Source organism: Pinus tabuliformis, chromosome 4_2, assembly GCF_031772625.1.
Source record: "Pinus tabuliformis cultivar Carrire ecotype Pingquan chromosome 4_2, CPIR1, whole genome shotgun sequence".
Lineage (NCBI taxonomy): Eukaryota > Viridiplantae > Streptophyta > Pinopsida > Pinales > Pinaceae > Pinus > Pinus tabuliformis.
The window spans coordinates 724188860-724260948 of record NC_142304.1 but is presented as its reverse complement, the minus strand read 5'-3'; the positions used below and the strand labels follow the sequence as shown (position 1 = coordinate 724260948).

The following is a 72089-nucleotide window of genomic DNA, read 5'->3' as shown; positions in this document are numbered from 1 at the left end:
CTTGAACATGTACCCTAGTTGATATCGAATTTTGCTTCAATATGTGTTTGGAAAATGGAGGTTCTTCCCTTTAATGTGTGTTTGGAAAATGGAGGTCCTTCCCTTTAATTGCATCGAACGCATCTCTCATAAGTCCCATGAACTCACCTAAATGGTCTCTTCTCATGCTCACGCCTATACAACCATGCCCATCACGATTAAAAATCTTCATTAAAAGAAAATAAAAATAAAAATTGCAACTAAACTTTTATCTTTTAAATGAATTAACGGTGATGGTGGCACACAATTGTTGGGGGAGGAAATGATGTAATTATAATTATAACTTATTTGGAAGTCTCTATATGCACGCATATTTAATTTCAAGTAGCCAGAAGTATCTACAATTGTCAACGTCAATGTTGTATATTTTCAAATATATACATGTCTAGATATAGACACGTCATGATAGCCATCCGTTTTGAATGGTGCATCTTATGACGTATACAATGGTTGTAGGTGATTATCACCTTCACTTACTCCAATAACTCGCCATGAAATGAATACGTGTGAGTTGTCTATCCCTCGGTGGCGGGCAAAACGCAGTCCAGCGGTAGAGCATCAGAAAGACGTGACAGGCACGCATAGCTAAGTTATTCTGTGGCCGTGGTACATGGAATTTCTGTGACCGAAAAACTCTAAAAGTATTCCCGGTGCTCCCGCCGAATTATGGGCTCCAAAAATACGTTCGAGCTTTTGTGGGCTTTCTACTTTTACGTGAGGCGCACCCAACTGATTCTGAAACCTTTTGGTGGCAGTTGTAGGTAAAACGAAGTGCCCTACGGTTTCTGATGGCAACTTTCATGTTTTGCCCGGAACGAATATTCACGGCCATATCCGGTCCAGGGGAAGCTTTAATATAAAATATACTTCATCATGTATCAATTGGTTTCTTAAACTGTAAAATATTAATTTCCAAGGCAAAGTGGTTTGTGAAATCCAGCGCACCTTAGAAAATAGGAAACGATAATCGAGAGGCATAATTGCAATCACAATTATCATTGTTTGTCCAAATCAATTCGTATTAGGAGTCTGGACAAGTGATGTAAATGTTACTTTTATTTTCATCACTTGGAGTTTCTTAATTTGTTTCAAAATAAGTTTTGTGGATTTTTGAAATAAATCATTGAAGTATTAACGCAAATTTTGCGAAAAGGCACCAAGCTGGACGATTTAGACGTTTAAACCATAGTTACCAAGTTCGAATTCGATACGATACGATAAAAATTCGACTGGAAAAATTTCAATTCGGAAAAAATTCGAAATTATAAATATTAAACATTTAAATATATATACTCTTTTTCTTGTAACAACAATACCTTCAATTTTTCCCCGTTTATTTTGAAATTTAAATTTTTAATAATTTTAATCAATATAGACAATTTTAAAATTAGAGTTTACTTACCAAAACTATAACCACATTTGTCTTAGCTCCAAGATCTCTCTTCTTTTCAAAACTCAAAACTTCCCTCTTACTTTCAAATCTTATTTAAAAATATTTTATGATTAATATTTATTTAAAAATTAAATTTTCTAAACACAAAACTACTTTTCTTTAATTTCAAATTTTATTTAAAATCTTTTATAATTAATGCATATTTAAAAATTAAACATTCAAAAATATGTTTATAAGATTTATCTTAATATAAATATATTATAATTAGAAAATCAATTAATTATTATAAAATTTACTCTTTAAAATTTTGGTTCTTTCTTTATTATCTAAATCCTTTGAAGCAAATACTCAAAGTAAAATAAGAAATTTTCTCCACTCAAAATCTGTTTCCATTTCCCACCTACAATCAGATAACTTTTCTATTTCCTCCCTGCAGTAAGGCACCTATCTATTTTATGCTTAAGGATTACTACTTTACTATTCTCAAAAACTCAAATTAACAAAAATCACTAAACTTACTATTATCCTAGAAAAAAATTAACAAATCAGTGCAATAAACTACAATAAACTATAAATAATGAATTTTCTGTTATCCAAACAAAGCTACCATTAACCGAATCAAATTTTCATCGAATTATTCGATGTTCAAATCGAATTGCCGAATTTCCGTATTTATTTCTCCGATACGGGCGTATTTGGTAGCTGTGGTTTAAACAATTGTTAATTTTGTAGTGTCACATTCGTGTCAAACGAAATAGCGGTGAAGTGTTTAACCCGCCACGTGGTGTGACGTGGAAATGGTTTAACAGTAGTCTTTATTAATATGATTGATTAAAATATTGACATCCAATCATGTCACAAAGCCTTATCCCAATATTTAAATACGATAAATGGCAGACAGCAGGAGTCATGCCAACCGGCTCCAATCTTCCCCGCTATTCATTAACTTGCCTTCCCATATGCCGGACTATACCTGCTATATAATTATATAGCTTTCCTGTGAATTGCTATTCATAGCTACATATAGTGAATCCCCCTATCGGCTCCTGTCGTATTTGTTGTCTTATCCATATCGGCAGTTATAACAGGAAGAGCAATTCTTCTCTGCAGTGATGGATTTTTTTTGATAGGAAAAATACCAAAAACCAAGAATTCAAACACACAGAGGCAATGCTCTGTTTCTACCTTTCCAGGATCTTTTGTGCTCAGGCAAGATTAAAAAAAAAATTCACAGAGAAACAGAGTAATTCACCACCATTAAAACATTCTATTCATTAAAAACTGATACAAGCTTAATCCTCTTTTACTGAGAGGGATTTACCACTGTAAAATCATTTTCATATTCACTGCTGTGAAAAAAAACAACTTACTGCTATAACCAAAGTTTACATGAGTTTAGTGCTGTAAAACAAAATTTACACAGGCTTACAAAATTCGCTCCACCATCTTCTTTATGCACTGCTGTGCAAAACCACACATGGTTTTTCGCTATGGCCAACACAAAAAAAATTACATCACTGGTTCCATTTCGCTGCTGCGAACACACACACATAAATTCCTCCCGTGTGTCATACATAATAATATAGAGCACACTATATTTTTTTACTGCTCCATCGTTCCTCTTTCAAAAAGTCAAATGCACGAGCCCTTTTCATTTTTTGAAAACAAAATAAAAAAAACAATTACTTTTATGTGCCGTAAAATATTTTTAACACCCATGCCTTTCTTTAAATGCACCATACCTCCGATACATATAAAAACATTAAAATTTAAATCACCTACCAATACTTCTACGGGCACATTAACTACATTATTATTGGCAGTCAACACAAAATTGAATTCACTCCACGCAAGGCTTTTAATATAGGCTCGTATGCATCTTCAATCAATCAACGGACGAAAATACGGGAGCAGATCCTACGGTGGAGAAAGATATCGGAAGCCCTCACTTGAGTGAACGATAGCTCCCGATATGTCAGAGTTGCTGATGTCAGGTGAGATCCACGCGTCTTCACCAAATCGCATCGGAGCCAAGAATACGGAAACAACTTTTCCGGAAAAGCGGTGCGATATGCTTCTGGGTGGTTTGTGGTTTCATGCTGGTGGTTTTGGGTGAGAACGCACGGCTGCGTTGAAATTATAACTTCAACACTCCCCTTTAATTTCAACAGCTGGGCATTCGGTCATACCGAGACACTTTCTCAAAAATTCAAAGCTTTTCTGATCCAATGGCTTTGTCAAGATGTCTGCAACCTGTTCTTGAGTCCTGCAATGTTTCAAGACAATTTCTCCATTGTTCACCAATTCTCTGATGTAGTGAAACCTTGTATCAATGTGTTTCGTTCTTTTATGAAACACTGAATTCTTTGACAATGCAATAGCTGAGCTATTGTCACAAAAGATCACTGTCGCTTTTGCCTGCTCTTGGCCTAAGCTTCTCAACATTCTTCTCATCCACACTGCTTGACATGCTGCTGCTGTAGCTGCCACATATTCAGCCTCTGCTGTAGACAATGCTACAATGGACTGCTTCTTAGAAGCCCATGAGATGGCTCCTGAACCCATATGAAATACATAACCGGAAGTGCTCTTCCGATCATCTACACTTCCAGCCCAATCGCTATCAGTGTATCCAACCAAGTCTGAACTTTCTAAGACATTATATAAAATTCCAAACATTTTGGTACCTTTGACATACCTCAAAATTCTCTTTGCTGTCTGCCAATGTGCCTCCTTCGGCCTCTCCATGAACCTGGAAATTAAACTAACAACATACATTAAATCAGGCCTAGTTGCTGTTAAATACATAAGGCTGCCCACAATACTTTTGTACAAGCTAGGATCAAAATCCTTGCTGTTGTCCTCTCTGCTGAGTTTTAATCCCATCACTGTGGGAGTGATGGCTGCCTTGCATTCTTCCATCTTAAATCTGCCCAAAACTTGATTTACATATCTTGCTTGAGATATAAAAATTCATTTTTCATTTTGATCTACTTCTATGCCTAAGAAGTATCTCAAGAAACCCATGTCAGTCATTTCAAATTCATCCTTCATGACTGATTTAAAATTCTCAATAAGATGAATATCATTTCCAGTGAAAATAACATCATCTACATACAAGACAACAATTAAAATTTTACCATCCTTTTCTTTGATGTAGACTGTGGGTTCTCCTTCACATTTGTCGAATTCATTATCCAATAGATAAGAATCTATCCTGCTGTACCATGCTCTTGGTGCTTACTTCAGCCCATAAAGAGCTTTCTTCAATTTGCACACTTTGTGCTCTTCACCTTTCTTCTCATATCCGAGAGGCTGTTCCACATAGACCTCTTCCATTAACACTCCATTTAGGAATGCTGATTTCACATCCATTTGGTAGACTTTCCATTTGTTTTGTGCTGCTATGGACAGCGCTGCTCTCACGGTTTCCATTCTTGCAACCGGTGCGAAAGTCTCCTCATAATCTCTTCCATACTGCTGTTTGTACCCTTTGACAACCAGCCTTGCCTTGTGCCTTTCTATCTTGCCTTCAGCATTGCTCTTGGTCTTGTAGACCCATTTCACACCAATGACTTCTTTGCCTTTTGGTAACTCAACCAAATCCCATGTTTTGTTTCTCTCTATGGCATTGATTTCCTCATCCATAGCTTCTATCAATTTCCTATCTTTAATTGCATCCTCGAAATGAATAGGATCATCAACATGACAATACAAGGCAAATAAGGAATTCATTCCTTCATCATAAATGTCACTTAGATTTCTAAATTTCTTACCTCTTTCATTTGGTGTGCAAGTGCTTGAAGATGCACTTGAATTTCCTCCTCGTGGTGTGCTTGGAGAAGCACTCTCATTAATCCTCAATGGTGTCCCTTGCTGTCCTTGTGTTGGCGCTGCTGTTTGGGGATTCATTTCAGCCACTTCCTCTTCATCTTCATCATGAGACAAACAGTTCTTGACATTCACTGTTTTCTCTATGCTTCCATCCCAAGCTTCCTCTTCAATGAATTGAACATCCCTGCTGACAAAGAACTTCTTGGTAGATGGAATGTACAGCCTGTAGGCTTTGGATTCATCACTGTATCCAATGAAGATGCATTTCTCCCCTTTGCTGTCCAACTTCCTCCTTAGCTGATCTGGTATGTGTGCATAGGCCACACACCCAAAAACTCTCATGTGGGTGACTCTTTGCTTTCTCCCACTCCATGCCTCTTCTGGCACTTTGTTCATGACTGCTTTTGTAGGACACCTGTTCAATATATAAACTGCACAATGTACAGCTTCAGCCCAATACTCATTTGGCAAATGCTTTGCCTTCAACATGCTCCTTGCCATATCCATGATGGTTCTGTTTTTCCTTTCAGCAACTCCATTTCGCTGTGGGGTGTACCGAGTTGTGAACTGTTTATGTATTCCATTTTCTCTACAAAACTTTAGGAATTCATTTGAGATATACTCACCTCCTCTATCAGTTCTCAATACTTTTATGTGCAGCCCACTTTGGTTCTCCACAAGTGCTTTGAAATTTTGGAATTTCTCAAAGACTTCACTTTTGTTCTTGAGGAAATATATCCAAGTCTTTCTTGTAAAGTCATCAATGAATGTTAAGAAATATAGGCTGCCTGCTAATGATGGAGCTTGCATTGGTCCACACAAATCTGAGTGGATAATCTCTAAGGGTGCCTTTGCCCTTATGCTCTTCCCTGATGGAAAACTTTCTCTGTGTTGTTTTCCCAAAATGCAACCTTCACAAAGGCTGTCCGGCTTCTCTATCAATGGTAATCCCCTTACCATTCCTTTTCTGCTCAATAGGTTTAGACTTCCAAAATTTAGATGCCCGAATCTCAAGTGCCATAACCAGTTCTCATCCTTTGGCACACTTTGGAAGGCCTCTTGGGTGACTGCTGCCATTTCCTTCTTGTTCTTCAAGTCTGCCCTGATCCGGAGAGGGAACATCCTGTTCCTTGTCATCTTCACTTCAGCAATGCATCTTTTGCTGGGTGGTATGTCCTTGATGGTGCACACATCATTTTCAAAGTAAACATTGTAACCCTTTTGGATAAGCTGTCCAACACTCAATAGGTTACATCTCATTCCGGGGACATAGTAGACATCTGCTATGGTTTTCCTTTCTCCTTGTTTTGTAAATATTTTTACCTCCCCTTTTCCCATAACAGACACTTTACTATCGGTTCCTAGTGTGACCTCTGATTTCAAACTCTGATTTAAGGCTGAAAAGAGGGCTGTATTCCCTGTCATATGGTTGCTGCAACCTGAGTCTAAAAACCATATGTCCTCACTATGTGTTTCAGCCATGTTACAAGCTAACAGGACATTTTCTTGACTGCTGTTTTCTCTTGTAACATTTGCTTTTTGTCTGTTGTTCATATCATGTTGTTTCTTTCTACAATCACTAGCATAATGTCCATACTTTTTGCAATAATAGCATTGAACATTAGATTTATCATACCTTTGTCCTTGAGCATGATGTTGTCCTCCTTGTTGGCTGCTGCCTTGACCTTGGTTCTGATCTGGATTGCTGCCTCTTCCTTGTGCATTTGATGGGCTGTTCCTTCCACCTCTGTTCTGGCTTCTGCCTCTTCCTCTTCGGTTTCCTCTGCCTTGACCTCTTCCTCTTCCAAAGGACATCTGGGTCTTGAAGGCTTGCTCAAGAGATGAGTTTTCATTCCTACTCAACCTCTACTCATGTGTTATCAGTGATGCATGTAGCTCATCAACTGAATAGTTTGAGAGATCCTTTGTCTCTTCAATGGTGGTGACTATGGCATCAAACCTTGAGGGTAAGACCCTCAATATTTTCTCCACTATTCTTCTATCTTCAATTGTTTCTCCATGAGTTCTCATTTGTGTGATTACACCAATCACATGAGTGAAGAATGATTCAATGTTGTCTGACTCCTTCATGTTCAAATTTTCAAAATCCTTTCTCAGCATTTGCAATTTTGTTGTCTTCACTCTCTCCATGCCTTGATAGACTGTCTTGAGGGTTTGCCATGCTTCATTTGATGTTTTAGCTGCTGCTATCCTTGGAAATATACTCTGGTCTACTGCTAGATGCAACAATAAAATGGCCTTTGCATCCTTCTTCCTATTGCTCTTCAGGAGATCTCTCTCTCCCTGAGTTAATGCATTGAACTCAGTTTCATCTGCTGGTTCTTCAAAACCTTCCTCAACTATTTCCCATAAATCTTGAGAAGCAAACAAGGCTCTCATAGTTATAGACCAGTAGTCATAGTTCTTCCCATTAAACTGTGGGAGCTGGGTGTTAAACATACCCATACCAGTGCTTGTGCTAGCCATTCCTTGACTGTGTATGTTTAAAAACAACTGACTGTTTCTTCAGCAACACAAAAAAAACTTTTGAAATACCTGAATCCTTTGATGTCTGAGTCTTCTGTCTGCCTGAGAAGTTTTGCTGCAGCTACAAACCTTCTCCCTTCAGCTTCTTTAACTTCTTTAAAGAGTCTGGTCCTGCTCTGATACCACTGATGGATTTTTTTTTTTGATAGGAAAAATACCAAAAACCAAGAATTCAAACACACAGAGGCAATGCTCTGTTTCTACCTTTCCAGGATCTTTTGTGCTCAGGCAAGATTAAAAAAAAAATTCACAGAGAAACAGAGTAATTCACCACCATTAAAACATTCTATTCATTAAAAACTGATACAAGCTTAATCCTCTTTTACTGAGAGGGATTTACCACTGTAAAATCATTTTCATATTCACTGCTGTGAAAAAAAACAACTTACTGCTGTAACAAAAATTTACATGAGTTGACTGCTGTAAAACAAAATTTACACAGGCTTACAAAATTCGCTCCACCATCTTCTTTATGCACTGCTGTGCAAAACCACACATGGTTTTTCGCTATGGCCAACACAAAAAAAATTACATCACTGGTTCCATTTCGCTGCTGCGAACACACACACATAAATTCCTCCCGTGTGTCATACAAAATAATACAGAGCACACTATATTTTTTACTGCTCCATCGTTCCTCTTTCAAAAAGTCAAATGCACGAGCCCTTTTCATTTTTTGAAAACAAAATAAAAAAAAACAATTACTTTTACGTGCCGTAAAATATTTTTAACACCCATGCCTTTCTTTAAATGCACCATACCTCCGATACATATAAAAACATTAAAATTTAAATCACCTACCAATACTTCTACGGGCACATTAACTACATTATTATTGGCGGTCAACACAAAATTGAATTCACTCCACGCAAGGCTTTTAATATAGGCTCGTATGCATCTTCAATCAATCAACGGACGAAAATACGGGAGCAGATCCTACGGTGGAGAAAGATATCGGAAGCCCTCACTTGAGTGAACGATAGCTCCCGATATGTCAGAGTCGCTGATGTCAGGTGAGATCCACGCGTCTTCACCAAATCGCATCGGAGCCAAGAATACGGAAACAACTTTTCCGGAAAAGCGTTGCGATATGCTTCTGGGTGGTTTGTGGTTTCATGCTGGTGGTTTTGGGTGAGAACGCACGGCTGCGTTGAAATTATAACTTCAACATGCAGCCGAACTATCATCGCCGTTGTATTTCGTGATCGAATCTCCAGGTGGTGTTTTAATCATGTTTGATATACACAGAAAGCGCGACAGAGAGTTGGAGGCTCCGCCGAGCCCCACTGAAGTCCGGGAGTCCAAACGCTTCAATGGCGAAGAAACGGACTTGTTTTGTGAGTTCTCGCTATTAGACAGATTTACCCTAGCAGAAGAAGAAGCAGCAGCTTCCAGTGAGGATCGTGTAAGTTGGGTCATGAGAAGCCTGGAGGAAGATATGAGCGCGACATGTTCCACTCTCTATTCCCCCATCCCGGTGGATAATTCATGGGCCTTCGACATTTCTTGCGACTGTGAAGGCCAAACACTAGTTTCGGACTCAGGTATTGATCTGTCTTACCTCCTAGAGGCTTCAGACGACGATCTTGGTATCCCGTCCGGCCCCGTTCTGGACTTGAAGGACGATGAGGTCTGTCAATTTCTTTGGGAAACCTCGCCCGCTCAGGGTTTGTCCAAGAACCCTCGTCTCAACTACGTAAGTCAAAATTGGAGTTTTGAAGATGAGGTTGAAAACGATCACCGTTGTGTATTGTACGAATATACCTGGGATTACAGCCAAGTGGTGGATTATGAACAGAGATTCTATCAACCAAGAAATGTTTTTTGAAGAAGATTTTTCTGCGGCATGGATATTGGAAACTACGGATTGCACGTAATCAACTGGGCGTTCAAATCTTTGGAATCAGGGCCATGCCTACATCACAATTTCCAGAATTGTTGCATAATTGTATGACATATTGATTGCAGAATAGATATTAAGCCACCTTTCATTGATCAAGATGGCCATAAGAAAAAATATGTAGTTATGTAGCCTTGAAACATGGCCACGATAAAGGGCAGATGATAACATTGATCTACAATATTACAATTGTATTTTTAGCACTTTGATATGAGCCAATACGAAATTCATTGAATGGTATTGAATGCGCACGGCTTCGTAGAGATAAATTTTCCTCGCTATGGTTTTGTATGGTAAAACGTTATGGTAGAATTGTACATCGGAAATTTAGGAAATGGGAAAGTATGATATGACTCACCATTTAGTTCGAAAATTTTATACGTAATGTCATTGTAATATTTGTTTTTAAGGTATTACAAATAACGAGTTTAAGTAAAATTAACTAAATTCTAAAAATATATTAATTTTTAAAAAATTATTTGTATAAATGCAGTTTTATGATCAATAATTTTGGTAATCGATGTCATTGAAAGTACGATTTAGATTTTAACGACTTACATCAATCGAATGGCAACATGTTCCACATAAATTCTATATGTTTTGAAGGAAATGGAATCCCAAAAATTATAGAAATTATCGATATAGATTGTTTAAAGAGAAGCTATGAATGCGAGAAGAAAATTGAGACTCACTACTATGCACTCCACTCAACATTAGATTAATGATCTCTTAAACTATTTCAACTCGTTTATATTTTAATATTATAAGAAGGTTAAGGACTTTTCCATATAATAATATAGACAAAGATATGGTTGTAAATATTAATGGTATATTGGTTTTAAATTATCTTGTATTTTATTTAATGGTTGTTTAAATTTATTTTACTGTCTAGTCTATTGGAAGGCTAATTTATGGTCAAAGTATCTCACATTTTTATTAGTTTTAACAACATTTTACTCACATTGTTTTAATCTTTTTTATAGGAATTTCAAGGCATAAAGGAGGCAATTTTAAATCCAACAATAGAACTCACACCCATTGGTGAGGAATACCATAGGATACACATAAAACTAGACGAGGATCCAATCTTTACACCCTTTAATCTACAACTCCTTTATGAGCAATAATCTCTTAAAATTAAACCCCTAAGCCATCCATCTATACCACATGAAAAAACTATGTTTGACATCCTACCTCTCTTTATGAGCAATAATCTCTTAAAATTAAACCCCTAAGCCATCCATCTATACCACATGAAAAAACTATGTTTGACATCCTACCTCTCTTAATTGTCCCTGTTTGAAAAATGCAATAGTGAATAAAGAGGGAAGGAGAAGGATGGTTGTTCTTTTATCTTGAATTGCATGATGTGATGTGTGTTAAATTACCTAAATACTTTCTTTTTCAGGGGCTAAGAGTTGAGCAGGAAAAGTGGTCATGTGGAGGTATAAGTAAGCCCCCCTACTTTTTATAAGTCTCCCTTTCACCTGAATGGACCCTTTATATAGCTTGATATTTAATTCCTTTAATGGTTTCAATATACATGGACAAATAATATGGATTCAAATTGTTCTCGCACCACGAGGACTTATTAATAGAGTTCAGAGATTTGAAGGTTAGGAAGAAATTCATGAAGGAATTTCACACTTACAATGATCAAGGAATTTCAAATCACCATGGCACCATGAAATCCTTCATTTTCTGTTGGGAAGTTGGGTTTGTCTGAATGGTTGGTGGCATCGAGTGTATTGACATTGATGTGAAGCTAGCATTGATGAGCATGATAGTTTAAGCTCAAGGGGAGTCCTATGGTTGCTACAGTCCTTGGTATAGAACCATCATAGTAGTAGGATGAAGTAAGAAGCTAAAATATAATACCTATGATGGTTAAGGAGTCTCAGGATTTGGAGGAGATTCTACTTCACGATACCATCTCAGATGCTCCTTGATGTGGCATAGTTGAATAGTGCTCAGAAAGAGCTTTTCATTGGTAAATTGAAGTCCAAAAATGGCCTCCTAGATCGAAAGTTATTGCTAGTAAAATTTAGGACCCTCAAAGTCAAAAGGGTAGAGATAAAAGTGTTTGGACTACCCTTTGGCGCAATTTTAAGGTTGCCGACATTGCCAAACATGGTGGAATAGTTGGTGAAGGTGATCATTTAAATGACAGGCAAGATTTTGGGCGGATCTATTGCCACATGTTCCCACCAGGGCATCAATGTAATTGCAACAAGGCCTGACACTCGACAAATAAAGTGTAGATAGGTGGCGCAAAGTTGTTTGGCCAAATTTTCCATCACAAGATCGAGAACAAAGGTTGGTTCTGACACCCCCTGCCCTAAAACCACAAACCATGTAAAGGGGTGGCGAAATTGGTGCTTTGCTCAGCACAAACCACAAACATTTTTGCTCTAAGAGTTAGGCAGGTGTGAGCATGTTGTCTTCCAAGCGAGATGACCCCAAAGGGTTTAAAAGGATGTAGAGGCAAAGGCCTGGGATGGAAGCATCACGAAAAGTGGAAACAACATAGTAGTGGAGATAAGTGCAGAGTAAAAGCTTGAATCCGGGGGGTTTCATTTAAATTATAACAAAGGAATTCGATAATAAATGAAGGCTCAGATCCCCTATGTCTCCATACCCAGGATTGCATAGGCGAATGAGAATGGGATAGATGGTGTAGTTTTGTTGGCTTGTAGTGATGTGTTGGCAGGAGTAGTGGTAAGAGATGTCAGCATGACGTGGCTACAAGGGACACATGGCATGAAAATTCAACATTTTTGGGTACCCAAGTGAGCCAAAATTGTGTGACATGTGGACCAATCCTGTGGAACCATGTGGCAACAATGATGTAAGCATGACATCATCCCTAAGGCTACATACCAGCTGGTTATAAAGGCACTAAGGCAAAATTTGTGCGTTGACTAGATGTTGAAAATAGCATCAAGAAAAATCCTAATTTAATTTGTCTTTGAATTAAATTAGGAATTAAATTGTAATTCTAATTCTCATATAAACTTGTAACAGTTAAATAAGTTAAGTTGACTTAGTTGAATCAGTTAATTCGAGTTGGGAGTGTATTTAGAGTCATATAGAGTGGTTCCTAAATTTTAAGGGCCCGGGTTGAGTTCTTTTGAGTTTTAATTATTCAATTCAGTTTAACTGAGTTAAATTTAGTTAAACTAGTTCCAACGAATGGAAGAATTAGTGGGAGATCCAGTAGTGGGGTGTAACCAACACTACTCAACCAGTAAACTGAAGATTCACTCATAATTAACTAATGCATGCTAGATCAGAGAAAGACCCAGTTGAGATTGGAGTTCAAAGACAGTGTACTATCAGTTGTAAAATCATCTAAATTAAACAAATGGTGCATGTAGTCATAAGAAGGCCTAAAATAAATCATTCCTTAATTAGAAAACTCAATAATTTTAACCATATGAATTGCCTTTAAAAGGAGGAATGAGGGCACAAGTTTAATCATTATTTTGGTGAGAACGATTTGGTGAGACCAAGCAATAAGAAGCACACGTTTGTGCATTGAAATTGTGAGGGCAAGGAAGTAGGAGCTTGGAAGTCTAGGAATTTGGCTAAGTATTGGCCAAAGGTAGTAAGTCGGGCAGAGGATAAAAAATACTTGTGAAGGTTGAGCTCAAGGTTGAGCAGAGCATATTGTGTTCATCCAAATTCTTTGACTAATGCAATATACAAATAGCAGGGGTTTTTAACTATGACTTTCCTCATAAAATCATTATGTTATGTGTGATTGAATTCTTTCTCTTATACGCTTCATGATTTCATCAATTGTTTTCACTAATGAGTAGAGTAGATTCAAATCTTTTTCCTCTAGTAAATTACAATTAGTAGTTTGAATCTACAAGGAATTTCTACATGGAACCAAAGCTAGATTTGTAGAAATTTCTACATGGTATCAAAGCTAGATTTGTAGAAATTTCTACATGATATCAGAGCTAGATTTGTAGAAATTTCTACATTGTATTGGAGTTCAAATCAAAATAAAAGAAAAGAATTTGAAGTTGTCCTTGCAGATTGATGGAGCTGTAGTTCAGGGCAGATCTAGAAGATCCCATGTGCAGACTTCTTAATGGAGCTAGAAGGTTGCTAGTGGGAAGATAAGCGAGCCAATGTTTAGTGACACAAAAGGGAGTTGTGATCATTGATATTGGCAGAATGAGGAGCAAAGAAATTTCCGACATGGAGATTAAAACTCAGAAGGAGTTTAGTTTCAGAGGGGGCAACCCTATGGAAGTTAGTACTTTAGGATTTGGGTAGATAAGACTCATTATTGCAATAGTTGCAACAACAGTGCAGAAGCAACAATAGTAGCAGTTTGAGTAGATCAAATTTAGCTCATGCATGCAAAGCCTTGTGGTTGAGAGGGAGCATGAATTACCTCTCAACATGCAACCTTAGATACAACCTCAATAATTGTCGAGCAGCCACAATTGAAGCAAAGAGGAGGCTGATTGGAGACATCCACTCAAGCAGAGACCTCTAGTATGGGGATATTCGGGCCAAGTGGGTAGATGGAGAACATGCAGCCACACCTTCGGGTGAGAGGTGGGGCAATGTGAACCAATAGTCCCAAGAGTGCAGAAATTTGGGCAGGGTCCAATGAGGTATTTTTTACCTCATGGATCATTACATTTCTATGGAGGGCCACAATATTCAGTAGCAGGAGGATCAGTGTCAGTCAGATATTGAGGAGCGTAGAGCAATGTTGAAAACAGAGCATGATGTGTAATGGCAAAGTCAATAGTAGCACAGTTTTCCGAGTAGACAGTTGTAGACACAATTGATTCAATTTATTTTATTTAGATGCTTTTTGGTTGCAGATGTTGCAGTAGCAACAAAAACAATGACAAGTGTTGCATACAAAACATTCCAAAGGTACCAAATCAAGATAGAGTTGAACTCCTTTCTTACTGAGAGGGAGTTTTTAAAATAACAACAAGAAATATTAAAAATAACATCAATAAAAATCAAACAAATTAAATTAGGAATTAAATTGTAATTCTAATTCTCATAAAAACTTGTAATAGTTAACTAAGTTAAGTTGACTTAGTTGACTCAGTTAATTCGAGTTGGGAGTGTATCTAGAGTCATGTAAAGTGGTTCCTAAATTTTAGGGGGCTAGGTTGAGTTCTTTTTAGTTGTAATTATTTAATTCAGTTAAACCAGTTCCAACTAATGAAGGAATTAGTCTTAGATCCGATAGTGGGGTGTAACCAACACTTTTCAACTAATAAAATAAAGATTCACTCATAATTAACTCATGCATGTCAGATCATGGAAAGACACAATTGAGATTGGAGTTCAAGGACAGTGTACTATCAGTTGTAAAATCATCTAAGTTAAATAGATAGTGCATGTAGTAAGAAGAAGGCCTAAAATAAATCATTCCTTAATTAGAAAATTCACTAATTTTAACCATTCGAATTGCCTTTAAAAGGAGTAATTAAGGCACAAGTTTAATCATTGTTTTGGTGAGCACGAGTTGGTGATACCAAGCAATAGGAAGCACAAGTTTGTGTGTGGAGATAATGAGGGCAAGGAAGTTGGAACTTGGAAGGCTAGGAATTTGGCTAAGTATTGGTGAAAGGTAATCACTCCGGCAGAGGATAGAAAATACTTGCAGGTTGAGTTAAAGGTTGAGCAGAGCATATTGTATTCATCCAGTTTTTTTGACTAATGAAATATACAAATAGCAGGGTTTTTAGCTGTGGCTTTCCCCAGAAAATCATTGTGTTATGTGTGATTGAGTTCTTTCTCTTATACGCTTCGTGATTTCATTGATAGCTTATTGTTTCCACTGATGCGTAGAGTATATTCAAGTATTTTATTTTAGTAAATTATAATTAGCAGTTTGAATTTATAAGGAATTTCTACACTAGGAATTAGGCTCACGTGGGATACAACTCAACCTGACTTGCAGTTTATTGGTGCATGAGTGCAACATTGATCCCACTGGGACACGCCATCCTTGAGGCTTTATCCCCGAAGTTTAAAATGGAACACATGCAAAAGTAGCAGGATGATTTGGCACCAAGCGAGCATGACAGAGCACAGGACAATGAGAAAGGCTCCAGGCAGACCCACAGGACACGACATCCCTAAGGCTTCACCCCAGGGAAAATAAAAGTGGGAAAGGGAGAAAGCGACGGGATGACAACATTGGGACACATTAAAACATATGGGCAGAACCACATGCCAATGAGAGAAGAGGAATGACGGCCCCAAAGGACATGTAAAACTGCAAGGCAAACCCTAGTAGTTTTTAAATGCGCAATAAAAATAATGTGGGGATAGAGGCACTCGAGGCCAATAATGTGAGGACTTTGTTCTATGGGCGCCATGTGACTAAGGGTGTAGAGGAAGATAAGCCCTCGGAGATTAAATGTAAAATTATGCACATAGAAGTTAAAGGTTGTGGTTATGGCACTTGGTCTTATGGGCCAAAAGGACCATAAGTTGCAGAGTTAAATTAAAAGGCTTGGTTCAAGCAAATTTCACCATCCCTAGTCCTCCTTAGATGACATGAAGAATTAAATGAAAGGAATGCTTAGGTTCCCATTACTTGAATTAATATAGTTTCAGTGGTGGAGAATTTGTACAAAGCAGAGTGATAATGTTTCCCATACACATTTCGACTAACAGTTAATTCTCGATATGGAAGTGCACTCTGAATGTCAATCACATAATTAATTTAGCTATAGAGGCTAAGTATTTAGATGTGTCAGCAAAATGGAGATCATACAGGTGCCAAAGGTTGAGTGAACCATTCCATATGCAAGATTTTAATTGAAGACTAGTGTGCCACAATATGCACTAAGTGTGGTGGTTGATGAGCTGATATGGAGTGTTGTGCATTGTGTCTGTGGTGAACAAAAAGGCTCAGAAAACATTGAGTCTAGTGTCAAGCAGTATTGTGTGTAAAGTGAAGAGTGTGAGGGGTTGTAAGTAACCAAGTGTGAGCATAAGGGTGAGTGTGGCTGAGAGATGATAGTTATACAGACCAATTCAGAGCTAAGACCACAGCTAGTTGAGCAGTGAAGTGTGTAGTGCAAAGAAGGACTGCAAAGCAAAGAGGAAGTTGTTTTTCACAACAATTAACCATGTTTTATATTTATGTGCATTTGTATAAGCCTCTCTTTTCACCGTCTAAAAATTGTATGAAAAGTAGAGAAGTTGGCTAGAGCAAGTGGTGGCATGGATTCATAAGAGGTTGGTGCCTCTTAGCAAGTAGTGGCTTGCTAGCTTAAAGGGGATTGGGGCCTCTTATGAGTCGGTGCTCACAAATAACTTGATGTAATTAAGTAGGAGATTAAAATACATCATAAAAACAAATAGATTAGTGGGTTTCTCCCTTTGGTTATACACGTAAAAATACATGTGTCAATATGTGAATGCTACTCAATTGATGGATTGCTTGTTCATGTGAATGGTTTACATTCCTACCTATGTTTTTCATTGAGAATGTTCACATAATTAACCACCAAGAGTGAAAGGAAATTAAGAATTGAGCTTAAAAATTAAAAAAACCTCACTAATTATTGATTCATCCCCCCTCTCAGTAATTCCTTTTTCCAACAATTGATATCAGAGCCAAGTTCCTTCAAGAATAATTTAACCACTATAAGGTAAATCTTTAAGGAATCATGTCTAGACAGAGAGAGTCAAGATGCTTACTCAAGTAAGATACGAGTCTTTGATGGGACAAACTATCCTTTTTTGAAATTCGGGATGGAAGCCTATATCATGTCCGTAGGGGTATATGTTTGGAGCTTTATGTTGGTAGATTATGATATCCCTGCAGTCCCTCATACACATGGATTTGGTAAAAAGGTGTATGGAAATAATGCAAAGGCCAAGAATGCCATTATATTTGGTCTTAGTCAATCTAAAATTGTAAAGGTTATGCACTATAAGTTTGCTAAGGAAGTATGGGACAAACTCAATTAGAGTCATGAAGGGGATGAGAAAGTTAAGCAGGCCAAACTTCAAACTTTCAAAATGAGTTTTGAGAGCTTAAGAATGAGTGAAGACGAAATTAAAGTGGAGTATTTCCTCAAAGTTGATGAAGTAACCAATATGATCAAAAGACATGGTGAAGCTATCAAAGAAGTCGTAATTGTTCAAAAGGTCTTGAGATCTTTGCATATGAGATTTAATGCTAAAATCTTAGCCATTGAAGAGATGACTAATCTGAAAAGTCTCACAATAGACCTGCTACTTAGTACTCTCACAACCTATGATATTAAAATAGGTAAAGAGAAGACCAAACCAAAGGAAGAAAATTTCAAGGTGTCTAAGAAGGCTAAGGAGCACAAGGATTACAAAGAATGTTCGAGACGTGGGTCTGATCAGGAGCTAGCTCATTTTTCCAGTAAACTAAAGCGTGTATTAGGGAAGTACAAAGGCAAGATGTCATTCAAATGCTTTGATTGTGGAAGAGTTGGACATTTTGCATCCAATTTCCCTTACAAACAAAATTAAGAAAATGAAAAAGATCAAAAGCCCAAAGACAAAATTTGGAATTATCAAAAGAATAAATTCTTCAAGAAGAAGAGGCTCTACTCCAAAGAGGATATCTCTATACTAGAATCAAATAGTGGTGATTCTTCAGAGGGTGTGTCAAATGAATATCTACTTATGGCACTTGAAGCTAAATCCAAGAGACAAAATATCACATAATTTGAAGAAGAAGACAAAGAAGGAGTAGTAGACCTTGAAGGGGAGCTCATTAGTTGCCTTTATGAGTTAAAGAAGGCCAGAAAAAGGAACAAGCAACTAAAAGAGCAGTTATTGTGAGTTGAATAAGGTTTGTATAACTCAGACAATTAGGAATTTTTCTATCAAGGAGAAAAACTTGAAGAAGCCATTAAAGTAAAGACAGGTTGGCTTTCCAATTAGAAGAAAAACAAAAAAAATGTGAGAAGCTAGAGGAGGATAATGGTCTCTTAAAGCAAGAGTTTATCAACAAATAGGTTAATGATAGATTGTGTCCCTTAAAGTCAAGTTAGAGGAAGCAAAACAGAAGGAAGAAGTTCTTAATGATTTGATTCTTGAATGGGAAGAGAATTGTCAGAGTCTAGAGGCAGAAATTGTCTCCTTGAGAGCAAATATTAAGAGATTAGAGACCAAGAAGGATTTGGATAAAAGGTTTATTGAAGGGTCAAGAAAGTTAAACCATATTCTGAGTAGTCAAAGGTCTCCAGAAAACAAGGCAGATCTGGGATATTTTGGATCATAGGAGTCTTCTATGAGAAATATGAACACCATGTCTATAGAATTTGAAGAACCAAAGAGCTATGTGAGGGTGCTTCAAGGAAGAATCAATGAAGACAAACAAAAATCAAGCTAGAGAGGTACCCAACATTAGAACAAGAATTCTAAATACTCAAAGGACTCACACTAGAGAAAAATGAACCAATCAACAAGACAAAAGAGGTACCTACAACTAGACCAAACTCCTAAAATCTCCAATTTTAGGCACTCAAATTAATTTTATGGTCATTTCTACAAATTTCATATCTTTGGACTTAAATTTATTAATTGCAAAAGAATCAAAGAAGAAAGAGTTGAAAATTTAACACACAAAAATTATCAGAATTTTAGTTCTTAGAACTCACTTCCCAAGAATAGGAACCCTTTTTCCCCTTTGATGGATGAAATTGAATGCTTCAAATGTAATAATTTTTAGAACAAGGCTAGAGAGTGTAGAAGTAGGTCTGAGTTTGCTTCTAAATATTAGTTTCTCTGGCATTCAAACTTTCCAAAAGACAAGAAGTTTTGGAAATGTAAGATTAAGAAAACAAAGGAGTGTGGACTTGATCTGTATGCACATGATCAAGAAAATAGATGGCATGTGGATATTGGTTGTTCCAAGCACATGACTGGGGATAAGAGTAAATTCTTGTCTCTGAAGGAAAATGACATAGGGATTAATGTCACTTTTGGAAACAAATGCTCCCGCTAGGATTAAGGGAAATGGCATAGTGAGTCTTGATGAAAAAACCAAGGCTCAAAATGTGTTGTATGTGGAAGGACTCAAGAAGAAGTTTCTTAGTGTGATCCAAATGTGTGATAATGGCTACAATTTGACCTTTTGATCTAAATAATGTGAGATCCGAAAAGAAGAAAATGGTAAGCTGGTGGGAAATGCAGTAAGAAATCACAATAATGTATATGTGTTTGATGACTCGAGAATGAGATGATGCCTGAGTAAAAAAAGCTAAAATTGGTTTACATAACTATCTTTCATGGTTCAACATAACATAATAGGACATTAGAAGATCATCGGAACTTAGGATGGCTAGGGTTTTCATCCTCAGTGCCGCCGTCACAGGGCATACCACTGAAGGGGTGGCAATCGCAGGGGGTCCCTGCACGAATCCGCGCATCAAAATAACCGAATCGATTTCATTGTCATGGATCTGGTTCCCCTCTGCACCTGATCGGTCCTCGGTGGCAGATCAATACTCTTCCAGGTCACGGACGAGGCCCCATCATCTGCTCCAGGGGTTTGCATTCAGTGAGCCGTCTTCTTTTCATGCAACAAGGCATGGTATGGTCAACGCAGCTCACCATCACCCAGAACTGCAATCAGAAACACAGTACCAAATCGATTTTGAGCTTTTAATTCAGCATAAAGGCTCGAAAGATGCGAACTGGCCGGAAGCAACCGCGGGTGAAGGAGACAAACAAAATGGGGCGCCTCTACATCCCATCGGAACAATGAGGGGAGGCACAGTCCTGATGTCTGAGATCTTCCCTACGCAGGTAGGGTTTGGGGATGTTCAAGCACACCCTAGATCTACAACGACTACACCTGAAAAAGCGCTGGCAGGAGGCATAAACCCCAGGGCTGCCATGAATCCGCCAGATCCAGAAATCAAACCAGTAAATCCGGACCTGGATAAGGTAGACTCGTCAGATCTGAAGCAAATTTTTATCAGATCGACAGAAGGCAGACACTTTAGTGTGCAGATCAGGAATGGGATGAGTGTACTGGAGTTAAAAAAAGAGATCCAGATCAAACTGGGAACTCCAGTAGCATACCAAAATCTGTTATTTTCAGGACTCTGCTTGCAGGACCAACACACACTCCAGCACTACAGGGTTGCAAAGGATTCAACCATCATTCTCAATCTGAGACTGCGAGGTGGATCCAAGGGAGCCTGCTCAAAAACTACAGGTACCTTTCGCGATGCAGTCAAAGGGAAAGAACCTCTAAAGGGGAAAGAATCTACAGCTGTCACTCCCCCAGGGCAGTATATTGTAGATCAAATGCCGGAGAGCCCCTCTATCTCCATGGACATACCAGAGGTAAATAACATATTCTCAGATCTACAAAAAAATGCAGTTATTTGTAGATTCAACGGTTTCTGGCCTAAAACTGATGCATTATACCAATGGATCCACACGGTTTGGACAAAAAACTGCCAAATCTATCTATACCCTAAGGGGTTCTTCATAGTATGTTTCCACACAGAAGAAGAAAAGGAAAAAATTCTCAACCAAGGGCCATGGTTCTGGGGCAGTGCTGGACTTTTTGTTACTCCATGGTTTCCGGATTTTGATGCCAACACCATGGTGGTATCAAGGATGCCAGTATGGGTTAGGATGCATAACCTTCCGTTACATTTCTGGCACTCAAAGGCTTTAACAACTATTGGAAACACCCTCGGGAAAATGTTAAAGATAGATGCAGAGAGACATATAAAAGGAATTTTTACTTTTGCCAGAATATGTGTCGAGGTAGATCTCAGCCGAGGACTACCTGAAAGCATAACTCTGAATTTCAATAATTCACAGTGGAAACAATCTTTGGACTATGAGAATACAGCTTTCAGATGCAGGGGATGTCAACAAACGGGTCATTTGTACAAAGCATGTCAAAACCTCAACAAGAGCAAGCCACAACAAAGGAAACCCAAAGGATGGCAGAATACAGATGATGTTGTAAAGAAGAGAGATACTGAAAAGAAAGAACATAATACAGCTCAGGACAAAGAACATGACAATAAGGAAAAAGAGATTAATGAAGAAAAGGAAGAAGAACTCCAGCTGGAAATAAGTGGAAATAAACGAAGTCACAGCCCTGAAGGATCAGATTCAGATAAGGAACAACAAATGAACACAGAGGAAAACCAGCTCGCTATTATTGCCTCCATGCACAACATTGATGGATGGCGAAAAGTGGAGAAAAAGAAGGGTCGGAAGACTTAGGTCAGCTGGTTTTTATGGTTTGCTCTTCGGATATCTGGAGAGCTTTTTTCTTTTTTAAGCTTGTAGGCAGGATTGTACCCTGCGGACTGTATGATCCATTTTCATGCAGTCAATTGAATGCTTTACGCATATACTTGTAACTTTTTATTTTAAATAATAAAAAGTTCGATTTTTTTCTTTGGAAAAAAAACTATCTTCCATGGTTTGCCAAGGTTACAGGTTTTTTCTAAAGAAATTCTTTGAAATCTACAGAGGATTTCGTGTCATTGGTTTAATAGGTCATATGTAAAATTCTCACCCTCTTTCTCGAACATTCCACAAGACATATGAAGGAAACCATGCTATTCCAGGGTTTGTTCTCGTTCCTTTTTGTGATATTCTTCTAAGTTGTAAACAACATTGTTGTTTATTCTTCCAGTTCGTACAAGACTATCTTTCTTGGTTTGCCAAGGTTATAGGTAATTTTTTTTTCCTAAAAACTTTCCTTGAAATCTAGAGAGGATTTCTTTCTGTTCTTTGCTAGAAATTTTGCAACTAGTTTTTTTTTCTTTAACATTTGATAACCCTATCATTTTATGTTACCTATGCAGGTATTGTGGTCTGATTCCTATGGGATTTTATAGGTATTTACATTAAATCTCTTACCATTATCCATTGCATTTGGTTCTTAAACGAGGGTTTTGTTTTTCAGAGTCTAACTTTTACCTTCCATGTTTTTGTACAGTGGTTTGTGATAACTCTAGTTCTTACGGGATGATGCCGAAATTAAAGTTCAAAGTTCAAGTTCCTGGGAGTTCAAATGCTAACATTAACATGTTCCCAGTTCTATTCAAAAAAAAGTTTTGTTTTCATCCCTTCCTTCGAGTATCCAGCCTTCTGCCTCTCTGAAATGGATGCTTTTTCACTACCATACATAACTCTCACACAAACAAGCGCGAGTGTAAACATGTAACCCCACGTCTGGCAACAAGGGGAGTTTCTTCGATAGAATGTTGTAGTGTCTTAAATCAAGCATCCACACATTGTACATAATGGTGTGGAATGTTGCGTTTTTTTGTTACAAGGAATTGAGTGAGTGCATACACTAGATCACTTTCACACACAAACAATGCAACATTTTGCTTTCTTATAGGGATTCAAGGTGTGGGAAACGTCCTACAAAATACATTGCTCACCATTATCATTATTAAAAGGGCTTCAAATCCAAAGATTGGTATACCTTTTGTAAACATCGCCATGGTGCCACGATGGTTCAATGTGAGATAAAATGAATTCTCTTGAGAATGGTTATCTTTATCTGGATTGCAAATACTGGAAATATTTTGAAATTTGATATGGTCAACTATTTGACTTCAATTTATAGGATTTTGAAATACTTCTTGAAATCTACAATCCTATTAAGTTAAAGGTTTTAAAAATAAAAAAAATAGGTCATAATATAAATAACGTTCTCTCACATCATCAGCCACATCGTTAGCAGTGGCCACTCCTTGCATGACAATCCGCTTAGCCGAGAAAGCACTTCTTTGAAGAAAAAAAATCATTGCAAATTCCCTATAGTGAAGCTCCTTCTCCGGGAAACGATGTCATGATGGTAGCATTTCCATTTTGTTTTTCTTGCAGTATTAATTTTACTTTATCGAGTGTGATTTCTCTTTGTTTTCAATATTATTGTTTGAGGTCTCCATGGTAATTATAGGAAATTCTTTTCAACACTATCTTGCTTCCCTATTTGGCATAATATTGTAGACATTTGGCACTTGTTCCTCCTAGGAAGAATCCAAACGGTATGGCACCTATAAAATTGAGCCACAAATCAGATCTGCAAAAGTTTTTTGGCTTAGAAAAATAAATATCCTAATAAGCGATTCATTAATTTAAATTTAAATTAAGGCCATAATAACCAAACGGCATTTCCATATAAAAAAAAATAATAACACAACATTATTATCAAACCTATAAAGCAATTGTCCCAATTTGTCTCGGTTGAAAGCCATGGAAATTCCTTAAACATACACTTGCTTAGCTGAGTTGATTTCAAATTTTACTTCGATGTGTTTGGAAAATGGAGATCCTTCCTTTTAATTGCATCTCTCATAAGCCCCGTGAAGTCACCTAAATATCTTGACGCATTAAAAATGCAAATCACTCCAATCTCTTCTCACGCCCATGCCTATACGATCATGTCCATCACGATCCAAAACCTTCACTAAAAATTTAAAAATTGATTACAACTAAACTTTCGTCTTTTTATCTTTTAAATGAATTAGGGGGATGGTGGTACACATTTGTTTGAAAGGAAATGATGCAATTATAACTAATTTATTTGGAAGTCTCTATATTTATGAACGCATATTTAAGTTCAAGCAGCAAGAAGTATCCACCATTGTAATTCATTGTAATTAATTTCAAGCAGCAAGAAATATTCACTATTGTCGAAATCAATGGCGTATAATTTTGAATATATAAATGTTTAGATGTGAGTTGATTTTAGTGAGATTTTTGGAATTTTTGGTGGTTTTTTAATTTAATTTTTTTAAAATACAGTGAAAATTTATTGAAATCACAATCGAAATGTTCTAGAATTTTTTAGAGTGCTGAATCCATATATAATGAAAAACCCAGTTTAAATAATATAAATCAAAATTTCACCTTAAAATTTTCCACTAAATTTACAAAAAAACAAAAAAACAACTCGATGTATCATCCGTTTTGAATGGTGTATCTTATGACGTATACAGTAGTTGTAGGTTATTCATCACCTTCACTTACTCCAATAACACGCCATGAAATGAATACGTGAGAGTTGTCCAGCGGTAGATTAACACAAAGACGTGACAGGCACGCGGATGTATTTTCCTGTGGCCGTGGGACATGGGATTTGTGTGACCGACACACTCCAAATATAATTCCAATCGCTCCTGCGGAAATCGGCCAACTGTGCCGGGAGAATGTTTGCTTCAAATAAACGAATCATTGAAACTCTATACGCGCTGAGGTCCTTTTAAACGGTGAATGTAGGATAATTGGTAATTGGTGAGAGTTATTTTGAACAGATCCAAGATAGCCAGGCGGATGTATTTTTCTGTGGCCGTGGGACATGGGATTTGTGTGACCAACACACTCCAAATATAATTCCAATCGCTCCGGCGGAAATCGACCAACTATGCGGGGAGAATGTTTGCTTCAAATAAACGAATCATTGAAACTCTAAATATGCCTACCTGCTGAGGCCCCTTTAAACGGTAAGGTCCAATAGCCACACAATCGGAGGAAAGTTATGCCTCAACAAGAGCCGAGAGAATGTTTGCCCCTTTAAACGGTAAGGTCCAATAGCCACACAATTGCAAGAAAGTTATGCCTCAACAAGAGCCGAGAGAATGTTTGCTTCAAATAAACGAATCATTGAAACTCTAAGTATGCCGAGAGAATGTTTGCTTCAAATAAACGAATCATTGAAACTCTAAATATGCCGAGAGAATTTTTGCTTCAAATAAACGAATCATTGAAAACTTATGCCTCAACAAGAGCCTTTAAACGGTAAGGTCCAATAGCCAAACAATCGCAGGAAACTTATGCCTCAACAAGAGCCGAGAGAATGTTTGCTTCATTGAAAACTTATGCCTCAACAAGAGCCTTTAAACGGTAAGGTCCAATAGCCAAACAATCGCAGGAAACTTATGCCTCAACAAGAGCCGAGAGAATGTTTGCTTCAAATAAACGAATCATTGAAACTCTAAATATGCGTACGTGCTAAGGCCCCTTTAAACGGTGGCGTACGCGCTGAGGCCCCTTTAAACGGTAAGGTCCAATAGCCACACAATCGCAGGAACTTATGCCTCAACAAGAGCCCCCTTTAAATGGTAAGGTCCAATAGCCACACAATCGCAGGAAACTTATGCCTCAACAAGAGCCCCCTTTAAAGGGTAAGGTTCAATAGCCACACAATCACAGGAAACTTATGGCATAAGCCGAGACATCCCCTCAACAAGAGCTAGGGTCGTCTACTCTTCTAGCCAAGACACAACAGGGCATATATATACTCAATGAGATTTGAACCCTCATCTCGTGAGTTTCACCCAATGAAACTCACCATTAAACTCCATATCACTATATAAGTCCCATAGTTGATTTAGAAAAGGAAACACAGCAAAGTGTGCATAGAATCTCTCAGACGTAAGATACCGAGGGATTCAAGCCACATTTGCCTTAAAAGAAAAGCATTGAGTAAAAATAAAACCTACATAGCAGCGCTGACTACTGTCACCTAGCAGTTCCATCGATGTTATCAGGTTAGTCGGCGTTAATGTTCAAACTTTTAAGAGCTTTCTACTTTTATGTGAGGCACGCCCAACTGATTCGGAAACCTGTTGTTGGCCGTTGTAGGTAAAAAGAAGTACCCTATGGTTTCTGATGACAACCTTTGCCCGGAGCGAATATCCATAACCATATCCGGTCCGGGGATGCTTTCCCCATCATGTACGAGTTAGTTTTTTAAACTGTAAATAATTTATTTTTAAGGCATAGTAGTTTATGAAATTCAGCGCACCTTAAAAGGAAAGTATAATCGAGAGACATAATTGTAATCACAATTATCATTGTCTTTTCCGGAAATCAACTTGCATTGGGAATCGGGACAAATGATGTGTATCTTACTTCATTTTCACCGGACCACTTGAGTTTCTTAATTTCCTTTCCGATAATTTTTGTGGATTTTTAAAAGAAATTGATGAAGTATTAACGTAAATTTTGCGAAAGAGACCAAGCCAGACAATTTAGCGTATAAACTACTGTTTCTCTTTTGACTGGTTAAAGAAAAATGATATTGGAGTGTGGTGTGACGCGGAAATGGTTTAGTAGTCCTTATTGATATGATTAATTAAAAATTTGACATCCGCTAATGAAACAAAGCGTTATCCCAATATTTAAATAGGATAAATGGCAGACAGGATGAGCCATGCCGACCGGCTCCAATCTTCCCGGCCATTCATTAATTTGCTTTCCATATGCCAGGCTATACCGGCTCAACCCAAGTCACACAGGTGCTATATAGGTATAGCAGTTGTCTATAACGCGACTTTTTGAAAGCTTTTTCGGCAGGTTTTTCCAATGCAATTTATTGGAATCGCAAGTTTGATAGTTAGTTTCTGCACAATTAAAACGTCCCAGGGGTTTTTCAGGGTGCTGAATCCAAATATTCAGTTAAAAAACCATTTTAACTACAACAAATCATGATTTAATCTCAATTTCTTTCGCCAGATTCCGTCACTGGAATCTCCAAAAAATCGCATTATAGACAACTCATCTAGGTATATAGGTTGCCTGTGAATTGCTATGCATAGCTACATAAGGCCAATCCCCCTATCGGTTCTTATCGATATTTGCTGTGTTATTCATATCGGTAGTTATAGCAGGAAGAGCAATTCTTCTCTGCAGCCGAACTACCATCACCGTTGTATTACGTGATCGGATCTCCAGGCAGTGTTTCATCATGTTTGATAAGCACAGAAAGCCCGGCCGAGAGCTCAAGGCTCCGCCAAATTCCACTGAGGTACGTGAATCCAAACGCTCCAATGGCGAAGAAACGGACTTGTTTTGGGATTTCTCGCTATTAGACAAATTTACATTAGCAGAAGAAGAAGAAGCAGCTTTCAGTAAGGATCGTGTAACTGGTGTCATGAGAAGCTTGGAGGTCCCCATCTCGCTTGATTATTCGTGGGCCTTCGATATTTCTCGTGGCTGTGAAGGCCAAACTTCAGTTTCAGACTCGAGTATTGATCTGTGTTACCTCCCAGAGGCTTCAGACGACGATCTTGGTATCCCCTCGGGCCCCATTCTGGAATTTAGGGATGAGGTTTGTCAATTTCCTTGGGAATCCTCGCGCGCCACAGGTTTTTCCGAGAACCCGGAGCTCAAATGCCATAGCAAACACTGGAGTTTTGGAGACGAAGCTGGTTACCAGTTTGCATTGTATGAAGATACCTCGGATACGAGTCAAGTGCAGGATTATATGAACAGAGACTTTTTCAGCCAAGACATATTTTCCGAACGAGATTTTTTTGCGGCATGTACATTGGAAACTGCCGACTGCATGTAATCAACTTGATGTTCCATTCTTTGGAATCAGAGCAATACCTACAGCACAATTTCCAGAATCGTTGCATATCTGTACGGTATATTGTTTCCTTAGAGATTTTAAGACACATTTGACTCCTGAACGTGGCCCTAAGCTGAAATATAAGCGTTGTCTTCATTGGCCACTGAAAATTTGGCCAAATTATGTAATTTTTTTTAATGTATTATGAACATAATATTTTTTATGTGGGATTTTAACAAATGATCTAAATTCACTAATTAATTTTAACAAATTCCACATATATATCTATATATAAACCTCCAAAATCGTTAACAATTACATTATAACTAAAATATATAGTCATATAACCTTAAAATTGTATTTTTAAACGTTCACATAATTGATCCAAAATATAGGTTTAATATTTTACAATCAATTAATTTTTCGAATTTAGGTTTAATATTTTACAACCAATTAAAATTTTCAAGTTTAGGTACTTTCTTAAACACAATACAATGTGATTAAATTTAAAAGAGAGGGGGGAGAGAGGAAGGAAGACAAGTGACAAAGTTGGAGTGCTGAGAGAGAGAGTGATGGGGGAGAGAGAGGAAGGTGGGAGAGAGGGAGAGAGAGGAAGGAAGAGTGAGAGGGAAGAGAGAGAAGGAGAGAGGGGGAGAGAGAAAGATGGAGTTGGAAGGGGAGAGAGAGGGAAGAAAGAACAAAGATTTAGAGAGATAGAGTGGAAAGAGAGAGAGGGAGAGATGGACATAGAGTGAAGGAGAGAGGAGAGGAGGCAAGATAGAGAAGAGGAGAGGAGAAATATAGGGAAAGAAGGGGAAGAGAGAGAGAGATGAAGACACATAGATGAAGGGGAGAGAGAGAAGGAGAGGGAGAGGGAGATAATGACAGAGTTGGAGGGAAGAGAGAGGGAGAGAGAGGGAGAGTGATTGGGGCTAGGGAGAGATAGAGGGAGGTGGGAGAGAAGGGAGAGAGAGGAAGGAAGAGAGAAAGGAGGAGAGAGAGAGGACTCAAGAGAGAGGAGGAGAGAGAGATGGAATTGGAGGGGGAAAGAGAGAGAGGCAAGAAGAAAAACATAGAGGTAGAAAGATGGAGAGAGAGAGAGGGAGTGACAAATGAGCGATGGAGAGAGTGTGAGGGAGAGGGGAGAGAGGGAGGGAAAAGAGAGAGAGAGAGAGAGAGAAGGGGAAGAGAGGGAGAGGAAGATGGAGGAAGAGAGAGATATGGAGAGAGTGTGTGTATGTTTGGGGGTTGAATAGAGAGAGGGAATAAAAAAGAGACACATAAATACAAATATAGATATTATATAGTACTATATAACCAACCTAGATATAATTTAACCCTAGATCTATCAAGCATCGAGAGGTATCCAATCTCTCGAGGTGCAAACCCTTCCTCAAGTTTTGCACTAAAAAAATAGGTTTGCACCTCGAGAGATTGGATCCCTCTCTACACTTGATAGATCCGAGGTTAAGATGTATCTAGGTAGGTTTAACTTTCATGAATCTTTCTTTAAACTTCTCTATAGAACCATTTTCTTGTAGATGTCTTTGGAAGTTACCATTGTCTTCCCCTCAAATCTTGAGCACGCTTCCCTTCATCATGACATCCTTTGAACTTGTTATCTTTTTTGCTCCCATTGAACTTGAAGCTCTTCTGGTCATGATCTGAATTGGGATAGATTAGTAATGTTGTGCTAATTCCCCTCATCAGAATATAAAAATGTGCTTGAGGTTTAACTCCAAAATAGCAAGTAAAAGCATGAATTTTATGTGTTTTTACTTAAGTTAATTTCATGAAGAAAACTTAAAACATGAAACCAAAACATTGAATGGAAGCATGCATCAAACAGTAATACACGAGCTATTGATAAAGGAGTTCACCCCTCCTGGGCTACATCTCTTTGGGTCAGCTCTAAAGGCATGACCCCTTATCATTATGCTCAATATTAAGAAAAGAAGAGTACATAAGCTGCTGAAATGGAATGGCTAGTTTCTCCTTCAAAAAAATAACTTCGTACAAAAGTTTTCACTCCATACACATGTTAACCTAGAGTTAAACATGTAAATCTTAAGAAAACATAGGTATCTTACACCAAGACCCTATACTCAAACTTCCAAGAACATAAACAGTACTACAATCCAATAGAAGTACTTAAACAATTCTCTTTTTCCATACACATATTGAGAAAAGAAAAAATAAAGCTACAAAATTGTTGTAATGGTTGCTGCAGAAAGCATGAGGCTTGGAGGAAAAAGTCTTCAAACTTATTCCAGAAATACAAAAAAATATACAAGCAAAGGAGTGGGATCATTTATCCATCAATTTACCAGCTTTCAAGATAGGATTTTGAGCTAGAATTTAGGATTGAATGATTATGTAATTAATTAGAGTAGTTTTGATTTAGTTGAAAGCCTTGAGGAGAATATTGCTCAACTTGATTTTTGTTTAAAATAGACAGATTTGATCCATTGTTTGAGGATCTGATAGTTAGAGTGGAGTGTATTAATGTAAGTTTCGAATGATGAAACGAGGATTTGGACTGATTGGATTATGCGCAGAACTCATATATCTCTGTGTATTTTTATTAAAATTGTTCAATCCCGGAGGTATTTGCAACCTCTGAATTCTTGCTGTGTATTAGAGAAATATCAGTTTGCCTTTGAAATCTCAGAGTTTTAATAGATCTGGCGTGTTTCCATTTATTTCTTAAGTCGTGTTAACAGCGAGTCGGCCCTGGGTTTTTAATTCATGCATTAACAGAAATCCTGTAAGCGGAGTCCGATTTACATTGGAAATTGGCGTTTATTATAAAACCTGGACCTGAAAAATTATAGAGGTGGATTTATAACCCTATCGGGTCTGTGAGCCTGATCGCATCGGAGATTTTAAGTGTTATAGCAGTGGCCTTGAAATCCTCTGACTTGCGATATTGCGATGGGCGGATGAGTGATTTAATCGCGACCGTCGGATCGGTGAGTAATTGGGACCGTTGATTTCATTGGCTAACCTGCGCGCTAGTGAAATCATTGCAAGTCGTAGAACACTTGGGCTTCATCATCCAACGGATTTTGGGTTGGAAAAGTGAACGGGTGTTAAGCGAGAGGTCGGACCCGAACTTTTTTAGATTGGTGGTTTATAAATTCCATCGGGTTCGGAATTTGATTAAGGGTTGTGTAGTTTGTGCGCCCGAAATTGCTATCGATCGTTGGATCAACTGGAGGTTAGATCTACGATGGAGGAATGCCAAGCAATTGGTTGATCGGGCGAGGAGCTGACCGTCGGATTAGGGGTTGATCGGACGGTGGAGGTTGTGTCACGTCATTCAAAGGTAGAAGCCCGGTCTATTGTGATTGCCGAAGTGCGATACGTCGATAGTGTTATTCCCCACTATTATGAAATTGTGTCGGTTACCATTTGGGCATGATATATGCGCGATAACGAAGGTTTGTGTGATTAATGAAAAGGACTGGTTATTGCGGTTATAAAGGAAAGGTTCATAAAATAGTCAGTTCTTAAATAGATGACTGATACTCCGCCTGAGATAGAAGAAGGAATTCCACCAGAATTAGAGGAGATTGTTACAGGATTTGAGCATTTGTCAATCACACCTGCACCCAGGCCATCAAAGCACATGGAGGCTAGAATACCCCTACAAGGTCATCTCCATCTTCAAACTCCTGCATAAACTGAATCAACACTCTGGTTGACTAGGGCACCCATAGGCTTCACTTTAGAAAAATCCTATCCAGAAGTGCTCCTTTGATCCTAAAACCTGTTCCAATTAGTTCAAAATCCCCAAAAATGGAAATCTAGCCTCTTTTTACAACTCATTTGGTCGAAAATTGCCTTAGTTGTGACATTTGTTAGTCTTTCAACAGTTTTCTCCTCCAAATCTGGCTTACTTCCAGATAATTCCAATATCTGCAATTAAAATTTACAGTTCTGCTGAAATCAACGGTTCGACCATCATTGCCACCTATCTTGTGGTTAAGGGTTGAGTGGTCACATGCGGAGTAGTGGTTCGGTGGTTAAGGCTACGGTTTTGTAGTCCTATCAGATATTGCAATTGTAATCGGCTATCAGCAGAGAGACGAACGTCAACACTCCCTCAGAAAATGTGATCGTCGATCTAGCAGACCTGACGAGTGATAAATTACAACTTTGAAAACATATCGCATCAGGGACTTATCGCAATTGGAACTAATCACATTTCGCTATCGATGATCACTGCTAGAACCATATCGCAAATCACAATAATTTTCTGCGACTACGATATGCGATAAATCGCATCGCAACCAAGCTTCGCTGAGGGATGATTCTAATCATTATGCGATATGCGATTTGCTGGGGCTAATGGAAACCTGCTGCTTGGCACCTCCTGATTCACTGGGACCTTTACCATCTCATCGAGTGAACCCTGAACTTTGACTTGCTCTAACTTCTGCATACAAGTTAAGATTTGAGTGTCATTCACACCATTCGATTTAGAATGATGAGCTCAGATTTGAAAGTCGTTCACACCATTCAATTCAAAATGACGAGCTCTTCGATCTAAAGATAACCTCCTCGTGATTCTAACACTTTGATTTTTGGCAAATTTTGAGCTCTTGATCACTCTTCCCCACTATAATATACAACTTTTCTATACTTTGTCTGCACCACAAGTGTCCTATAAGTCATCCTTCCTTCTCCTTCACCTTTGTTCTTCGGAGCCATAAACGATGAGCCAACACCTATCCATGTCACTATGGCCATCCACAACAACATCCTTCCTAAGAAGAATTCCAAGAATATGAGCACCTTGGAATTGCTTATCTGTAAAATCCTTATCTAGGATAAGATCTTAAAAGACTTTTCCAAATGAACCCAAACAAGCTTCACATAGTGAATACTTGTATAACTTGAGTGCTACACACATTTGGAACATACTAAATGTGATGCAACTACTCATACAACAATTTTAAAATGATTTTTCAAACTACAAGTCAAAATGAATTTTACAAAATGGAATAAACTTGACTCCCAAATTTATCCATTCAAATTGACTATCAACAAGCCAAACTAGCATTATAACTGGTTAAAGAAAACACTGTTTCATATAAGTGATTTATTTATAAACATCACTTTTACAAACTACCCAACTATTGGGGATATGCAACTAGTGCAAAACATAAATTTACAAACTTCAGTTGGACAAATAGTCCGTCCATTTCTTACCCAACCATGTAAATGAACACTCTATTTGAACTTTCTCTTCTTCTGAAGCTACTTCAGGTATGGTCGCATCTTGCACCACTTTTTCATTTGTTGCTTCCTCTTCTGGTGCTTGCCCTTACCAGGATGAAGTTGTGGAAAGAATTTCCAACACTTCTCGACCCAATGCCCACTGATATTGCAGTGAGTACAGAAGTACTTTTGAGCTCCTCTCGACTCACTTGCCTTTATCCTTGGATGAGATTTTCTCCTGTCAATCCCAATTCCAGTAAACATAAACATCTTCCTGATGATTGCTTTCCTTTTATCGCAGTTATCTACACAATGGTTAGATGAAAGACAAAAGGTGCATGGAAACATTTTCCTCAACATGTTATTCAAATCTTCATGTTGTTTTCCATCATGAACAACGTTCGAATTAACAAAATGGTTATACCTCTGTTTGTTGTCCTTTGGCTTATGCTGCTTGCATGAGGAACTTGTGTGGCAAGAAGAACTCGACTTTCCTTCTTCTTCATCTTTTACATCTCTCTTAGGAGACGTTCTTGCATTGTAAGTCCTGCTTATGCTTGAGGAACTAGGCAAGAACCATTTCTGGATGCAACTCTCAACATCTTGGCTCCTCGTGTCCTTTCTTACAGCAAAAGGAACACGATATCCATGAACTGTCACTAGAAGATCACTCTTATTTTGCAACATAGCCTAAGCCTTTGTATTTAAGCCTCTCCTTGGTTGTAATTGGATTTTTAATGCCTTGTTGGTTTATGCCAAGGCCTCCTCCCTTGTAACCCATCTTGGTCAAGAGCTTGGATCCAATGCCTTTACTATGTTTTTCAAAGGTTGCAAATGAATTTACGTCAATACTTTCACATAAGGAAGAAGCATGTAAATTCTTACCATTTGCTTCATCTTTCGATTGACACACAAAGATGTTTTTGATTTCCCTTTTGATTCAATATGTGTCCTCTTGGACTCTTCAGCTCTCTTCTTTCAACTCCTCGAATTTGGGTGTTGATAGAACCTCATATTCCACATCATGTGGACAAAAGGTACAAACTTGTCCATCTACCTTCTCGGAGGGACTTTCTACACTAGCATCTTGCATAATAGTTGTAGAAAAACATGAAGATTGTGGAGAAGATGGTGGTTTATCACCATTCTTATTACCTTCTTCCCTTGGAGAACATTCTCCTATTGGAGTCTAGAGATTTCACCTTGCAATTTGGTATTCCTCTCTTCATAGAGGACTTTCACCATTTCTGCCATGTCTAAGAAAGCCTTTCTAAAAGCCTTCACATCCTCTAACATTATTGCAGGCTCTCCTCCTTGCGACATGCTTTTCTTGAAGCTTCTACTGTAATTTCAAGTAGAACTTGGTGGTAGAGATTGTAAAAATCTTGCTCTCCTTTCCAAAACCTTCTCCTCAATGAGCTTCAAAACTCATTCACCTGCAAACAAGAGTCAATTCCTCCTTGCACAAAGAAAACCATAGCTCTGATACCAAATTGATCTAAATTAGGACAGATTAGTAATGTTGTGCTAATTCCCCTCATTAGAATATGAAAATGTGCTTGAAGTTTGACTCCAAAATAGCAAGTAAAAGCATGAATTTTATGTGCTTTTACTTAAGTTAGTTTCATGAAGAAAACTTAAAACATGAAACCAAAACACTAAATGGAAGCTTGCATCAAACAATAATAAACCAGCCATTAATAAAGGAGTTCACCCCTCCTTGTCTACATCTCCTTGGATCGGCTCTAAAGGCATGACCCCTTCTCATTATGCTGAATCTCAAGAAAAGAAGAGTACATAAGCTACTGAAATGGAATGGCTAGTTTCTCCTTCAAATAAACAACTTCCTACAAAATTTCTCACTCCATACACATGTTACCCTATAGTTAAACATCTAAATATTCAAAAAACAGAGGCATCTTACACCAAGGCCCCATACTCCAACTTCCAAGAAAATAAACAATACTAGAATCCTCTTGAAGTACTTAAACAATTCTCTTTCTCCTTACACATATAGAGAAAAGAATAATTAAAGCTACAACACTATTGTAATGGCTGCTGCAGAAAGTACATGGAGGCTGGAATACCCCTATAAGGTCATCTCCATCTTCAAACTCCTACATAAGCTGAATCAACATTCTGGTTTACGAGGACACCCATAGGCTTCACTTTACAAAAATCCTATCTGGAAGTGCTCCTTTGATCCTGAAACCCATTCTAATCAGTTCATAATACCTGAAAATGGAAATCTAACCGCTTTTTGCAACTCATTTGGTTGAAAATTGCCTTAGTTATGACTTCTGACAATCTCTCCACAATTTTCTCCTCAAAATATAGCTTATTGCCAGTTAAAATTGGCAGTTCTGCCGAAATCAGCAGTTCCACCATCATTCCCTCCTATCTTGCAGTTAAGAGTCGAGTAGTCACATGTGGAGTGGTGGTCTAGTGGTTAAGGCTACGGTTCTGCAGCCTTGTCAAAAATCGTAATCGCAATCAGCTATCAACGAAGAGACAGACGCCAACACTCCTTCAGAAATTGCGATCACCAATCTAGCAGACCTGACGAGTTATAAATTACAACTCTTAAAACATATCATGTCCAGGACTTATCGCAATTGGAACTCATCTCATTTCACTATCGACGATCATTACTAGAACCATATCACAAATCACAATAATTTTCTACGATTGCGATATGCAATAAAGCACATCATAACTGAGATTCACCAAGGTATGATTCTAATCATTATTCTATATGCGATTTGCGGGGGCCAATGGAAACCTGCCACTTGGCACCTCCTGATTCGCTAGGACCTATTCCATGTCATCCAGTCAACCCTGAACTTTGACTTGTTCTAACTTTTGCATACGAGATTAGATTTGAGTGTCATTCACACCATTCGATTCAGAATGGCGACCTCTTCGTTTTGAAGCTAATCTCATTAGGAGTCTGACACATTGATTTTTTGGCAAATTTTGAGCTCCTGATTAGGTCATCTGGCATGGTTCTAGATGTCTTATTCTATTTCTCCCTCTTGAACATAAATCATTTGTTGAGTTTTTTCATTGTCCTCAGAGAAACATCTTCCCATAGAATCATCTTCATTCTTCTCAGTGATTCCATTTGCTTGCAGGGTCTTGGCATTCTTCACAATGTACCTACAAACATCATTATGAATCCATGGAAGAATGATTATGATCCAACAGAAGAAAAAGAAAACAAGAGGATAACTAATAAAATAATAATAAAGAAAAATATCAAATACTTATCTTTGAGAATTAAAGGGAATTTGTCAACTCCCTCTTGATCCTTGTCTTCTTCCAGAAATCATGGAAATCTATCTGCAAGCTCTTCATCTTTATCAACAATTAATGCATTTTCTATCATTTCCTTCCTTGCATGAGCTAGGGTTTCTTCTTTTAACGGAATCATCAATAGTTTGAATCTAGTTCTAGGGTTTTTTCCAAAACCCCTAGATTTTTATTAAATATAACCTTTAAATTTTTTCTAGGGTTTACAAACCCTAAAACTACTAACTCTTACAGAGTGAGGTAATTATTTAGCTTAATTAATATGACTCTTTTCTTATTCTGTGTGAGAGACCCCTCCAACTCCCTCTTGCTAAGAAAGTCCTTTTGTAACTAACTCCTTAAGGTTGGAGGAACTCTGGTTAATCATAGTGTCTAGTCATGCCTAATTAGTGGGATCTTCAAATAACTTGCAGAAGCCACCTACTCACACTCCTTTGGCTAGAACTTGACCAGTTATTGTCTTTGATGGTGACTTTATTAAACTCATAGAAACACTACAATATATCATGCAATATCTCAACTTTCATCTCTTCCTCTTATTGTTGGAATCTATTAAAACCCTTTGTATCGTGAGTCATATGTCATGAAGCGTCGCTACTAGTCACCATGTTGTGTTTTTGGAAAGACGTTACATTATGGATAAAGTAGTATGAAGTCTGGTTGTCAACTCATCTACTCCCAAAGCTATTGCAACTTTGTGAATTCTTGTTCATGTTGTGGTTTTGAGCCTTCTTCCTCTTAGATGTGAACAGGAATCAACAAACCCTTGGTTCTTTGAAATCAAGTAACTTGAACTTCTCAAAAACATTATAACAACAACAATAATTTGTTCTTTCCAAGGATAACTCTAATCCTAAAGATGACTATCTTTGCAAGAGAAATTTTTTCCTTCAAAAAATTTGAAGATGACTATCTTTGCAAGAGAAATTTTGGCCTTCAAAAAAATTTAATTCAAATCATCAATATGGCTTAATAGTTCATCACACACGAAACAAGTGAACATGATATATATACAAAATCCTTATTCAATGCATATCTTTTAGGACTACCGAGATTTTAAGTTTAAATCTCTTCTAGGAGAAGGAGGTCATATATTAGCACAAGTGATATGAATTTTTCTTGGTTTATATGATAGATCCATTCTCCTCGGCTCCCTTTGGCTCTAGAGAAACTTTCAATCTATTTTGGAAAAACCAAATCAAAGATTTGCATGAGCACAGAACAAAGTCAAGGGATTCGTTGATAAAGATACTAACACACGATACACTGAGGGACAAATAGATAACTCTTTATCAATCAGGTCACTGAATAAGTTAGATGGTGTTTACGCTATATTCCAATTTGGAGCTAAGATTATAAAATGTTTTCCTTTTGGGTTGGATATGATACTGAACAAGCTTCCATTGAATGTTGGATTACTATTCATGCACTTGTTCTCAATTTATTTAATTTATTTCATGCCTTCATTTTGATTTTGATGCAAATGGTGATGAGTTTACATCTCCACTTTTGTGATTGCATCGGGCCCGAACTTGCTTCCACAATCTCACATGTATTAGCCTCCTACTTGATTGCTCCATTGAGCAGAGGTAACAATATGAATTCACTATAGATTGGAGATTGATACCATATTGGATTTGGTCCATGTTCATACTCTAGAACAACGAATGAAACTACAAACAAAACTTCACACTTCTCGATCTCATCCTCATATAATGCACATCGCACAATATTTGTTATGGTATAAAGATGATACAAATTAACATACCAAAATACCACTTGTTTAAAACACTAGAGAACATATGTTTCCAATGCTCAATCATACAAGATGCCTCCTCAATCATATCAATAGTTACTCCATACTCACGTGATCAAGTCATATATTTCCATACTCAATATAGATATTGAATTATATTCATCAGATCTTAGAATTAAATGTGCCTTGTTGGAGTATCTTCTATCAGTCCTCATTTAGAACACATTTTCAAATAGAACTAAGAAAATAAATGCACAAAAGACAACTTGATGGATTTTCCAAAGGTATTTAAAATTTCTTCTTGCTGCTGTCTAAGGATCCTCGATTCTCATAAGATTTCTCGGCCCATGAAAACAAGCTATAAGGCCTCCTTCACCCTCTATAACAGGCTCTTAGGCCTTCTCGGCCTATTGAAGCAGACTGAGGCCTTTCAGCCTATAAATTAAAATATTATACCCTCTCCACAAATTTAGGTATACTTCGACCTTCTTGAGGCCATTTAGTTCATCTGAGATTAAAATAAGCCTTCAATCATTTTCTTCTTTAATTGAGATACAAAACAAATTTGCCTTTCAGATTAAAACATGGATCATAGGTCACATAGTTAGGACACGAGAAATAGGGAAAATCTAGGCTTCTTCTAGAATATTTTTCTTCCCTTTTACAACTAGAATAGTGCTAGAGTTTTTAGGGCTAATGACGGAATACTCCAGAGGTATTTCAAAGTTCTTCATGCTACTTTCTAAAGTTCCTCGATTCTCTTAAGATTTCTCGGCCCACAACAACAAGCTCTAAGACCTCCTGCGCCCTTTGTAACAATCTTTGAGTTCTTCTCAACCTACTAAAGCAGACTGAGGCCTTTCAACCTATAAATTAAGATCTTCTACCCTCTCCACAAATTCAGGTATGCTTCGACCTTCTTGAGCTCACTTAGTCCATTTGAGATTAAACTAGAGCTTCAATCATTTTCTTCTTTAGCTGAGACACAAAACAAATTTGTCTTTCAGATTAAAACATGGATCATAGGTCACATAGGTAGGACATGAGAAATAGGGCAAATATAGGCTTCTTCTACAATATTTTTCTTCCCTTTTACAACCAGAATAGTACTAGAGTTTTAGGGATAGTGATGGAATACTCCCTAGAGGATAACTTGAAATAGACTAACTTCTTTTAATGTTTCTCTTTCACCCATGCTTTGATACCATGTTGATTTTTCATAAGTATTCTTAACTCGTAATTACTTCTAATGATTTAATCCTTTTCATATTCATATTCATCATTAAGAAATTGAACAAAAGACATCAACAATAGAAACATCTATGATAGTGGGATAATAAAGAGATATAGAAACAAGAGACAAAAATATTTTTCCCTAGGAAGAATCACATGGGGGAAAACCCAACAACCTTTTCCTTAGAGAAATTATTCAATTCAATAGAGATAAATCTAATTCTTCAATTCAAACTTACTATTAACAAGGCCCCAGTCACACCTGGTCAAATTTCCTTCTAGACAAGTCAATATGCTACCTAAAAAAATTGGCCTAGTCTGATCTACTAGGACCGAAATTCATCCTTCTTCTATGCTTAAAAAATTTTCCACCCATTGTTGAGAAGAGTTCAGACCTACTACCTAGAAACTATTCAAAGATTCACATGTGTGAATTTGTAGGAGGAAGGTTTGAATGTTCAATATAGAGAGAGACAAAGCTTGAGATGTCTTCATACTTCTCTATCCTTCTTGTCTTTTTTTGTGATATGAATTTTGCATTGTGGAGGAGGATGAGTGTAGTATATATAATATTTTGGATGGACAAATGGGTGTCTCTTCAACTCAGCCTTACATTACTTGAGGGAGGGTCGGCTTGATCACTTTGGAGACAAATATTCAAAATCTAAGATTCAAAATTTTCTCTTTAAAACCGACATGAATAACATGTCTTATATTTATTGTTACATATATTTCAAGGGCCAAAATATTAATTATTAATATCAACCATAGCTACACAATTCAACAACCCCCCTATTACAAGATTTGTAGGCACCAACCTACAACAAACACAAATCCCATCTACTGCAAGATTTATATGAACCAACTTATAGGATACACCAATCCCCTTTGTTGCAATATTTATAGGAACCAACCTACAGGAGAGACCAATCCCCTTTGCTGCAAGAATTATAGGCAACAAACCTATAGGAGACACCAATCCCCTATACTGCAAGATATTCGTATGCATCAACCTAGTTCACTGATTTTGATTATTGTTTTTTCCTTCACCATTTCTATTAACGAGTTATGCCTTCACTAGGTCTACTTGCTACCATTTCTATTAACGAGTTATGCCTTCACTAGGTCTACTTGCTACTTTTGTATTCACTAGGTCTTATTATTGGTTATGCCTTCACCAAGTTTCGTTCTCCCCTTTTTTTCCCGTTACAAAGAAAAAACCTGTATAACATGCCACATATCTAATTTTGTGAATATAATTCTAGATTTTTTACTTGAGACACTTCTATATGTATCTTCGAATATTTGAAATTTTCATAGTTTGAAAAATCTCTAAAAAACATTATAGTAAATATGCCAAATAAACTCATTTGAAGATTATTTCAAGAGAATTCAATAACATTAATTCCATAAAGAATATCTCTAAAATTATAGAAAGTAAAAGTTTGAAATTTCCATCAAATGTACCAAAATGTCTCTACTATGTCTCCTCCAAGTCAAAAGCATCCCAGAAAAGAGTCATAACCAAAATTCCAAGACAACTTATTTGAAGCATATTTTAGGAGCATTCAAGAACCTTAACTTCTTTATATTATATATCTAAAATTATAGAAAACTAAGGTATGGAATTCTATCATAATTACAAAGATATGTCTCTTTTGTCTTCTCCAGATTTGACAATTTGAAACATCCCCAAAAAAAATTATAGTAACTTTTCCAAGATGACTTGTTTGAAGTAGATTTTAGGAGCATTTGGAACACTAAATTTATCATAGAATATCTTTGATATTATAGATAAAAAAGGCCTAAATTTAATATCATAATTACATGAAGATATTGCTTTTATTTCCTCCAAATTTCACAATGTGAAACATCCCAAAAGGAAAGTTATAGATATAATGAGAGGTTCACATGTTTGAAGAAGATTGTAGGAGCATTCATGAACCCTGAATTCATTATATCATATCTTCAAAATTATTGTGAAACAAAGTCTAAAATTTCTATCATGGGTGCATAAAGATCTCCCCTCTATCTCTTCAAAGTTTCATTGTTTGAAACATCACAAAAAAAACTTATAGTGAATATCCCAACTGACTTGTTTGAAACATATTTCAAGAGACTTTAGGAAACGTAATTTCATCAAGGCATATCTCTAAAATTATAGTGAACTAAAGTCTGAAATTCTTACCAGAGTTATAAGAAGATCTCGCCTCTATCTCCTCCAATTGTCATGGTGTAAAAAATTCCATAAGAAAAGCTTATTGAAAAGATGACTTGTTTATTCCATAAATCACATTTGTGCTCCGTCTATAAGACCCAAAAAGTATTCCCCAAATTCTATTACGCATTTCAGATCTATCCTTACTTTTATGGTCTTAAATTCGCTCATATAGCATTTATTTATAGTGTTTATATGTTCACTTATAGGAATGACCAAAGCCACTAAGTTGACAACAACATATTAACTACACCATGATTATTTCCCTAAAATAAACTAAAATAACTAACCTAGTAATTGACAAATTAGATTAAATTTAGATTGAGGACCACCAATGTAGAAAGATAAAAAAACCACATTTCCATATAAAGAAATCATCCTACAATATCATTATAGAAAATATAGAGTGATTGTTTCAGTGGTCTCGGTTGAAAGCCATGGGAATTCTTTTAACATGTACTTACTTAGCCTAGTTGATTTCAAATTTTGCGTCGATATGTGTTTGGAAAAAAGAGGTCCTTCCCTTTAATGGCATCCAATGCATCCCTCATAAGTCCCATGAAATCACCTAAATAATTTGACACATTAAAAATGTGTATCAATCTACTCATGCTTATACAACCATGTCCATCGAGTTTAAAAATCTTCAATAAAAACTAAAAAAAAAAATTAACTAAACTTTAATGTTTTTATATTTACATCATAAGGTGCTTCCCTTTGAAAATAACTCCCTCATTTTCCACGTGTACCTTTCTATGCCATCGGATAACGTGTTAGACGATTAAACTGTCGCCATCCATTGGATTATTTTGTTAGTCTGCAAATTATGCAGTATTTTTTTAGTTTGCAAATTATTTTGTTAGTTTTTAAATTTTGCAGTATTTTGTTAGTTTGCAAATTATGCAGTTTTATTAATGTAGTTTTTCCATTCCGTTTCAACATCCCTAATTCGGTCTCTCTGGCAAACGCAGCATTTGCAGGCTAATGGTATAAATAATTCAGTGAATTACAATAGGGGAATGGTTGATAATAATGCCGCGTAATAGATACTAACTAGCATGAAGTTTCGAGAGCCTCTCTTGAGATACCTCGTCAAAACCGTGGATTCCTTGTAAGTATCCAATCCTCTTCGTTAATGCAGCCTTTTCTCCAAATTACTACTGAACTCTCGGCAATTCCGTCACCCAAAATGAAAATTTACTTATCTAAAAAAAATACCCAAAAATTTTATGGCTGGAAAATATGGGATGCCAAACTTGAAGGGTGATGATAAGGAGATTGGATATGATGAATGTGATGACTTTGTTAGTGAATAACCTGATTAATGTGGTCAGGTTGAGAAATCCTACGAGCACTGCTTATAAGGTTGCGGTGGGTTGTTCAGAGCGATGGACTAGAGTTTCTTCCCCATTTGACAAAGTCTGGAGGAACAAGGATTAGAATTGAGTTCTAGGAGCTTGGAATGAGCTTGAATACAAGGAATGACATAGTCTTTAGAGATGGAATGGTGTTCAGTGTTGCAATTGGGCTTCTGAATTTGCAATTGCAGAGTGGTAATCCTAAAACTCTGAATTATTGTTGGAAATAATACTGAGAGGGGGGATGAATCAATATTATCAAATCTATAACTTTTTCATTTCATACTCAGATTTATATACGCTACTTCAATGAAGGTAAATCACGTGTACACACAACTGTCTTTAAAGCAACCAACAGATATCCAACAAACTTATGATTTAGTTAATTCATCATATGTTGATCTTTAATCAGTGCATCATTACTTCATTAACCATGTAAACAGTAACCATGTGCAATAATATTAGAATAAACAATCACACATAAGAAACACACATGAACACCAAGATTTAAGGTGGAAACCCAATGTGGGACAAAAACCACCTATTGTTGTCTTCTTTTAATATAAGAAAAACTTGTTTACAATCTTGTACTGGTGAAGACTCATACCAGTACACAAGCACCCACCTGCATAAGGCTACAACTTTCACTCGTTCTCCAGCTTCTACTGGAAGGGAGCTACAACCCCCTATCTCTTGTACTAGCCGATCTGTTTACTAGTACGTAGGCGCCGACCTATAGAAGGCCCCAACCTTCACTCGTTTTCCAGCTTCTATTGGAAGGGAACTCCAACCCCCTGGCTCTTGTACTAGTCGATTCATTAACTAGTATGTAGGCGCTATCCTATAGAAGGCTCCAACCTTCACTCATTTTCCAGCTGCTAATAAAATGGAGCTCTAATCCCCTGGCTCTTGTAATGGCCGATATTTTTACCAGTACATAGGCGTCGACCTACAAAAGACTATGACCTTCTCTCTTCCTCCAGGGACCACGTTTCATAAATTTTCAGACTGGATACTCCTGGAATACAACACCACAATCTGAAGGCCACATTTCATCCAATTTTCATACTGGACCCATCAGTAACATTGAAGCTCAAAATCAATCACCATAGCAATACAACCATCAAATACATCTACATCAACCAATCATTGAAACTCAATCATCAATCTCTGAATCAATCACTGAAAACCCATCATCATTGAAGAAAATCACAACCAATTAATCTGAACATTTAAAACACTGTCACCAGAACACAAAACAGAACCCAGAACTCTACATCAACAACCAGAACCAACTACAACTTCAAACATCATATTTCATAATGTATATGCTACTTTGATGTGTTGAACCAGCGTGTATACGTGCTTTTACTAAAGCGAACCAACATACAGATCTGCAAATACTAACTTAAAACATCAAAACTATTCCAGACTTCAGTCATGCTTAGATCATAACATTTATAGTGTAAATCATGCATTAGTATTCAGATCTAGAATATCCATGATTAGACCACATAACGATACTTCATTTCAGGCCTTTTGATCCCGATCCATCATCCATCATCAACCACATAGGTGCATCCTTAGTTCAGATCAAGAAAAGCATTGGAAACCCATAACCTGCATATTTGATCTAACACTTCATAAGATATTCAATACTTGCACTACTTGGCCTAATGATATTCTCCTCCTTATATAGTTTTAGGCCTTTCTCAATACCTCGAACCAAAACCACCTAGGACCAATATCTTGGACCAATTCCTCAGACCAAATACCTAGGACCAAAACCTTAATTTTCCATCCCATACGCGCTTTTCATTATGTGAAAGTGCGTGTATACATATACATTCATTTTGTTCTATTAACCTGCGTGTATACGCTGCTTGGACAAAGTGAACTAATGTATAATTCTTAAACCACTCTCTTTCTTCAATCTCTGAAATCTGATCTGTAATCCTTTGTTGTTAACCTATTGCGCTGTAAACTGCAATCTGTGTGAGTTTCCATCAAGGACAACACCTGTATCATAATGGCATCAATTATTCTTTGTCAATTGTTGATACTGTTGTAGTTAGGGATAAAACCCTTGAAATTGCGACTTCTTGTCTCAATCCCAGGTTCGAACCATGATTTATTTAGGGCACCATGTAGATTTTACTGCCCTTCCCCAGTCACGACTTGAACATTATGTACCATGTATTAGGCTTCTGCATATAATCATGAACATGATGCATTATGCATGTTATGCCCAGAATTATGAATCGACAAGTTTGAACCATGATTGTGTATATTGTTCATGGCTCCAGCCTATGTACTTGGTCCTCTATAAGGCGACATTTTGAAGTGCATTTTTTAAAATTATTTCCCCTGAAATCTAAGCATTATATGGCTAAAATTTTCATTTTTACTATGATCCCAGTTGCAAGACGCCATTTTTTTTCCACGAAAGAAGTATTGAATTTTCTTGAGAGAGGAAAGCAGAATAAACGAGAGCCCAGAATGAACCCTAAAGGAGAATTTCGAGAACAGATTAAAGTTTTATCTGGAACAACATATCACTTTTGTTCAAATGCTTCAAATATTGGTATAATTTCTCTGAAGACAGAAAAACATTAGAAAAGAGGGCCTAGAATAAACCCTCAACGAGAACTTGGAGATGAAATTACAGATTTGTCTGGATCACTATTCAGAGTTTTATCAAAAGTGATTCAAATATTGGTGGAATTTCTCTGGATACAGAAAAACGGTGTAAACAAAGGCCTAAAATGAACCTTGGAGGAGAAGATGCAGATGGAACAAAAGGTTTGTACCACACAACATCCGAGTTTTATTCAAGTGCTTCAAATATTGATGGAATTTCACTGGATGCCACTACTCTTCCCTTTTTGTTATCGTCCTCTTCCTGTAGTATGTCGTTCTCCATAACTAGTAGTTCTAACCTACTGGTTCACAAAAAACAAACCTCTTGACTTCCTATACTTAACCAATGGTTACATTGCTTAAGTTAGATCGATATTATGTAGGAACTGAAGCTATGTTCGCAGACCTAGGTCATTTTTCAGTTCGTTCCATTCATGTATGGATATGGATCAATACATTGTAAACTAAATTTAAATTTACATTTAAATTTTAAGATTATGTATGTAAGTAGTCTGACATGTTGGTCTTGATCAGGTTGCCTTTACTAGAATAGCTTATCCTGATTTAATATGCACATATGTGGGCAAGCTGCAAATCAAAGAGTGTTTCCACAAGACTTGTCAAATACACTTTACAAATCTACTCCAAGTAGCTTCACTTATCCTTTAATTTGCTCTCTTTTATTTACAACTTATCCTTTAATATGTTATATTCTTTTCAAGTCTGAGGGCGAGCTTTTGTTGTTTCTATGGATAAATTTAAATTTTTAATAACTTTTCAAACTGAGCTCACCTTTTTTTAATGATAAATGACTCAAATTTTGTGACAGGGCTATATATTGGCCAATTTTTGTAGTTGAAATTGTTGCTTCTATTATAGCAAGCCAAGCCATGATCTCTGCAACTTTTGCTACCATAAAGCAGTCCATGTCCCTTGGATGTTTTCTACACTTAATCGTGATGCACACTTCATCAAAACATGAAGGCCAAGTGTATATTTTAAAAATCAACTACATTTTCATGTTGGCATGTGTCTTTGTCACCATTTCTTTCCAAGATACTACCAAGATCGGAAATGCCTATGGTACACATGTACGATTAGTGTTAAACTAAAATATATAACATAACCTTGCATTTAAATTTTATTTCATAGAAATTGATGTTAGTGTGCTTCTTGATAGGTGGGTGAATTAATGGGTTGGTAATTCAAAATGGTTAAAATGAATAGACACTTAGTGGATGTGTTTGGTGAATCATTTTATGTAGATGATGTATTTTTCTTTTATTTGTGCAATAATACTAATAACCATTAGTGTGTGCTTGCCTTGAACAATAAATTTGAGGAAATCTATGATGCTGATAAGTTTATCTACAGTTTCTGTGATGTGGTTAAAGTGGTAAGGCAATTTCCTAATGATAGAATAGCAAAAGGAACTATAGTAATTAAGATTCCACACAGGGTCATAGAAGAATATATAGCAGAAAAGGTGGATCTATTATTTAGCAGGACAAGTAGTATCATGCTCAGTATCTTCTACCCATCTATAGATATGAAAATAAAATAACGATAAAAAAACCCTAGGATTGAATCTATCTGTTGCTTTGGCACATATGGTGTTGTTGAGTTTCACCCTGATATTAGAAGGGCAGGAGATAAAATGCTAAAAAATTTACATGATGCAGGGGATGGATCACTAAGACACTTTATTTCTATAGATTTGAGAATGGATATTTTGCTTAAAAAGGGCCGTGAAAATGCTAGTGGCAGCATCAACTGAGGAACAAAAATACGTTTTTGAGCATAGGATATTGGCATCTTTTCGAGAAAAGTTGGGCTCCAAACAGATACTCCTCTTTATTTGACACAGTCCACATGGCATGAAAGCCTCAATTCTCTCAAAGATATATTTCCAAATGTATATACCAAGGTATGAAAACCATCCTGTGGCTGTCATGTTGCCGATCTGTCACTTATGCCCCTTGCCACTTCATCTTTTGTTTGTATCTTCAATCTGGTAGATGTAGGTATAATATTTATTTCACTACTTAACTATTAGACTCTCATACATAATTTGTTTCTAAATCAACCTTATGTTGTGATAGGAAAATAGTATGCCATCTGATGAAAAGGAACATTTTTTTCGTTCTGGAAAAATAGAATTTGAAAGAGCCCTTGATCTTTATATCTGCTCTCACAGTGATGTGTTTGTTCCTGCAATTTCGGGTATGTTCTATGCAAATGTTGTTGGATAGAGAATTGCAGCTGGAAGGATGCAAACACTTGTACCCACAACAAAATAATATTATGTTGTTATGTTGTCAGATTCGATATCACATTACATTATTGACAAAAGTCACTTATCCTATTCATGATTATGTTAAGATTTATGTGCCATTCAATTTTGAAATCCAACTGTAGCGAGAAAGTCCACAAAGGTTCCCCAGGCTAGATTTCTTTTATGGATAAGAAAATTGTAAGTTGCTTACCTAAGTTTCAGAATTTGTACTAGCAAAGAGTCCTATTAAATTATGAGAAAATCAACTTCCTACAAAATGAAAGCTTTGATGGGGGTGACCTAGAAACTATAACATTAGTTGTTATGTGATGTCTATAAAGTTCTTCTATGATGGGATTCCATAAATACATTCTTAAATTTCAATTTGTTCTATGGGAGATTTCATCTGCTAGAAAAAGATTGTTGGAATAACTTTAATATGATTGCACCTTTTAATTTAATGAGTACAAGATTTATTCACTTAACCAAAATTCTGGTATGTTGAAAGCTTTCAGATGGTTTATGTATAATTAGGTAGTGTTAAGTTGAATATCAAGCTTCATGCTAAGAAATTAAGCTAGCCATAAGCTCCATGAATTACTAGCTGTTATGAGAATAGTAATGACTTTCACTACTAACTGTCAAAAGATTAATAATTATTTATCCGTTGGAACAATTAACAATCAACATATCATAATTTCATAACACAACAAACTATAACTAGCAATTGCCCCAAAAGGTGCAAGGGAGGCCGATACGATTGTTAAATTAAAAAAGTTGTATTTCATTTCCATAATAAAAAAATAGTAATTAATAGGCGCAATTTCCTTTACTGGAATAGTCTATCCTGCTTTAATTTGCGCATATGTGGGCCAAGCTGCAAATCTCAGGGAGTTTCCCCAAGACTTGTCAGATACATTTTACAAATCTACTCCAAGTAACTTCACTTATCCTTTAATTTTCTCTGTTTTATTTACAACTTATCCTTTAATATGTTTTGTTCTTTTCAAGTCTAAGGGCGAGTTCTCTGTTGTTGCTATGGATAATTTTAAATTTTTAATAACTTTTCAAACTGAGCTCACCTTTTTTAATGATAAATGACTCAAGTTTTGTGACAGGGCTATATATTGGCCAATGTTTGTAGTTGCAATTGTTGCTTCTATTATAGCAAGCCAAGCCATGATCTCTGCAACTTTTGCTATCATAAAGCATTCCATGTCCCTTGGATGCTTTCCACGCGTAACCGTGGTGCACACTTCATCAAAACATGAAGGCCAAGTGTATATTCCAGAAATCAACTACATTCTCATGTTGGCATGCGTCTTTGTCACCATTTCTTTCCAAGATACTACCAAGATCGGCAATGCCTATGGTATGTATGTACGATTGGTGTTAAATTAAAATATATAACATAACCTTGCATTTAAATTTTATTTCACAAAAATTGATGTCAGTGTGCTTCTTGATAGGTGGGTTAATTAATGGGGTGGTAATTCAAAATGGTTAAAATGAATAGACACTTAGTGGATGTGTTTGGTGAATCAGAATGGTTAGGATGGAAATACAAGAAGGGAAGTCATATGTAGAAATATGTTTGTTACTCAAAATATAAGGGATTAAAAATGATTTATAGTATGAATATTTATTTATCTATATATCTATATTTTTTTTTTTAAAAGTCAAAAAATTAGCTGACATTTGAATCTTATATAAATTTATATATTAAAGTTTTGAATTGTATGTAAATTGGATGCAGGCATAGCCGTGGTTGGGGTTATGATTGTCACTTCATCTTTCCTCACACTGGTAATGCTTATGATATGGCAGACTCATCTATTGCTGGTCATTATCTTCGTCACTGTATTTGGAGCAATCAAATTCACATACTTCTGAGCAGTGTTGTACAAGTTCCCCCAAGGGGATACCTTGCATCAGCTTTTGCTGCATTGTTGTTATTTGTAATGTATGTGTGGCACTATGTCCATATAAAGAGATACGCCTATGAAGTAGAACACAAGGTGTCAACAAAATACATGTTAACCCTGGGTTCGAGTCTCGATGTCACCAAAGTTCCGGGGATTGGGCTTTTATACACAGAACTAGCACAAGGAGTTCCAACAATATTTGAACATTTCATGAGAAACCTCCCTGCTAGGCACTCTGTCCTTGTATTCGTCTGTGTCAAGTATCTTCCTGTGAATACAATTCCAGCTGAAGAACGATTTGTATTTCACAGAATTGGTCCAAAGGAACACAAAATCTATAGATGTGTAGCTAGGTATGGTTATCGGGACACTAGGACTGGGAATGTGGAATTTGAGAACCAGTTATTGGAATACTTGAGAGAATTTATACAGTTCGATTACATATTCACAAATGATATTAAAAAGCAATCTCAGCATGAAGGAAATAGTTCTAACTCTGGAGAAAGTATAGTCATATTGAGGCTACTTCTAAAAATGAAGTGATGAATACGTATGACTAAGCGTCCCTATGGTGGGAATAGGAAGTACTAAAAAGAAGAGGACTTTTTAAGCAGTCGAACGTAGGAAGAAATTAAAGCCAAGCGAATGTGAAAGGATGACGAAGAAAGGATAACAAACACGAGCGATCATGGGGAAGAAGGAATATTAGAGAGGCCATGTGTAATTAGCTTTTTAAAAACTAGGTGATATAAATGTTAGTTTTTAGTGTCTATAATATTCGGAGTTGTCTGAACCTTAACTCCCTTTACTAATGACCACCACCACGACCACCAATTTTGTCCATATCATCTTCAGTCACTTCAACATTGAGAAATGCATATTGCAAATAAAGATTGCTCAAACATGATAACATCAACGATGTATCAATACACTATTATGGTCCATCTCTTGTTAACTCGGACACTATTACTTATATTAATGAAACATTTCTTGCTAATTTATCTAGGTAGGGAGGATGCCCCTATCTCTCATCTCCCTATCTAGTACTTTGATCACATCTTCTTTCTTCTATGCTATTGGTTCCTATACTACCACCTTAAAGCGTTTCCTTTACAAAATCTAATACAATTGCTAATTTAAAAAAATTAAGAGCAATGATGACACACATTTGTTTCACACGAAATGATGCAATTATAATTATAGTTTATTTAAAAGTCTCTCTATGCACGCTTCTTTAATTTCAATTGCCAAGAAGTATTTACCATTGTCAAAGTCAATGCTGTATATTTTCGAATATATACATGTCTAGATATACACACGTCATGATAGGCATCCGTTTAGAATGGTGCATCTTATGACATATACAGTGGTTGTAGGTGATTCATCATTCACTTACTCCAATAACACGCCATGAAATGAATACGTGAGTTGTCCATCCCTAGGTGGCGGGCAAAACAGGGTCCAGCGGTAGAGCATCAGAAAGACGTGATGGGCGCACAGATGTAAGTTATTCTGTGGCCATGAGACATGGGATTTCTGTGACTGAACAACTCCACAAGTAATTCCCGGTACTCCCGCGGAATTATGGGCTCCAAAAATACGTTCGAGCTTTTGTGGGCTTTCCACTTTTATGTGAGGGGCGCCCAACTGATTCTGAAACCTTCTGTTGGTGGTTGTAGGTAAAACGAAGTGCCCTGCAGTTTCTGGCAACTTTCATGTTTTGCGGGGAACGAATATTCACTACCATATCCGGTCCAGGGGAAGCTTTAATATAAAATATACTCCATCATGTATCAACTGGTCTTTTAAACTGTAAAATATTTATTTCTAACCTAAAGTGGTTTGTAAAATTCAGCGCACATTAAAGAGTAGGAAACTATAATCGAGAGGCGTAATTGCCATCACAATTATCATTGTCTGTCCAGGAAAATCAATTTGCATTAGGAATCGGGACAAGTGATGTGTATGTTACTTTATTTTTCACCACTTGGAGTTTCTTGATTTGTTTTCGAATAAATTTTGTGGATTTTTAAAAGAAATGGATGAAGTATTGACTTAAATTTTGCGAAATGGCACCAAGCTAGACGATTTAGACGTTTAAGCCATTGTTAATTTTGGGCAAAGGCTAACCAGCCTGTTATAGGGCATTAAATGCCCGGGTACATGCATGCTCTATAACAAAATATAACGCGCTCATTGTGGCTACATAAATTAAAAATAAGAACAATATGTTATTTTGTTATAGAGCATGCATATAACCGAGCATTTAATACCCTATGACAGACTGGTTAGCCTTGCCTTAATTTTGTAATGTCACATCCGTGTCCAACGAAATAGCGGTGAAGTGTTTAACCCGACACGTGATGTGACGTGTAAATGGTTTAGCAGTAGTCTTTATTAATATGATTGATTAAAATATTGACATCCAATCATGTCACAAAGCCTTATCCCAATATTTAAATAGGATAAATGGCAGACAGCAGGAGTCATGCCAACCGGCTCCGCCATTCATTAACTTGCCTTCCCATACGCCAGACTATACCTGCTATATAACTATATAGATTTCCTGTGAATTGCTATTCATAGCTACATATAGTCAATCCCCCTCTCGGCTCCTGTCGTATTTGTTGTCATATCCATCTCAGCAGTTATAACAGGAAGAGCAGTTCTTCTCTGCAGCCGAACTATCATCGCCGTTGTATTTCGTTATCGAATCTCCAGGCGGTGTTTCAATCATGTTTGATATACACAGAAAGCGCGGCGGAGAGTTGGAGGCTCCGCCGAACTCCACCGAGGTACGGGAGTCCAAACGCTTCAAAGGCGAAGAAACGGACTTGTCTTCTGAGTGCTCGCAATTAGACAGATTTACCGTAGCAGAAGAAGAAACAGCGGCTTCCAGTGAGGATCGTGTAAGTGGGGTCATGAGAAGCCTGGAGGAAGATATGAGCGCGACATGTTCCACTCTCTACGCCCCCATCACGGTGGATAATTCATGGGCCTTCGACATTTCTTGCGACTGTGAAGCCCAAACTCTAGTTTCGGAGTCAGGTATTGATCTGTCTTACCTCCTAGAGGCTTCAGACGAGGATCTTGGTATCCCCGTTCTGGACTTGAAGTACGATCAGGTCTGTCAATTTCGTTGGGAAACCTCGCCCGCTCAGGGTTTGTCAGAGAACCCTGATCTCAAATACGTAAGTCAAAATTGGAGTTTCGAAGACGAGGTTGAAAACGATCACCATTGTGTATTGTACGAATATACCTGGGATTACGGCCAAGTGGTGGATTATATGAACAGAGATTTTATCAGCCAAGAAATGTTTTTTGAAGAAGATTTTTCTGCGGCATGGATGTTGGAAACTACCGATTGCACGTAATCAACTGGACGTTCAAATCTTTGGAATCAGGGCCATGCCTACAGCACAATTTCCAGAATTGTTGCATAATTGTATGATATATTGATTGCAGAACAGATCTTAAGCCACCTTTGATTGATCAAGATGGCCATAAGGAAAAATATGTAGTTATGATATCATTGATCTACAATATTACGATTGTATTTTTAACACTTTGATATGAGCGAATATGAAATTCATTGAATAGCATTATATGAACAGAGATTTTATCAGCCAAGAAATGTTTTTTGAAGAAGATTTTTCTGCGGCATGGATGTTGGAAACTACCGATTGCACGTAATCAACTGGACGTTCAAATCTTTGGAATCAGGGCCATGCCTACAGCACAATTTCCAGAATTGTTGCATAATTGTATGATATATTGATTGCAGAACAGATCTTAAGCCACCTTTGATTGATCAAGATGGCCATAAGGAAAAATATGTAGTTATGATATCATTGATCTACAATATTACGATTGTATTTTTAACACTTTGATATGAGCGAATATGAAATTCATTGAATAGCATTGAATGCCCACTGGTTCGTAGAGATAAATTTTCCTCACTCTGGTTTTGTATCGTAAAAGGTTATGGTAGAATTGTACATCGGAAATTTACGACGTGGGAAAGTATGATATGACTCACCCTTTAGTACCAAAATTTTATACGGCCTGTCATTATATTAAGTAAAGTTAACTAAATCTTAAAATATATTAAATTTTTAAAAGTTATTTGTATAATTGCAATTTTATGATCAATAATTTTGGTAATCAATGTCATTGAAAGTACGATTTAGATTTTAACGACTTACATCAAACGAATGGCAACATGTTCCACATAATTTCTATATACCTTGAAGGAAATGGAATCACAAAAATTATCGATATAGATTGTTTAAAGAGAAACTATGAATAAGAACAAATTTAGATGAGCTACTATGCACTCCACTCAACATGAGATTAATGTGATCTCTTAAACTATTTCAACTTGTTTATATTCTTATATTATAATAAGGTTCTGGACTTCTCTATATAATAATATAGGCAAAGTTATGGTTGTAAATATTAATGGTAAATTTGTTTTAAATCATACTGCACTCTTTTTATTGTTGTTCAAAACCATCTTACTATCTAGTCTATTGGAAGGCTAATTTATGGTCAAAGTATCTCACATTTCTATTAGTTTTAACAATATTTTATTGACATTGTTTTAATCTTTTTTATAGGAATGTCAAGCCATAAAGGAGGCAACTTTGAATCCAACAATAGAACTGTGTTAAGGGAACTCATATTCAATGGTGAGGAATACCATAGGATACACATAAAATGGGTTGAGGATCCAACCTCTATGCCCTTTAATCTACGACTCCTTTAGGAGCATTAATCTCCTAAAATTGAACCTCCAAGCCACTCATCCATATGCAAAAACTATGGTTGGCATCCTACCTCTCTTAATTCTCTCTGTTTGAAAAAATGCAACAGTGAATAAAGAGGGCAGGAGAAGGATGGTTGTTCTTTTATCTTGAATTTCATGATGTGATGTGTGTTAACTTAGCAAAATACTCTTTTTTTTGGGAGGGGAGGGGCGAGCGGGGAGAGTGGTCATGTGGAGGTTACAAGTAAGCCCCCCCCCCCCCTTCTTTTTACAAGTCTCCCTTTCACCTGAATGGACCCTTTATTCAGCTTGATATTTAATTCCTTTAATGGTTTCAATATACATGGACAAATATGGATTCAAACTCTTCTCCCAACATGAGGACTTATTAATAGAGTCTGGAGATTTCAAGGTTAGGAAGAAATTCATGAAGGAATGTCACCCTTACAATTACCAAGTAATTTCAAATCACCATGGCACCATGAAATCCTTCATTTTTTATTGGGTAGTTGGCCCTGTCTGAATGACTGGTTTCATCCACTATGTTGGCATTGATGCCAATCTAGCATTAATGAGCATGATATGCCAAGCTCAAGGGGAGTCCTATGGTTGCTACAGTCCTTGGTAGAGAACCATCATAGTAGCAACATGAAGAAAGAAGCTAAAATACTGTACCTATGATGGTTAGGGAGTCCCAAGATTTGGAGGAGATTCTGGCTCAAGAGATCATCTCAGATGCTCATGGATGTGGCATAGTTGGATAGTGCTCAGAAAGAGATTTCCAGTGTTACATTGAAGTCCACAACAACCTCTTGGATTGAAATTTATTGCCATTCAAAGTCAGGACCCTCAAAGTCAAAAGGGTAGAGCTAAAAGTGTTTGGAGTACCCTTTGGAGCAAGTTTAATGTTGGTGGAATTATGAAACATGGTGGAACAGTTAGCAGAGGTGATTGTTTAAACAACGGGAAAGATTGTGAATAGATTTGCTGCCACGCATTCACACCAAGGCATCAATGTAATTGTGATAGGATTTTTCGCTTCACAGATAAAGTGTAGAGGGGTGGCACAAAGTTGTCTAACCAAGCTATTGATCTCAAGATTTACAACAAAGGTTGGTTCTGACACCCCCATCCCTAAAACCATAAACCGTGCAAAGGGGTGGCAGAATGGGTTGTTTTCTCAGCAAAAACCATAAACAGTTTTTCTCTAAGAGTCAAGCGGGTGTGAGCATGATGTCTTCCCAGTGGGGTGACCCCAAAAGGTTTAAAGGGATGTAGAGGTGAAGGCCTGGGATGGAAGCGTCATGAAACGTGGCAGCAACGCAGTACTAGAGAGAGGTACAGAGTAAAATCTTGAATCCAATGGTTTTTCCTTTGAAATTCTAACAAAGGGATTCGGCAATAAAAACGGCTAGGACCCCCTATGTCTGTGTACCTAGGACTGCATGGACAAATGAGAATGGGACAGATGGCACAATGTGGTTGGCTTGTAGTGATGTGTTGACAGTAACAGTGGCAAGTGATGTCAGCATGGCGTCGGTACGAGGGACACGTGGCATGCAAATTCAACATTTTTTGGTACCTAAGTCGGACAAATATGTGTGACATGTGGACTAATCTTGTAGAACCATGTGGCAATAATAATGTAAGCATGAAATCATCCCTAAGGCTGCATCTTAGTTGGTTATAAAGGAACAAAGGCAAAAGTTATGGACTGACTAATCATTGGGCTCACGTGGGATATAATTGAGCTTGACTTGTAGTTGATTGGTCCATGAGTGCAACAGTGGTCCCATTGGGACACGTCAACCCTGAGGCTTTATCCCAGAGGTTTAGAAGTGTGCACAGGAGAAAGTAGCGGGCTGACTTGGCATCGGGCTAACGTGGTAGAGCACAGGACTAGGTGGACCCATGGGACACGACATCATTGAGGCTTGATCTCGGAAGAAATAAAAGGGGGCAAGGGAGAAAGTGACAAGATGACGATGTTGGGACACATTGAAACGTACGGGCAGAACCACATGCCAAAGAGAGAAGTGGAAGGGTGGCCCCATTAAACACGTAAGCTCACAAGGCAGACCCTGCTAGTTTTTAAATGTGTAATAAAAATAACATAGGGATAAAGGTGTCGAGGGCCAATGTTTAGCACCAGGACTTGGTTCTATGGGCGTCATATGACCAAGGGCATGGGGGAAGATAAGCCCTCTAGGATTGAATCTAAAATGGTGCACATAAAAGTTAAAGGTTGTGGTTATGGCACTTGGTCTTATGGGCCAAAAGGACCACAAATTGCAGAGTTAAATTAAAAGGCTTGGTTCAAGAAGATTTTTCCATCCCTAGTATTCCTTGTACGACATGAAGAATTAAATGAAAGGAATGCTCAAGTGCCCATTCCTTGAATTAATAGAGTTGCAGTGATCGAGAAGTTGTACAGAGAAGAGTGATAATGTTGCCCATACTCATTTCGACTAACAACTAATTCTCAATATGGAAGAACACTTTGAAAGTCAATCGCATAATTAATTCAACTAGAGAGGCTAAGTATTCATATGTGTCAGTAGAATGGAGACCATACATGTGTTAGAGGTTGAGTGAACTAGTCCCATATGTAGGATCTTTTTTAAGACTAGTGTGCCACAATATGCACTCAATGTGGTGGTTGATAAGCTGATAATGAGTGTTGTGGATTGTGTCTGTGGTAAATAAAAAGGCTCAGAAAACATTGAGTCTAGTGTGAAGCAATATTCTGCGCAAAGTGAAGAGTGTGAGGGGTTATAATTAACAAAGTGTGAGCATAAGGGTGAGTGTGATTGAGAGACGATAGTTATATGGAGAAATTGAGGGTCGAGTCCATAACTGATTGAGCAGTGAGGTGTGTAGTGCAAAGAAGGATTGTAGAGAAGTGAGGAAGTTGTTTTGTGGAATAGTTGACCAGGTTTTATATTTATGTGCATTTATATAGGCCTCTCTTTTCACAATCTAAAAATTGTATGAAAAGTAGTACAGTTTGTTGGGTGTGGAACCTGATTATCTTCCTGATTCAGATGTCTTTGTTTCAGCTAGATGTATACGCCAAGAAGACTATACACCCCCCAACACAGGGGGGTGTGAGGGGGGCTTGTACCCCCAACGGAGGTCCGGGGGGGACCATACCCCCAGATGGGGGATTCGAGGGCCAGCCGAGGTTCGGGGGAAGTGCCCCAAAAGCTAAAAATAGATGACAAATTTCCTTGTAAAATATTGTAATTTCGTAATCAATATGGTCTGTTCAATAGGTAGATGATCTAATGGTAGAAGTTATGTTAACTCAAGATTTTTTCCCTAGAAGGAAACCCTCAGTTTTTATGAGGGATTTGTATTGTGACTGTGTATTATTATTCTGAGCGAGAAACGAAGAGGGGACTGTGTGAGAGAAAAGAGGAAATTACAACGGATCTGTCGTAGGTTGTATCTCTTCATTTTGATATATAATATAAAAGGAAGGACTGACTGTCTCTCCGTGGATGGAGCCCAAATTGGGTGAACCACGTATATCTGTGTCTCTCTTATTTTATGTGTTTATGTTTCTACAATATTTTATGTGTTCCATTACTATGTAATATATAATTTTCTAATACACGGCTAGGAAAGGTGGTGGCATGCATTCATAAGAGGTTGGTGCCTCTTGGAAAGTAGTGGCTTGCTAGCTTAAAGGGGTTGGGGCCTCTTGTGATTCAATGCTCACAAACAACTTGATGTAATTAAGTAGTAGCTTAAAATACATCATAAAAGAAAATAGATTGGTAGGATTTCCCCTTTCGTTTTCCACATAAAATTATTTGTGTCAATATGTGCATGTTGCTCAATTAATGGAGTGCTTGTTCATGTGAATGGTTTACATTCCTATCTATGTTTTGTATTGAGAATGCTCACATAAGTAATTGCCAAGAGTGAAAGGAAATTAAGAATTGAGCTTAAATTTTAAAAAACCTCACTAATTAGGTAATTCCTTTTTCCAAAAATTGGTATTAGAGCCATGTTCCTTCAAGAATAGTTTAACCACTAGAAGGTAGATCTTTAAGGAACCATGTCTATACAAGAGAGTTAGGATGCTTACTCAAGTAAGACACGAGCCTTTGATGGGAAAAATTATCCTTTTTCGAAATTTAGGATGGAAGCCTATCTCATGTCCCCAAGGGCATATGTTTGGAGCTATGTGTTGGTAGGTTATGTTATCCTCGTAGTCCATCCTACAGATGCAGATGGTAAAAAGGTGTACGAAAATAATTCAAAGGCCAAAAATTCCATTATATTTGGTCTTAGTCAATCTAAACTTGTAAAGGTTATGCACTGTAAGTCTGTTAAGGAAGTATGGGACAAACGCAATCAAATTCATGAAAGAGATGAGAAAGTTAAGTAAGAAAAACTTCAAACTTTTAGAACGAGGTTTGACAAATTAAGAATGAATGAAGAAGAAATTATAGTAGAGTTTTTCCTCAAAGTTGATGAAGTAACCAATATGATCATAGGACTTGGTGAAGTTATCAAAGAAGTTGTAATTGTTCAGAAGGTCGTGAGATTGCTACCTATGATATTTAATAACAAAATAGTAGACAGTGAGGGGATGATTGATTTGAAAAGTCTTACAGTCAACCAGCTACTTTGTACTCTCACAACCTATGAGATTAGTGTAGGTAAAGAGAAGACCGAACCAAAGTAGGCAGCTTTCAAGATTTTTGAGAAGGCTAAGGAGCACAAGGATTACCAATAATATTCCATCTATGAGACTGATCAGGAGCTGGCTCATTATTCCAATAAAGTAAAGCATGTATCAGGGAAGTAAAAAGGAAATTTGCCATTCAAATGCTTTGATTATGGAAGAATTGGACATTTTTTCATCCAGGTGCCCTTACAAAGAAAATATAGAAATGAAAAACATCAAAGTCCCAAAGAAAAAGTTCATAAATATCAAAAGAAGAAATTCTTCAAGAAGAAGAGGCTCTACTTCAAAGAGGATAACTCTGCACCAGAATCAGATAGCGATGATTCTTCATAAGGTGTGTAAATTGAATGTTCATTTATGTCACTTGAAGTTGAATCCAAGAGACAAAATTTCACATACTTTTAAGAAAAAGAAGAAGAAGGAGTAGTGGATCTTGAATGGGAGCTCATTAGTGCCCTTGATGAGTTAAAGAAGGCTAGAAAAAGGAATAAGCAACTAAAAGAGTAGTTGTTGTGATCTGAAAAAGGTATGTATAACTCAAAGAATGAGGAATTTGTTTATCAAAGAGAAAAACTTGAAGAACCCATTAAAATTAAAGACGGATTGGCTTTCCAATTAGGAGAAAAATAAAAAACATGTGTGAAGCTAGAAGAGGAGAATGGACTATTAAAGCAAGAGATGATCAAGAAAAAGGAGGAAATGATCTCTGAAATAGGTGAATGATAGATTGTGTTCCTTAAATTCAAGTTAGAGGAAGAAAAATGGATGGAAGGAGTTCTTAATGATTTGATCCTTGAATGGGAAGAGAATTGTCAGAGTCTAGAGGCAGAAATTGTCTCCTTGAGAGAAAATCTTGAGAGATTAGAGACCGAGAAGGAATTGGATAAAAGGTTTGTTGAAGGGACAAGAAAGTTAAACCATATTTTGAGTAGTCAAAGGTGTTCATAAAACAAGATAGGATTGGGATATTTTGGATCACAAGATCCTTCTATGAGAAATATGAGCTCCAGGCACACAGGATTTGGAGAACCCTAGGGATATGTGAAGGTGCTTAAAGGAAAATTCAATGAAGAAAAAAAAAATAAAGTAGAGAGGCACCTAACATTGGAAAAATAATTCTAACTACTCAAAGGACTCACACCAGAGAAAAATGAATCAATCAATAAGACAATAAAGGTACCTACAATCAAATCAAACTCATAAAATATCCAATTTCAGGTAATCAAATTAATTTTATGGTCATTTCTATAAATACCATAACTTTGGACATAAATTTATTAATTGCAGAAGAATCGAAGAAGAAAGAGATAAAAATTTAAGACACAAAAATTATCAGAATTTTTGTTCTCATAACTCACTTCCCAGGAAAACGAACGCTTTTTCCCCCCTGTTGGATGAAGTTGAATGATTCAAATGTAATAATTTTGGGCACAAGGCTAGAGAATGCAAAAGAAGGTTTGAGTTTGCTTCTAAACCTCATTTGTTTGGCATTCAACCTTTCCAAAAGACAAAAAGTGTTGGAAATATAAGATTGAGAAAACAATGGAGTGTGGACTTGCCCTATCTGCAGATGATCAATAAAATAGATGGTATTTGGATAAAGCAAATTCTTGTCTATGAAGGAAAAGGACAAAGGGAGCAATGTCACTTTTGGAAATAATGCTCTAGCTAGGATTAAGGGAAAGGGCATAGTGAGTCTTGATGAAAACACTGAGGCTCAGAATGTGTTATATGTGGAAGGAATCAAGAATAACTTTCCTAGTGTGAGCCAAATGTGTGATAATGGCTACACTGTGACCTTTCAGACTAAAGACTGTGAGATTCGAAAAGAAGAAAATGGTAATCTAGTGGGAAATGCAGTAAGGACTCACAATAATGTATATGTGTTTGATGACTCTAGAATGAGATGATACCTCGGTAAAACAAGTCAAACTTGGTTGTGGAATATAAGTATTGGTCATATAAATTTTGGTAGCTTGATAAAAATCAGTGGGAAATTTGTTTTTAGGGGATTTCCAAAATTGTCAAAGTTTGATAACTCAATTTGCAAATCCTGTCAGTTTGGTAAGCAGACAAGGACTTAGTTCAAGGAAAAGGATTTATCACCCTCTAAACCTCTAGAGATGTTTCACACCGATATATGTGGCCTAATAAGGACAAAGAGTCAAAGAGGAGAAAGGTACTTTACTCTATTCATTAATGCTTTTACAAGAGCCACTTGAGTAATGTTATTAAAAGAAAAATCAGAGGCTCTAAAAAGTTATTCAAAGCGCAGGTAGAAAATGAGAAATATCTAAAGATAAAATGCTTGAGATCAGACAAAGGTGGATAATTCACTTCAAGACAGTTTGAAGAGTATTTTGATGAGCATAGCATAAGGAGGTAGTACTCAGTGATTATAACTCCACAACAAAATGAAGTAGTGAAGAGAAAGAACATGACAATCCAAGAGATGGCCAAAGCTATGATTGATGAGGCAGATGCACCATAAACCTTTTGGGGAGAAGCAACATAAGCATCAGTGTATTTAGCAAACATAACACAACTAAGGCCTAATAGTAATAAGACTCCATAGGAGTGATAGAAAGGGAGAATAACATCAGTGAAACACTTCAAGATGTTTGGGAGTAAATTCTTTATTAAAATAAATAATAAAAATCTTAGAAAATTTGACTCTCGAGCTGATGAAGGTATATTTTCTGCATACTTAGTCAAAAGAAAAGGCTAGAAATGTTTTAAAAAGAGAAAAAAATGGGTTTAAGATTGCATTGACATTGTAGTGGATGAAATACTACCATGACCAGGTCCATCCAAAGAAAATGTAAGCTCAGATGGAGAAGGAAGTTCACCCACCATATTCTCAGACCAAGATGAGGTAGAGGAAGATGATGAAGATGAGGTAATGAGTGCAACACCAAGGCCCAAAATCCCTTCAAGCTATGTGCAGAAACAACATCCTGAAATTCAAATTATTGGTGATCAAAGACTTGGTGTTCAAACCAAAAGGAGACTCCTTGGAAGCTCAAGCTACACAAATCTTTCTTTTTTGTCTCAAATTGAGCCTAAGAATATCAATTAGGCAAGTGAAGATAAGTCACAGGTGAAGGCAATGAATGAAGAATTGGATCAAATTGAAAAGAATGACACTTGGGAGATTATTCCAAGACGCAAAAAGAAAAACATTATACGCACTGCAAATAGAAATATGTTTATAAAATCTAAAGATGATCACTTGTTGATAGTGGTGGTTTATGTAGATGACATAATCTTTGGCAGCGACTTGGAGCAGTTGGGGCACCAATTTGCAAATTGTACAGAGAAAGAATATGAGATGTCGATGATAAGAGAACTATCCTTCTTTATGGGCCTGTAGATTCCTCAATGAAAGGATGGCATCTTCATCTCTGATCAGGTGATCAAATTTATGCTCAAAAATGAAAGTGCCCAGAACTTATTGAAACTAGTGCCAAACCAAAGTGACCTTCATTCTGAATCCAACGACATTTGTTTCCCTGAATCTGACACCAGGAGCTCAAGTTATCATCCGTTGACCGTTCTCCCAAACATGTAAAAAATATTACAAGTGATAGGCTGATTGTGCATTTTTGGGCTAGTGGCAAGCTGCCACTTGGCCTCTCCAAATTGGTCAAAAAAATATTGGAATTTCATGGGTTCACATTTTTTATTATATTGGTGGCTGACTATGTATTTGGGTGGACCAATGGGGGAGAGCCATGTGGGTGAATTGTTGACTGCCACATGGCCTCCTGTTGGTGTGTTAAAAGTTTGTATGGTGGCTGAAGCGATCCATAAGATTCAAACCACGAACCAAGCACCAAGAAAAAACAAGTTCTACCATCGCACTACACCTATGTTCCTTACCCCATATGGTCTCAACCTTAATTTAAATGATAGGACAAATGGTTTTGGAGTTGGGGCTAGGCCTAAGCCCTGGCCCTAGTCCCCTTACCCTCAAAACCAAGGGGTGGGACCATGGGTCGGGGCTTAGCCCTAGACCCATGGTCACAAGCCTACACCGTGAACTCACAATGCAACCGTTGGTGGATAATGGAGGGGGCCAGCCCCAAGTCACTTGACCCTTCATATAACCACAACCAGGGAGCGAAGGGGGCAAGCCCGATGAACACAACATTGGGGTTAGCCCCGGGTCACATAGACCCTCACATGACCACCACCTTTGACATTTGGTGTGCGCGTAATTTTCTACACCAAGCTTAGTCACATGCACCACCAATGTGCTTAGGTGCCAAGCCAGTTGGGGTCCCGACCAATGGGGGAGGGAAGTTAGCCCCATCCCCTGGGCACGTGGCCCCCATACGACCAAATTTTTCAGAATTCGGGGGTTAATGGATATTTTAACTGTCTGATAATTTCACCCATTGGGTGGGATTGTAGGCCATATTTTCACGCCAGTTCCAGGTTTGGGCGCTCAAGCCAGGTTTAGGTCGAATTGTAGGATGGTTAACAAAAACGTTCATGAGAGAGCTTGGAGGCTCATAATATTTTGATTTTTTATCCAAATTAAGCTCAGAAAGAGGCTGCTTAGGGGTTTTTGGATGTTCTGAATCCATTGGTAACCTCTAATTTCTTATTTTAGCACATCTATAGGGTCTTTTTGTAGGTTTTTGATTAAACGTGTATGGATCAGTCAGGGTTTGGAAGAAGTTATGGGAAGGTTTTGGGCATGAAGAAGAACTTATAGGTGTATTCACACTTCTAGAAAGCTACTACAACACCTGTAACTAATAGGGTTCAGTCGAGGCTCAACTTCTCTTATAATGAAGTTTTGATTATATGTTTCAATGTGGAATTGAAGCATGCACATGATGTTTTTAACTCATTTCATTTGAATTATGTCATCTTTGAAGGAGATGTTTTGATTTTCTATTGTTGTGAGAGTTCTTTGTAGGAGAACATTACCTTGTAGGGGTAATAGCCACTTATTTACCTGCAACAAATGTTTATGTACTTCATTGATACTGAATATATGAGTGGTCTAGTCATGTTGACAGGCCCAGAGATGTAGCCCAGGAGGGGTGAACTCCATCAACAAACCTTTGTCTTGCTCTTCTTTATGCCTTCATGGATTATGTGTGTTATGTTCATTATGTTCAGTTACATATGAAGACTAATTCATGTTTGAAGAGACATTGAATAAACTTGTTGTTTCAAGACCCATTTTTAACCTTGCAAGCGTTGACACGGTCCTAAGTTTTTCTTTACTTGATTTTGGAAAAGAGGAAGAAATCATCTAATCCAATTTCAGATTAGTTTGGTATCAGAGCACAGGTTGACCAAGTTGCAAGATGGGAAGAAAAAAGAATCTCTAAGAGCTAGAGGAGCAGAATTTGGCTCTTCGGATGGAGAACAGAGAATTGAGAAGGATGTTGGAGATAACTGAAGAGGAGAAAAGAAACATGCGCTTTGTATTGCATCAAGTTCTTGGTGAGAAAGTTGCAGAAATCTCTACTCCTGCACCAGTAAGGGAAACTTGCAGTATGAGGCCAGTGTGTGGTCATGGTTCACAGAGTGGTTTTGGACCATATGTGGACGATGTTGCATGTACATTTTGCAAACATATTCAAGAATCACACCATATGCCAGTGGATAAGAGTGGATGGCTAGAGCTATCTACAAGTTAGCCATCATCATCATCATCAAAAGATGAAAGGATGCATGACAAGCTTAAAGAGGTAATTAGTATCTCAAATTCCACTCCTTCTGATTTCATGCATAACAAATCTTTCACAACGTTCGAGAAACATACCACGGTCATAGGTATGAAGTTTCTTTCCAAGATGGGATATGAAGGTGGAGGTCTTGTAAAAAATGGTCAAGGTATTACCAATCTGATTATGGTTGAGGAAATACCAAATTACCAGGGATTGATATAGCTGAGAGGTACATCAAACATCTGAGCATGAGATGTCACCACTTTGTGACAACCGTCAAAGCTGCAACTTTAGAGACAAGTATAACTCTCAAGAGTGTTTTCTAATGCATGGAAATTTTGAATACTTGTAGAATCAATACCCTTGTACATTTTGCGATGCTTTTGACCATTGCATGGCTATATGCGAACAACGTATGATAATGGTTAAATGAATGAACCAAAGTTTTGGCATAAAGCATAATGAATTTCTTTTAGATGAGAAAACTTCTATGTCAGAAAACAAGAAGAATTTTTTCTATGCTCATTGCAAAGTGCATGTACATGACACTCAACGATGTTGGAAGTTGCATCCGGAACTTCGTTTAAAGAAAGGTAAAGAGATTATGTTGCATAATGCATGGAAAATAAAAGGTGGCAAGGAAACTCTACATAATCCTAAGCGACCTTCAAGACAAGAAGATGCAAGAAGAGAACCCATAAGACTAGGATAGGCAAAGTTTGGGTACACTTATTGTAAAGTTGTTTTGAATTTTTTTGTAAATACTTTTTGTCATTACCTATTTAGGTACTTTTGTAAAGTGAAAATTATTGTCACTATGTTAAAAAAGTATATGTTTTCATTGATGTATGTATTGACTTGTTATAAGTCCACAAGTTCAAGGATGTTTGTGATGTACAAGATTGTTGTTCAAAGTTGTCTACAAATTGTCATATGTTGACTGATACAAGTATTTGATTTGAAACTTGTGTGAATTGAATATTTGTTTTTAAGATTGTATAATATGACTATGCATTGTAGACAAGGTCAATCATAGCATGGAAAATTTTGTAGTTGTGTACTTTTCATGTACAAGTTCAACTTGAAAACATTAAAGAAAATTTATTTTGTTATTGATTTCCAAGATGAAGTCAAGTTTGTATTCAACTGTTTAAACTTCAAGATGAAGCGTTTTTGGAGCCGTGCAAAGATGAGCTTAAAAAGAATGTCTAGATTCCACTTATTGATATTTATTTCCTGCAACAGTGATAAGAATATTGACTCAATTCTTAACAAGACAATAGGTCTTCATGAGGATGATAAGTGAAGTGCCTTGATTGGCGCTTGAAGGGAACCAATTGAAAATTTACAATCTGGATTGAGTTTATGGGTATTTTTGAGTTCCGACCTCTTTATATTGACTAGGGAAGTAAACTTTTGGAGTCTAAAAGTTCCAAGTGGGGTGGTGTGATCAAATTTATGCTCAAAAATGAAAGTTCCCATAACTTGTTGAGACTTGCACCAAATATAAGTTCCCATCATTCTCAATCCAAAAACGTTCTTTTCACCTCAATCCGACACTGGGAGCTCAAGTTATTGTCCAATGACTGTTTTCCAAAACATGTAAAAAAACTTGTAGGTGATAGGTTGACTGTGCATTTTTAGGCTAGTGGCAAGCTGTCACTTGGCCTCTCTAGATTGGTCAAAAAAATATTGGAATTTCATGGGTTCGAATTATTTATTAGATTGGTGGCTAATTGTGTATTTGGGTGGACCAATAGGGGAGAGCCACGTGGGCCAATTGCTAACTGCCACATGGCCTCCTATTGGTGTGTTAAAATTTTGTATGGGGGCTGAAGCACCCCAAAGGATTCGAATCGTAGACCAAGCACCAAGCAGAAAAAATATCTACCATCACTCTACACCTATGTTCCTTACCCCATATGGTCTCACCTTAATTTAAATGATAAAGCAAATGGTTTTGGAGTTGGGGATGGGGCTAAGGCCCAACCCTCGTCCCCACACCATCAAAACCAAGGGGTGGGTCCATGGTATAGGGCTTAGCCCCAACCCTATAGCGTGAACAATGAAACTGTCGACGAAGAATGGAGGGGACCAACCCCGAGTCACTTGACCCTTCATATAACCACAAGTGGGCAGTAGGGGGGGCGAGCCCTAGGAGCGCGGTGTTGGGGGCTAGCCCCGGGTCACATAGACCCTCACATGACCACCACCTCTAATAGTTGGAGCGCGTGAAATTTTCGGCACCAAGACCGATCACATGCGCCACCAATGCACCTAGGTGCCAAGCCAGTTGGGGGCCCAGCCGATGGGGGCGAGCGGTTAGCCCCAACCCATTGGCACGTGGCCCCCATACGACCCATTTTTTTAGAATTCGGGGGTTAATGAAAATTTTAGCTGTCCGACAATTTCACCCACCAGGCAGAATTGTAAGCCATATTTGTGCTCTAGTTTCGAGTTTGGGGCAATCAAGTTAGGCTGTTAACAGTTCATGAGAGAGCTTGGAAGCTCATAACTTGTGGAGTTTTTATCCACATTGAGCTCAAAAAGAGGCTTCTTAGGGGTTTTTGGATGTTCTAAATCCATTGGTAACCTCTAATTTCTTATTTGAGCACGTCTACAGGGTATTTTTATAGGTTTGAGACTAAAGGTGTATGGATCATTTAGGGTTTGGAAGCAGTCCTGGGAAGTTTTTGGGCATGGAGAAGACCTTGTAGGGGTATTCTCACTTCTGGAAAGCTACTACAACAAATTTAAACAATAGGATTCAACCCAAACTCGACTTCTCTTATCATGATGTTTTGATTATATGTTTCAATGTGGAGTTAAAGCATGCACATGATGTTTTTAACACATTCCAGTTGAAGTATGACATATTTGAAGGAGATGTTTTCAGTTGTTGTTGTTGTGGGAGTTATTTGTAGGAGAACATTATCTTGTAGGGGTAATAGCCACTTATTTACCTGCAATAATTATTTATGTGCTTCATTGATATTGAATATATGAGTGGTCTAATCATGTTGAGAGGCCCAAAGATGTAGCCTAAGAGGGGTGAACTCTGTCAACACACATTTGTCTTAATCTTCATTATGCCTTCATGGATTGTGTGTTATGTTCATTATGTTTAGTTACATATGAAGACTAATTCATGTTTGAAGAGACATTGAATAAACCTGTTGTTTCAAGACCCATTTTTAACCTTGCAAAGCATTGACAAGGTCTTAAGTTTTTCTTTATTTGATATTGGAAAAGAGGAAGAAATCACTTAATCCAATTTTAGATCAATCTCCCAATACAAGTATTTGAGAGAAACACTGAAGAAATTCAAAGTGGAAGAATGCAAGACAATTAGAACCCCCATGGTTACTGGTTGTAAGTTATGTAAAGAAGATGAGGCAACTCTCGTAAATCATGCAATCTAGATATCAATGATTGGAATCCTAATGTACCTCACAGTCTCAAGACCAGACATCATGCATGCAGTAGGTTTGGTTGCTAGATTTCAATCCTGCCCCCATGAAAGCCATGTCATTACTGTAAAAAGGATTTTCAAATGCTTTCAAGGCAAAAAAAACTATGGGCTATGGTATGCTAGATGAAGAGATTTTAAGTTAAAGACTTATATTGAAGCTGACTGGGAAGGCATTCTTGATGACAGGAAAAGAACTTTTGGAGCAACATTCTTTCTAGGAGATTGTTTAGTGTCTTATGTCAGTAAAAAAATACTCAATATCATTACCAACAGATGAACCGAAATCCATTATTGTTGACACCTGTTGCACACAAATTATGTGGGTGAAGAAAACCTTAAAGAACATCAAGGTAAATGTGATTGATTCAATTCCAATAATGTGTAACAATATTAGTGCTATCAACATCTCTAAAAATCCTCACATACACTTAAATACCAAGCACATTACCATAAAGTTTCATTTCTTAAGAGAACAAGTTGTTGCTAATGTTGTTCGACTTGAATATGTGGCCACTAATGAGTAGCTTGCAGATATTTTCACTAAGCCACTGGCACAAGAACCCTTTGAATATCTTAGGCAACAAATAGGATTTGTCTCTCCTCCATCCAAATAACTCAATCACAATGAGCATTGGCAGCTACTCAGCTTGTGGAATCAATTGAAGAGTAGGCTACAAAATTTCAGGGGGAGTTTTTGGGTGCATCCTTTGCCATTGATGTCAAAGGGGGAGAATTTTATTGATTCCAAGGGAAGTAAAAAGATGGAGAAACCCATGCTTGGTTTTAGGGGGAGCTTCGGATGTTTCCATCAATGCTAAAGGGGGAGATTGTTGGGTAGTTGAATTTTTCTGAATGGCTGGTGGCATCTAGTCTATTAGCATTGTTATCAATATAGCATTGATGAGCATGATCACAACCATCATAGTAGCAGGATGAGGTAATAAGCTAAAATATTCCCATGATTTGAAGGTAATTATACCTCAGGAGACAAGCTCAAATTATCTTATATGTGGCATAATTGGATAGTGATAAGAAAGATATTTCCAATGGTATATTGAAGTCCACAAATGGCCTCCTGGATCGAAAGTTATTGCCAGTCAAAGTTAGGACCCTCAAAGTCAAAAGGGAAGAACTGATGGTTGGAGGACCCTTAGGAGAAAGTTTAAGGTTGGCGGCATTGCCAAACATGGAAAAATAGTCAATGGAGGTGACTGTTTAAATGATAGGCAAGATCATGGGAAGATCTTCTGCAACATGTTCCCACCAAGGCATCGGTGTAATTGTGACAGGGTTTTTTTCTCATAAGTTAAAGTGCAGAGGGGTGGCACAAAGAAATTTGGCAAAAGCGTCAATCTCAAGATCGATGATGGAGGTTGGTTCTAACACTGCCCACCCTAAAATCACAAACCATGCAAAGGGGTGGCAGAATGGGAAGTTTTCTCAGGACAAACAATAAATAGTTTGTCTCTGACAGCAAGGCAGGCTTGAGCATGATGTCATCTGACAGGGTGACCTCAGAAGTTTTAGAGGGATGTAGAGGTGAAGGCCTAGGATGGAAGCATTAGGAAATATGGCAACCACAGAATAGTGGAGAGTAGTGTACAGTAAAAGCTTGAATCCGTTTTTTTTCCTTTGAAATTCTAACAAAGGAATTTCGCAGGGATAAAGACGTTGGGCATCAATGTTTAGCATCGGGACTTGGTTTTGTGGGCACCCTATGACCAAGGGCGCAGAGGAAGATAAGCCCTTGGGGCTTAAAGTAAAAGGGTTCACATAGAAGTTAAAGGTTGTGGTTATAACACTTGGTCTTATGGGCCAAAAGGACCACAAATTGTAGAGTTAAGTTAAAAGTCCTATTTCAAGAAGATTTCACAATCCCTAGTATTCCTTACAAGACATGAAGAATTAAATGAAAAGAATGCTCAAGTTCCCATTCCTTGAATTAATAAAATCGCAGTGGCCAAGAAGTTGTACAGATTAGAGTGATAATGTTTCCCATACACATTTCGACTGAGAGTTAATTATGAGTATGGAAGAACACTCTGAAGGTCAATCACATAATTAATTCAGTTGTAGAGGCTAAGTATTAAGATGGAGCACCAGAATGGAGACCATACATGTGCCATAGATTGAGTGAATCAGTTCCATATGTAGGCTTTTAATTGAAGACCAGTGTGCCAGAATATGAATTGAAGGTGGTGGTTGACAAGATGACAAGGAGAGTTGTGCACTTTGTCTTTGGTGAATAAAAAGGCTCATAAATCATTGATTCTAGTGTGAAGAAGTATTATGCGCAGATTGAAGAGGGTGAGGGGTTGTAAGTAACCAAGTGTGAGTAGAAGGTTGATTCTGGACGAGAGTTGATTGTTATAAAAATCAATTGAGGGTCGAGACCATAGTTGATTAAGCAGTGAAGTGTGCAATGCAAAGAAGGATTGTAATGAATAGAGGAGGTGTTGTGTGTAATAGCTTACCCAGTTTTATATTTTTATGCATTTGTATAAGCCTCTATTTTCACGGTTTGAAAATTGTATGAAAAGTGGAATAATTGGCTAGAGTAGGTGGTGCCCTGCGTTCATAAGAGGTTGGTGCCTCTTGGCATGTAGTGGCGTGTTATCTTAAAGGGATTTGGTGTCTCCTATGAGTCAGTTCTCACAAACAACTTTATGTAATTAATCAGGAGCTTAAATTGCATCATAATAACAAATAGATTGGTGGTCTTCTCCCTTTGGTTTTCCACTTTAAAATACCCATGTCAATATGTGCATGCTGCTTAATTAATGGGTTGTGTGCTCATGTGAATGGTTTACATTCCTGCCTATGTCCTGTATTGAGAATGCTCACATAAGTAATTGTCGAGAGCGAAAGGAAATTAAGAATTGAGCTTAAAATTAAAAAAACCTCACTAATTACTTATTCACCCCCCTAGTAATTCCTTATTCCAACATTTTCTAGGTTGGTTAAGCCTCAAAATACCTCTAGATCATGTTCATTATTGTTTGTGGCAATCCATGACTCTCTAGCAGAGCCACCTACTTTGTTTCGTTCAAGTTCATAGTCGATACCCCCACTTACCACACTTATAAAGAGATAAAATTATAGGTAAATATTTATTTTAATTAATTTTAGTTGTATTGTAATATTGTTCATACCATAATATAAACATGTTCAATCACATACCTCTATACTCTCATAAAATATTTTTATATATTCAATAGTTCATCAACGTCTAATGGTGGTGACAATAATGGAAAGATGGTGTTTCTTAGAGTTGGTGTATAAATCCTAAATCAATGCCTATTAATGTGGAATATGTTATTTTATTGTTAATTCCAATCTATTATGTTCTCACTTATATCATGAACATGTTATATAGGTTTCATTATTTCATTCATGGCCTACCTACCACAAGTGTACACAACTAGGAATATTACATTTGATTATATTTTTCT

The 72089-nt window shown here is 37.3% G+C and overlaps 2 pseudogenes; both read left to right on the top strand.

Moving 5' to 3' along the window:
- Positions 1-46148: 46148 nt before the first annotated feature.
- On the top strand, positions 46149-50545 carry LOC149171617 (potassium transporter 5-like; annotated as a pseudogene).
- Positions 46877-48174, top strand: LOC149171618 (protein MANNAN SYNTHESIS-RELATED 1 pseudogene; annotated as a pseudogene).
- Positions 50546-72089: the final 21544 nt, after the last annotated feature.